Raw genomic sequence first — 72,089 nt, 5'->3', positions numbered from 1 at the left:
TGGAATCTCTTTCAAGTTCAGTATTAATCTCTAATCTACCTGAGTCATACCCTTTTCTCAACACCCACTTACCTTCTTCATCTTCTTCTTGTTTGATCAACGCGCCAACTAAACGAATTGCGTCTCTTAAATTCAAGTCTGAAACCTCTCACTTTCATGGGTTTCGTCTCCATGCTTTACCTGGCGAGGTTCCGGACAAAATTGATGACCAGCCGCAGCTCCTTACCCTCAATAATGGGTTTGGCTTAGTTTCTGAAGATAGTCTCTCTGCATCTCAGGTACTATAAATTAATTCTGTTTCTCGCTATTTTTTTGTTTTTGGGTTTCTCTGTTGTTTTCCAATTTGGGTTCTTCTTAAGTTATATTATATTCGTGATATGTTTGCTTTGTTTTCTCTACTTGTCTGACAACATTTAAGAAAGATACATGAGAAACCTCCTCATTAACTCAGGCTTTGATACAAAAGCAATTATAATATTTTTGAAGGATTAAAAATTAAAAATTCATTTTTTGGTGGATAGTGAGGTGCTTGTTTTTACTTTTCATATTATGTTTGTTTGATTGTGTGTTAGATTTGCACTGTTTGATACTACCATATGGCAGTACTTTTTCAGCAACTCTTGAGAAAGCAAAAGCAAATAGCAAAGGGAAAGCAAATGAAACTTAAGAAGCTCGAAATTTTAAAATTTAAAGTGCCTAAATTTTTCTGCAAGGAATCAATTGATGATTTAAAAATTAAATGGGGGGGGGGGGGGGGTGTGGATGGTACTATATTTTATGAGCTTGTAGTTGTAGCATGATCTATTGAATTCTTTTCCTTTTTTTCCTTCATGTTTGACATAGACACTTGTTGGTTATATCAAGTGGCTATATTGATGGTCTCTCTCATGTTCTGAAGTGTGATCCAAATCACAATAAAAATGGCGAAAAGGATGTAGATAAATTAATAAAGGTTGAAACCCCTGTCACCATTCCATATGGGAGTGGAGCAAGTGGGGGTACAAGAGCTGGGCTTTTCAGAACCCCAATATCTGGTGGAGTGCAGAGTGCAACTTCAGCGCATGGGTTACCTCGCCCAGCCTTAGCAGTTCGTAATCTGATGGAACAAGTAAAGCCTATTATTTGAGTTCTAATTACTATCATATATTGAAAATTGAAAAAATAAAAAAAAGATTTCCATCTATTCTCTTTCTCTGTGTTTCGTTTTCAGTTTTATTTTTATTCAGTAGTTCTAAATTTGTTGGACTCTGTAATTTAAGGCCAGATTTGCTCATTTATGCACTTTAATGTCTCGGATGCACCACCGACGAGAAGGGTATCCCTTTGGCTCTCTGGTAGATTTTGCACCTGATTCAATGGGTCGTAAGTAGTTGATTTCTGAAGTTCTGTTATTTGGTTACTTTTTGGTTCCACCATAAATGGTTTATCATAACATCTAGTTCAACTTTTTTGCTTTCTACTTTTAATATTTTATTTTGAAGTGAAAGAGCCATTGTAACTGTGTTTGTACTTTATGAAAACGGCATACTTTCTTCACCTAAAAATTGGACAGCTATGCAAACAGAAGTTAGATTTTGTGTATAATTTGTTAGTCTTACTTAATATATCTTTGCTTTTCAATCGGCAGACCCAATATTTTCATTTTCGCCATTAGCTATCCATACGCGGAATTTATTAGCAGAGCCCAGATGCACCCTTGTCGTGCAGGTTATTTCTTTTGATTCTTTTGCTCTGATGGAGTATCTGGGTTAGTTATTCTTCATTTATGGAATTTATTGACAGTTAGGTTTCTAGATACCTGGATGGAGTAGCTTATCAAATGCAAGGGTAACAATATTTGGTGATGTCTACCCGCTTCCTGAACATCAACAGGTGGTCGCCTAAATTCTTTTTTTTTTTTTCTTCCTTTTTTGGTGGTGGGAAGGGATGGGGGTTATTCTTTATCTCTAGGCTCTATTAATTGTCTGCCATGATTTTATTATGCATATCTATAAAATTTGTGCCTAAAATATGCCTCAACAAGCCCCTGGTTATTTTGCTAGGAATGGGCTCATAAACAGTTCATTGCAAAACATCAACAAGGGCCATCTCAACAGTGGGGAAATTTCTACTACTTCAGGATGCAGAACATAAGGTATGCTTTGGTCTATGGCATTTATTATTTCTGGTGCCAGTTAAAATTTCCTTCTTAGAGAGACTATGGGCTAATTCTTTATGCATTGCATCTTATTTATGACCTGTTTTTCTTGCGGATACCTTTGTTTGGAAACTGCTAATAACTGTTATACAGTCATGCACATCTTATAATATTTAGTAGAGGTTAATGTCTCAAAAGCATGAATTAGAAATTCGTGTGTTTTGTATTTTTTTTTGGGGGGGAGGAGGGGGTGGGTCCTTAGTTTGGCTGTCCTTTGCTGCAATATTACTGGTGTCCTAGCCTACAAAAAATGGGGATAGTAGTTTCCAACACTCTACCCTGCCCTGGCCAAGTTGAATAAGTTGGTTTATTTGTGAACTGAGATAGAGGATTTTCATATATGACTGTGTTTTTGCCCTTAATAGTCTTTTACTGTAAATAGAAGACAGCTTTATCTGTTGTTCACTCAGGTTTGGAATAAATGGTTGTTGTCCTGCTTGAATTTTTTGTGTTTCAACTACCTCAATATTTGGTTTAACTTGAGATGGCAATGGCGTGAATTGCAACTGGTCTTTTCTTCCTTATTTGCCTTGAAAGACTGTTTTCTGCTTACATAACTCATGCAGGTTGGTAAGATTCTCTATGTCTTTTCCATATGGAAAGTTGATTCCTGTTTCCACTTTCATCCCTCAAATCCTAGGATAACTCTTGCACAAATCTATAATGTCGAATAGTGTACCCTCATCCATACATCTAAAACTTGTTAAATCTTTCTCATTATCTAGTTAGAGAAAATAATTTTCTTGGTGCAATTGTAAAGCAATGGTTTAAAGCTTGCATAGTTATTGGCCCTTAACTTGGCCTAGAGGTCCAATGACTAGAACTATAACACCATTGTAAATATACTTATTATTAATCATATAAAATTATAAAAATGACACTATTGTAAACCTGTAAATTTACATTTTTTTCTCATAATATCTCCTTTATCTTTTGTATATAAACATATCCATCAATCTTGAGACCTCATTCTTTTTTAATTTATATTTATGACTCATCCATTGCAGCCATCGAAATTTTCTTGTTTCAAGGGATATCTAGTCAGTGTTCAAGCATATGGTTCTATGCTGTCCTTTATTATTCCCTTTTTTATATGGAGAAATAAAGAAAATCCTGTTCTGGTGTGTGTATTGATTGTTACTTTCATTGTCTTGTAGTACTACTTTAAGACTCCTGGTTTCTATATAACATATATAACCGTGTAAACTAATGTGATGCTTTCGGGTTCAGAAGCCTGATTAGGAGTGAGATAAAGAGAACCAGTTAATAAACAACTCACCCCCTCCCCTTTTTTTTTCCTTTTCTTTCTTGCAGTGATCATAGTAAATTTTTGAATATTTTGTACTTATATAATCAGTACACAGTGAACATGATTACTTATCAAAATTTATTTCAGTGATATATATTTCATTGGAGGATTTGGCACTGTTGCATGGGTCAATGTCAAGGAATATGAGGCGCTTAAACCGGATAAGATTGCTGTTGACGGAGGTGAACAAAATCTGAAGGTGAACGTTTTAATTTCTCTGAAACTCAGTTTTCCTCTTGCAATTTGCATGTTATGCTATGTTAATTTTTTTTGTGCATCTTTCTCTTCTCTGTCACTGCTGCTGCTGCCACTGAAAGATATTTTTGGTTTCTTTGTTCATTCCTGTTGAAGATCTCAATCTACTAATTCATTTCTTATCGTGTGCTCTAATGCAGTTTGTGAATTTGCCCATTTTTTGGGGCTAATTTGGGTTTCATTTGCTTTTACTGTAGGAACTCAACGCAACCTTTTCAAAGCCCCTCAAAGAGCTGTTATCATCTGAAGCTGAGGTCGATGATGCAGCTCTTATATCAATAGACAGCAAGGGAATTGACATTAGGGTCCGTCAAGGTGCACAGGTATCATTTATTCAGTATGATGGCAATTGAGGAGTCTAAAGGTGTTGGGGTTTATGCCTGTTTTACATAATTGTTGTATTCTTTTCAGTTCAACATACAGAGGTTATCATTTGAAGAAGGGCAGGCTGTTGAAACATTGGAAGAAGCCAAAGCTGCTCTGTGGAAAGTAATAAAGAAAGGCCAAGTGCACAATCTGAAGCGATAGAAGATGTGCATTTTTGGCCTTTCTAGCCAATTCGATGCAAATCTCAGCCATCACTGAATGTAATAATATATAGCAAGTTGTTATTAATTTCTTTTAGATGTAAATTCTAACAAGGATTGTTCCCCAAAATTTTGTTCCAACGTTACTTTTTGTTGCAACACAAGTTGGAATATAACTTGGAACTCGATGCAAAGCCACAATTTTCCATGCGGAATTTTCAGATGAGCCTATCGGTTTGTGATTTGAGTCATTTAAGATGTGAAGTTCCAAAGTGAAGGCTTCGGATTCCTAAGAAGGGAGGGATGGGGGGAAAGTCTATTTACCATATTTCAAATGGGAAAAGAAATACAAAGAAAATGGGATGGGTGACGGAAAGGATAAGCTGAATCTTTTCCTGTCGTTTTGTGAGCCTTTGCATCTGCTAGTTTCAAATCCTTTTTATCAAGAAAATCACAAATTCTCTCGCTCCTGCGATTGCACGCTTTGTTTTGTTTTCGCAAAGAAAAATAAATGAAATTAAAGCATCTCTTTAACTCGTCGATGTCACCAATTAAGCTAAAGAGAGGGGGAAGTGGAAAACATTTTACCTGTAAATTTTTTAGGTTAAAGGGGTAAAAATGCTTTTAAGTTATAATTAAAAAATTATTTAAACTTTTAACATTTTATTGCAATCAATCGAGTTTTTAATATTTTATTTTGATTTAATTAAAATTTTAATTAGTCAAAATTTAGTTAAGTGATAAAATTAGTCAATTAATCCTCAAATTATAGTCAAGTGAACTTTTAGGGATATTTTAGAGAGAGAGGGAAAAAGGAAATAGAGAAGAAAAAAAAAGAAAACAAAGAAAAAAGTTTATTTTATATATATATATATATATTAATTGCAGAATGTGACAAATTTTCATATGTTTTTTTTATGTTGCTTGAAATTTTATTGTAATTGGTAAAAAAAACTAATAGTGTTAATTTTTTTCATCCAAATAAGGGTTCAACTAGATAAAAATAAATATTAAAGGGTTGATTGATTGAAATAAAAAAATGAGCTTAGATGATTTTTTAATTATAATTCAAGGTTTTTTTTTTTATATCTTTTAGTCTTTTTTTTACTGCAATCCTATAATTGTTCAATTATAACAAAGAATTATGTAGGGGTTGACCATTTATAAATGTTAGTTTCATATAGAATTTTAATGGATCTTACACAATTCTGAATTATAATTGATTAATTATAGTACAATTATTATAAGTGATATACTCTTAGGTGGAATGCAATATCAACAAAATTAATCAAGTCAATGACAACTTTAGCATCTAACTCTCAAATCACTTCACTAAAACCCTCATTTTAAATAATGAGGTAATCAAATCTCACTGCATGCAATTCAGATACTATATTTGACTCGAATGAGTTTTAAATCTCACTAAAAAATGACTAATATGTGAACGAATCGACCACCCACACCAATAATCCTAAGATTTCCATAAGAAGCCAATCTGTATTAATTTTCACCATATCCATATCTAGAGGACTCCATCAAACCAAACATTGGCCTTTGGCTGTTGCCTTTCTTGGAGAAAAAGCTTCATGTAAAGTTGTCTCACCTACCATGGTATTATACACCATATCTAAATTTTCCAAACACTACTCATAGGTTGAAAATTAATTTATATCTCTTAGTCCACAATCTCTAAAGAGCTTATTGATGGTGTTTTGTGCATGAACAAGCTACTGTTGTTCTAGAAGTTGTGCTAGAAACGACCTATATTTACAAAAGGAAATGACAATTATGAGGCACCGGAGTTAGTTTTCTGGGACGTGTTTTAACACTTAAGTTAGTCAAGTATCTAGGATTTGTAAGGGAAGAAGGTGAGTTACAAAAAATGCTAAGAAAGCTTAAAGGAGAAAGATTTGGAGCTACTACACTTATATTTTCTTTTTACCTTATATATGAGACAAAGGATAATAATGCGACAAGGGTTGTTGACAATTGATGGTAAGTCCATGTGGAGCTCAAAAAGGGCGACATGAGTATGGGTTACATTTAATGACTAGCATGAGTTATATTTAATGATCCTAAACAAGATGAAGGCCAATTGGTATGTTGTGAAGTGATGTCTTTATGGGACGTTAGTGTTGGTAGTTGGATGACTTGTCCATAAGTGAAGGTAATGCCTTATTATGGCAAGGAGTCTGGATGTTGATCATCTTCGATGGTGATGTGAAAGTCAGGCATACTAACTTGGCAAGTGTGAAGATTGACCCTGTTAACTATTGAATGGCAAGTGATGGTGTAACAGAATTATAATAAAAATACAATGCCAATCCTTAGTAAACCCAAATGGATGCTATCGTTTTTCAAGTTAGAATCTAACTAATCCACCAATGAACCAAAAAAAAAAAAATCATTCCAAAATTGCTTAGGCAAAATAAACTTTCATACCTTGCTAGCTTCAACACAATCCTTCTACACATGCAATGTGCTCGCCTTTAAACTTTCACATACTACAAAAGTTCCATTATGTGAAAGGCCCCATCGAAACCTAAGCTGATTGTTACATACAAGGTATGGTACAAAACTTGCTAATCCATGAACAAGTTCTTAATGATCTTCCACTTGTAATCTTCGTTTTCAAGTTTAGTGTTGAATTTAAAATGGAACCTTTAATCATGAACATAAATAGCTTTAATGCAAAGTTTAGATAAATATTAACAAAGAAAATGAAATGAAAGGAAAAGAAAGTTTTTTAAAGGAAAGGAAAAAATATATGTACCCCTTGTTTAGATAATTAAAATTAATAAAAGAAAGAAAAGAAAAAGAATTCTAACAACCATTGTTTGGAAAAAGAGTGAAAAAGAAAGAAAATGATTCATTATAATTATTTTTTTTCAATTATAATCTTTCATTGCCTGTGATTTTAAAGCATTCATGGATATAATAATCTTTTTATAAAAGTAAAAGTTTTTAAACTTTCCTTTTCTTAGCTTTTCCCCAAATTAAAGTGTTAAAAAGTGAAGATTACAAAGGAAGTCAAAGATTATTGAGTTTTCAAAATTTTTTCTTTCCTTTAAATTAAAAGTTTATTTAAACAAAGGAAGGTTTTTCTGTTTTCATTACTTTCTTTTATTTTTCTTTTCTTTTCTTCCCCTCCCCTCAATCCAAACATAATGTAAGGCTTGCTATAAATGCCAATTTTTTTAAAGCTTATTTCGTCCCTACCAATGATGGTATGCAAAAGGGATATAATTGAAATGTCTCCAAGATATAATGAAGCCTTGTTTGAATCACCTTGCACTAATGAGTTCAAACAGCTAAATACCCCTTAATGAGAGATGAAAATGCCTTCTTTTAACAAGATTTCATACAACAATTAATTTTAAAAAACAAACCATCTATTTGAGAAAAAATGAAAAAAAAAGGTTTTTTGAATTTATACCTTTATTAAATGAACTTATACCATCTTTATTTATAAAGATTGAATTCTAAGGTTATGTCTCTTTGATTGTGTTATTTCAATCAAATATTACTTTTTTGATATGCTTAATTCTAGTCATTGTAACTATTTAAATTTGGAGTTACATAAAAAAGATATGAAAATTGCCTTTCTAAACAAAGGACTGAAAGAGAAAATCTATATTGAGCAACCTATAAATCTCATTAATAAAGGTCAAGAGCACAAAGTGTGTAAGTTATTAAAATCAATTTATGGTTTTAAACAATCTTTCAAGTATTGATATATTAGATTTCATCAAGCAATAATTTCATATGATTTTATCATGATTGATGAGGATCACTATGTGTATGTCAAAAGATATAAAGATAGATTTATGATCTTGTCATTTTATGTGGATAACATTCTTTTAGTTGACAATGATAAAGAGTATATCGTTAATGTGAAACCTAGTTGTCCTTAAATTTTGAAATAAACGACATAGGCAAAACATCTTACGTACTTGGTTTAAAAATCATGAGAGATCATTTCAAGAAATTGTTAACTCTTTCACAAGAGCAATACACTAAAAAAATTATAGAATGATTTAATATACAAGACTGCAAGTCGATAAATACTCTTATGGTAAAAGGTGAAGGCCATAGCCAGAGAAAATCTCCTAATTAGACTCTACATGAAAATGAACAAACGGTAATAGTTCCTTACTCTAGTATTATTGAAAGCTTTATATTTGCTATAATGTGCATAAGGTCGAACATCTGTTATATCGTAGGCATAATAAGTAGATATTAATCCAATCCAGGTCAACCCTATTAAGAAGCCGTTAAAAGGATATTGAGATATCTAAAAATGCACTGTAGATTATTTGTTGTGCTATCAAGAAGTAATCTACATTTGGTCAGCTATATGGACGTCGATTGGGAATGAGCTTTTGATTACAAAAATATGCCTTTGGCTAATTTTTTTATTGAATAGTATAGCTATTTCATGGAGCAATAAGAAACAGACTTGCATAGCACTATCTAAAATACAAGTTAAATTTATAGCATTTTCAGTAGTAGTGCAAAAGGTTATTTGGCTTTATAGATTTTTGAATCATTTGAGATTTGAGAATGATAAGTCCAATTTAGTATTGGTGAAATGTGATAGTCAAGCTATAATCGCATTCACAAAGGATCTCAAATATCATTCTAAAACTAAACATATAGATATAAAGCATAACTACATGAGAGATATTGTTGCACAAAAAGAGTCAATGTGCAGTACATTTCTACACATAAGATGATTACAAATTCATTTGCTAAGCTTATACCTAGAAATGTGTTTAAAAGCCACATGAGATCTCTAAGATTACGTAGATGTTGATGTATATGTACTAATAGAATAGTTTTATATAAATAATGTATGATATTGTCCCATCTAAGTTGACTTATATTGAATACAATTAATGCTATTAAAGTTTAGTACTTTATTTTATGATGCATGTACACATATATATGTATATGTACATATATGATATGATTAGAAAGGTATGTAGGATAAATGATTAGCTTTCTCATGTAGGTAATTACCTCAATGGTTTGGCACCATAAAGATGAGACTAGTTTAAAGTTATGGATCAATAGCCTAAGCTTAAAACAGAATCACCTTTATAAGAGATCAAGATGAGGCACTCGATATTGAGATTTATGATCAAAAGTGAATAAATACAATCCACTTTATCTATCTTAATATGCTAGGTGAAAGTCTTATTGATTATATGAAATCAAGTAAAGTTATGGACTTAAATTAGATATTGCGAGTATTTGAACTATCACTTGTGTAGTATTAATATATAAATGTTGAAAGACATACGCTCTATGAAAAAAGAAGAGTAATATCGTAGCATGTGTTTCATACCACATGTGCATTATTCGACCAACAATGGTAACAAAATAATAAATCTCTACTTTTTATTGTGTGAGACTCTTAAGATTAGAGGATTTCATATTTAGTATATTCAAAGACTTTCGACTATTTCTTAAAGTTTTGGTTTAATATTAGCTATCTTGGATTGTTGTCAATAGTCATGGATGATTCGATCTAATTGGACATATCTGGATAGCAATTGAATTAAAATAAAGAGATTCTAAAAGAAGGAAAAATCATTTTGGTATCACATTTGATTGTATTCACAGGTTGATCAATTATGTTTGAAACTTTAAACATAATTATGAATATATAATATATCATGCAATATGATAAAAGAGAGATTTTAAGAAACTTGAAATGTAACTGAATGAGTCTAGAATGTTACATATTTTACTTGTACTTGAAAGTTACTATACATACTTAATAATTATATAAGTGACTAAATGTGATTATAAGTTGCTATATGCACCTAAAAGTTGTATAGCAACTAAGTTTCAAAGTACGTTGGTCGCATGGTTTATTTCCTTGTATGAACTCATTGAAAAAAATAAAAAAAATATTCTCAAGATCATAAGAGTATAGCACCCATTTTGTGTGAGTGGAAGATGTTGGCATAGTGAAATAACCACCCATAATGGGTGGGTATATCTCATAAAATCAACTACCTTGGGTAGTTTACTTTTCATCATTTAGGCAGTTTACATTAAGCAAAGAAAATGCCACCCATTTTACAATAGAAAAATATTATGGCATTTGAGCAAAAACAAAAGAGAAGAGAAAAAAGTTTATCACAAAGAGAAATTAAGAAAAGGAAAGAGTGCAATCAGGCAGGCATCGTACAACTTAAGTAGAATTCTTGTATTCAGTGTGGAGGTTTTATGCTGTGAAAATGAATAATTTTTGAAATGTGATATTATCCAATGACCAGTAATTTAAATCAAGTTTTCACTTCTATTTATGTTAAAAAAGTATATATGATTATGTTCACATGTATCTAACATGACTTTATCTTTCGTTAACTCTTCTAATGTCTATTGCAACTAGTGAGAATGCATTTCAATTATGAAGATTGTCAAAGCAATACTAAGAAATAAGATGAAATATGAGTTTATTACAAATAACTTGTTTATCAACATTGAAAGAGATTGGGACATTTATGCTATGTTTGGATAGATATTAGTAAAGGAAAGGAAAAAAAAAAAATAAAAACAAGGAAAATAAGGGTTTTAAAAGGAAAGGAAAAAAATACTTGTACTTCTTGTTTGGATAACTAAAATTAATAAAGGAAAGAAAGGAAAAGAAAATCCTAACAACCATTGTTTGGTTAAAAAAAGGAAAGGAAAAGAAATTTTTTATTGCAATATTATTTTAATTATACCTTGAAATATTTCATTTACCATCTCAATAATTTAAAAATGGTTTTTTTTAAGTAAAAAAAAAGAAAAAAAATTCAAGAGAAGAGGTTAATTTTTATTAATCTATAAAATAATGTAGGTTTGAAATTATTTTTTTACAATTATATATATTTAAATTAATTTAAATGAAAAAATTCAAAAATCTAAATATGTCTTAGTCAATAAAATTAATTATAAAATTGTATTAATATTTTTATAAGTTTAACAAGCTCCATTAAAATAAGCATAATTTCTCCATTTTAATGTATTTTTCATGTACATATGTCTTTTCTTTTTTTTTTTTTTCCAAATTTATGAAATAATAATAAAATATAAAATGTTATAAAACCAACATTACTTAAAAAATAATTGATATGATTTTTTTAATTTGATAATGATAAGTTATCTAAACCAAAATAAAGAAAATATGCTAAAAAGGAATGAAAATAAAAAATCATACAAAATAATTCATAAAAAATTGAAAACAATAATATAAGAAGTTGATTAAAGCTACAAAAAAAAAAAGCAAAATAAGTAAGGATACAGATTTAGGTAATTACCTCAATGGTTTGGCACCATAAAGATGAGACTAGTTTAAAGTTATGGATCAATAGCCTAAGCTTAAAACAGAATCACCTTTATAAGAGATCAAGATGAGGCACTCGATATTGAGATTTATGATCAAAAGTGAATAAATACAATCCACTTTATCTATCTTAATATGCTAGGTGAAAGTCTTATTGATTATATGAAATCAAGTAAAGTTATGGACTTAAATTAGATATTGCGAGTATTTGAACTATCACTTGTGTAGTATTAATATATAAATGTTGAAAGACATACGCTCTATGAAAAAAGAAGAGTAATATCGTAGCATGTGTTTCATACCACATGTGCATTATTCGACCAACAATGGTAACAAAATAATAAATCTCTACTTTTTATTGTGTGAGACTCTTAAGATTAGAGGATTTCATATTTAGTATATTCAAAGACTTTCGACTATTTCTTAAAGTTTTGGTTTAATATTAGCTATCTTGGATTGTTGTCAATAGTCATGGATGATTCGATCTAATTGGACATATCTGGATAGCAATTGAATTAAAATAAAGAGATTCTAAAAGAAGGAAAAATCATTTTGGTATCACATTTGATTGTATTCACAGGTTGATCAATTATGTTTGAAACTTTAAACATAATTATGAATATATAATATATCATGCAATATGATAAAAGAGAGATTTTAAGAAACTTGAAATGTAACTGAATGAGTCTAGAATGTTACATATTTTACTTGTACTTGAAAGTTACTATACATACTTAATAATTATATAAGTGACTAAATGTGATTATAAGTTGCTATATGCACCTAAAAGTTGTATAGCAACTAAGTTTCAAAGTACGTTGGTCGCATGGTTTATTTCCTTGTATGAACTCATTGAAAAAAATAAAAAAAATATTCTCAAGATCATAAGAGTATAGCACCCATTTTGTGTGAGTGGAAGATGTTGGCATAGTGAAATAACCACCCATAATGGGTGGGTATATCTCATAAAATCAACTACCTTGGGTAGTTTACTTTTCATCATTTAGGCAGTTTACATTAAGCAAAGAAAATGCCACCCATTTTACAATAGAAAAATATTATGGCATTTGAGCAAAAACAAAAGAGAAGAGAAAAAAGTTTATCACAAAGAGAAATTAAGAAAAGGAAAGAGTGCAATCAGGCAGGCATCGTACAACTTAAGTAGAATTCTTGTATTCAGTGTGGAGGTTTTATGCTGTGAAAATGAATAATTTTTGAAATGTGATATTATCCAATGACCAGTAATTTAAATCAAGTTTTCACTTCTATTTATGTTAAAAAAGTATATATGATTATGTTCACATGTATCTAACATGACTTTATCTTTCGTTAACTCTTCTAATGTCTATTGCAACTAGTGAGAATGCATTTCAATTATGAAGATTGTCAAAGCAATACTAAGAAATAAGATGAAATATGAGTTTATTACAAATAACTTGTTTATCAACATTGAAAGAGATTGGGACATTTATGCTATGTTTGGATAGATATTAGTAAAGGAAAGGAAAAAAAAAAAAATAAAAACAAGGAAAATAAGGGTTTTAAAAGGAAAGGAAAAAAATACTTGTACTTCTTGTTTGGATAACTAAAATTAATAAAGGAAAGAAAGGAAAAGAAAATCCTAACAACCATTGTATGGTTAAAAAAAGGAAAGGAAAAGAAATTTTTTATTGCAATATTATTTTAATTATACCTTGAAATATTTCATTTACCATCTCAATAATTTAAAAATGGTTTTTTTTAAGTAAAAAAAAAGAAAAAAAATTCAAGAGAAGAGGTTAATTTTTATTAATCTATAAAATAATGTAGGTTTGAAATTATTTTTTTACAATTATATATATTTAAATTAATTTAAATGAAAAAATTCAAAAATCTAAATATGTCTTAGTCAATAAAATTAATTATAAAATTGTATTAATATTTTTATAAGTTTAACAAGCTCCATTAAAATAAGCATAATTTCTCCATTTTAATGTATTTTTCATGTACATATGTCTTTTCTTTTTTTTTTTTTCCAAATTTATGAAATAATAATAAAATATAAAATGTTATAAAACCAACATTACTTAAAAAATAATTGATATGATTTTTTTAATTTGATAATGATAAGTTATCTAAACCAAAATAAAGAAAATATGCTAAAAAGGAATGAAAATAAAAAATCATACAAAATAATTCATAAAAAATTGAAAACAATAATATAAGAAGTTGATTAAAGCTACAAAAAAAAAAAGCAAAATAAGTAAGGATACAGATTTAGGTTTGATAGAAAAGTAAATATTAATACTTTTTACCAAGCTTGCAATGTATTTTTGAAAATTAAAAAAATAATAAAAAGTATATGTAGATACCCCATTTAGTCTTTGAAAAAAAATTGAAGTTCTTAAAATTGTTTTGATTTAAAAGTCCTGATCTGTCTATTACACTTTTAGTTGGGATTGTAATACCAATTGAATAGAAAATTGTATTTGCCTTGCTTTTGGAAAAGATTCAAATTAAAATTGGATTTAAACTCTAAGGATGAATTTTGGTGAAAATAGACTAGAATATTTCTTTTTAAATTTGGACTTTATCTTAAATAAGGATTAGTTCTCTATTTAAGCACCAGTAAGGAACAACAGGAAAAAACTAAGAAAAGTAGAAAATTTTTGTAGTGATCTTTTAATCTTTGGGAATTTTTAGAATTAAGTTTTTGTTAGATTTTAGGTTTCGATTTGGAGAAAAGTTAGATTTAGGTTATATTTGGGCAATAAAAATCAAAATCTCATTTAGAAAATTGTTGTAGGAGTTTTTCTAGATTTTTTTTAGGTACTTTGACTTTTTTGGTTAAATTTTCTGTGTGACGATGTTGGTAAGCCCAACTTATTTGACTTATTTTCTTTTTTATTCTCATTTTGTTTTTTTTATATTTATTTATTTTATATATATTATTTTCTTTGTTTTTTGAATTATTTATTTTGATTATTTGTGTCAATTTTTTCTTAGCATGCTTGTTTATTTACTTGTTGTAACATTTACTTGTTTATTTAATTTGTAAAAATTAATTTATAAAATAATTAAGAGGAAAATAAAATTCAACCAAGGGTGAAATTCTAAAAAAATTTCGAACGTGTAATTTTCATAGAAATTTTTAGGTGAGAGAACTTTTTTTAAATTTGATTAAGGTGTTGGAAAATATAAAAATTGGTCTTAATGTAAGAATTTTTTTATTTCTAATTTGAAAAAAAAAGGGAACAAATTGTGATTTTCTTTCATGATTAGTTATTTGTGATTATATTTGTAAATTTTGTATTTGATCATGTATATATAATTAATTTTTTTATAAAATATTAAATAAATTTGATGATGGAGCCTCTCAAAGAAATGGGTGTATTACTTAAGTACACTTGAGGTGAGAAATATTTTTAAGGGGTTGATAAAGGTGTTGGAGAAAACCTAAAAGTATTTCCAATATTTAAATATTAAAATTAACAAAAATAATGAATGATAAAAATAAGTTAGGACCATTATAATTATGGCTAAAGAGATAATTTAAAATTAATTGATACCATTTTAGGGTAGGCATTATAAGAGTACTATAGCATTCCTTACATGTAATTGAATTCTTGAACCTCGTTCTGTATAGAATATTGTAACCTATTATTTTTAGGGACTTTTAGTCAAACTTATGATAACTTTATAAGGGATAAATTTACTTAACTGACCAATCATACCTAATTAAGAAAGATTGGTGGTGACTCAATGTGTTGTGCCTAATGGGCTAGTTCTAAGACGTACACGTTATTACAGTTTGGGTACTCTATCATAGAGAATAGAAAGTCTAGCCAGTTATTAATCTTAGGTTGTCTTATACCTTATTTATTGGTTTTACTTAGATTATTTGTATATTTATATTTTTTTACTACCATGTTTGTTTTTTGTATTATTCCTCAATGATTATTTGACAAGATAAGAAATCTAAAATTTATATATAAAATGTGTAAAGGGTCTATATGTTTCTTCGCATACACCACACATGCATGGTCATACATAAGTTCTCTACCTAAGTTTTGTCTTATCCTAAGAGGGAGTGAGTACCTATACTATCATGAGGTAATAACCTTTGTTGAGCTAACAAAACACTCTCACTCAAATTGAACCTTTTCTGTTTGAAACCTATCATGGGTGAAGATAGGGTCATTTACTAGTCTATAATGGATGACGATGTGAGGAGCAATTTAAGAATTTTTAGATTGTTAAGACATCCAAACCCCTGTATATAATAAACCATTAGAAGCCAACTTTATGTTAAAGTTATATCCATCCATTGTTAATATATAACCTAAGATTAAGATGCAAAAAAGAACATGTTTCATTTTTTATTTGTTCATATTTATATTCTTGTCAAAAAATTTTGTTGACATAAAAATGTATGATATTTTGAATTGGAATGTATTATCTTCTTGTTACATAATTTAGGTTCATTTTTTCATGCATTACATATATGAATTTGTACATCTATTTTTGTTGTTCATGTAAACAGCTTATATATGCATTACTTTATCTCAATTTTTCATGCATAAGATGATGTAAATGCCTAATTTTTCAAGGGGCAATCTTTGCTAACTTTGGTCTTACACATAATGAATGGCTTTTAATGTTTAAGTATTATAACATGTTGCCATAAATTGGAAGAAATTTTTATACTAAAAATTCTTTTCTTTCATTTTTTGAGTTTAGAATCGTTTGGCAATGAAAATCCACATTTTTTTTCTTGATTGGAGAAAATGAATTTTTAAAATAAAAGAAAACTTTTGTGATATCAATCTTAAAGAATTGGTGATTACTGCTAAGAATGAATATACACATTCATTTCACTAATCTTGTCTTGCTTAAATTTAGTCAAAATTTAGATCATTGAAAGCCTTGAATCTTTAAGGGACATTAGTTTGATTTTCAAAGACTTCATTTTCACTTTGATGATGATGATCTCAATGTTATTGACTTTCATGAAGGCTATAAGCAATGAAAAAACTTGTTAATTTGAAATTGTTTTTGAAATTTCTTTTAAGACAATATATGAGGCACTTTTTAAAGATTTTGAGTTGTGGTGATTTGGAAAGTGTAAACCTATTCTAAACACATTATTACCCAAGTTTCTTCAAAAATTTAACTCTTTAATCTTTTTCTTGGGGTAAATTACTAAAAGACTATATTTTTTTGATATCTTTAACCAACATCTTGACATATTCAACATTCTGTTTCTCTTTCAGTTATTTTTCCAAAATGGTTCTTTGCCCACATCTTGGGAAAAATTTACCAAAAGAGCAAAATTATCTTATGTCCACATTATCATTCGTTTAATATTTTGATGTGTAACATTTATTGTCATTAAATAAAGATTGCATGAATAACTTGAATGGGCATGAAATGAAGATTGTTACATTAGGGTTTCGCTTGGTTACAAAATTGAGATGGTGCATTTTAAGCATGAACAAAAGAATGAAAAATGAAAAAAAGAAAAAAAATGAAAAGAGAAGAATTGATTATAGCATCATGTATATGAGACATTCAAATAAATTTAAGATTAAGAAGAAAAGAAAATCATCTCTCGAAAATTACTTTTCAATTGAAGTATCCATGCTTGAAATGAAAAATGACCATATTTTAAATTTCTTTCACAAAATAAGAAATTATCCATTTACTTACCTATTTTGAGCTTATTGATCTCTTTCTGGATAAACCCTAACCAATAATCACCCTTCACATTAGGGGCTAAGTTCAAAAAAAGATCTCATCAAGATGGCATTAGATTTTATGTTAATTGCTAAGAAAGATGCTTTATGTTGAAGGCCATGCTTGAAGTAAGTTGAGTCTCAAAAATTTTGAACTCATTTTGTTAAAAGTGAAAGCAAGCAAAGATAAAAAGATAAAAAGAAATAAAAACAAAAAAAAAAATGAAAAACATGCTTGGGAAGTGAAAAAGACAAATGTCTTTATGAAAAAAAAATGATCATTGGTTTGATCACCTTTAAATATGTTTTTTCGGGTCAATTATCCTTTTTTCTGAACCCCAAACCCTGTGTTACGTTATGTCATTCAAAAAGTTTATTTTGATCATGTGCGGATACCTAAGTTAGAGAGTTTGTTCATGAGGATATCATTACTATTTGATTTTGGATGAATTTTAAGTTTTCAAATGCATGATGAAATAACGTAAAAAAAAGTAAAAAAAAAAAGAATGAATGAAACTCTAGGGTGAAAACCTAAAATAGGTAGTCTAAAGCAAGATTAAGAGCAATTCATGAATATTACTAAGGCGAAGCAAGAAACCTTAGAATGAGATGAGCTTAAATGAATAAATAAGCATTAACTACCTTTGAGAAATTGAGGATTAGCCGCACTTTGAAGAATTCTTACAAATTTGAACCTTTTCTTTCTTTTATAGAAATTTTGAGCTAATTATAGCTAGTCTTGACATTTGCTAAAATGGCACATATTAAGAACTTCAAAGAGTGCCAAATGAATTGTGCTTTTAAAGAAAGCTATTATTTGTCAACCTGAATGAGGAAGCATTGATTTCACCTTTTTATCCTATGGCATAGTTAACTTTGATAGCCAAGATCTTGATATATTGTTTTAGTCTTTTGCAAAGACCTAGCTACGATTCACCTTATTCTTTCTTGGTAGTAATTATTATTTCACAAAAGATTTGATCACATGTTTTAAAACAAAAATGAAGAATTGATTTATTTTCATCTTGATCATGAAAAATAAGTTATGTAAGGCAATTGTCTATTGTTGTTCAATAAGTTTAAAATGAGAATATGAACATATTGTAGAAATGAAGTTTTAAAGACCTTTTTGGGGCAATTGTTGTTGCATTCTTTTATGAGTTTTGAAAAAAAAAACTCAAAATTGAATTGTTGCATTATGATGAATGAAAGATAGGTGATTTCCAAACCAATATAAAAAGAGTGACTTTTCTAAGGCAAATAGAATCATTATTTGAATATTGCATTTGTATCATTGTTTAAAACTATGCATCTGTATTATTTTGTGAGTATATAGATCATTATTTTGGATGTTGTATTTGCATCGTTGTTTGAACCATGCATTTGTAGTATTTTGTGAGTATATAGATCATTGTTTTGGATATTATATTTGCATCATTATTTAAACCATACATTTGTATTATTTGGTGAGTATATAGATCATTGTTTTGAATGTTGCATATGCATCAATGTTTGGACCATGCATTTGCATTATTTGATGAATATTTGAATCTTTGTTTTGATAATTGCATTTGCATTATAGTTTGAATATGCATTTGTATCATTTAGTGAATATATGAATCATGGTTTAGAGTATTGCATCTGCATTATTTTTTACAAGACATGCATTTGCATTATTTAGTAAGAATTTGAATTGTTGCATTTGCATCATTTAAAGGCATGTGCATTATTATCATGGCATTCATTGCATACAAAATTTTGACTTTGGTGAGAGATTGAAAATTTTCATGAAAAGAAATTTTAAACTTTTGAATTCTCAAATGATGAAAACTTTTCAAGATATGATTTTGATCCCTTGAATAAGAAACTTTTTTAGGATGAGATTTTGAATCCTCGCAAGAGAAAAATTTTTCATGATGAGATTTTTACTCATTGGATGAGAAGAGCATTTTATATATTTGAAAAGTTGTTAAGCCTCTAATGAGATGAACCTTTTATTTTTTTCACAGTTACTGAACCTTTGTTTAAGGGAGTTTCATTAAAATGAGATTTAATAATCTTTTTAGCTGTGAATCTCTAAAAATTTTCAAATGAGAATTTTTGAATATATATGGGAATTTTTTAATTTTAAAATGAGAATATTTGTATTTCAAACATGAATCTTTGGGATTTTATATGTGAATTTAAAAAAAATTTTCAAGTGTGAATTTTTGGGATTTTTTATGTGAATCTTTAAAATTTTCAAATGTGAATCTTTAAATTTTGGATGTGAACCTCTAAGAATTTTTCAAATGAGAATATTTGAATTTTAGATGTGAATCCCTAAAATTTTTTTAAATGTGAAACTTTGAATTTCATATGTGAATCTCTGAAAATTTTTTCCAATGTGAATCTTTGAATTTTGGATATGAATCTCTAAATTTTGTCAAATGTGAATCTTTGAATTTTGGATACGAATCTCTAATATGAATATTTGAATCTTTAACATGAATATTTAAATCTTGTATGTGAATCTTTAAGACTTATTTGATGTGAATTTCTAAGATTTTCAAATGTGAACTTTTAAATCTTGGATTTGAATTTTTTAGATTTTTCGAATGTTAATTGTTTAATCTTGGATGTAAATCTTTAGGACTATTCATATGTGAAATTACAAGACTTTTCAAAACTAAAATCTTTGAATCTTGGATGTGAACCTCTAAAATATCAATTGTGAGTCTTTGAAATTATTTGTAAATTTTTACAATTGAGAAACTTTGAAATTTCATTTGTAAATCATTGAATTATTTGAAAATTTTAACAATTGTGAAATTTTGAATTCTTGCGAATTTTTAAATTCTTGTAAATTTTTAAATTCTTGAGAATCTTTGAATTCTTGTGAATTTTTAAATATTTGTGAATCTTTGAATCTTGAAAATCTTTAAATTCTTTTGAATTTTTAAACTTTTGAGAGGTTTTGTGCTTTTTGCGAATCTTTGAACTTTTACGAACTTTTAAATCTTTTATGAATTTTTAAATTTTTTCTATGAATGTTTGAATATTTAATCTTTGGATTTCTTGGATTTCAAATTGAGAATTTTTGAATTTTAGTTGCAAATTTCAAATTGTAAACCTTTGAATTTCAGCTACAAGTTTGTGAGTTTTAAGTTACGAATTTTTAAATTTCCAATTACGAATCTTTATTTCAGTTGAGAATCTCTGAATTTTCATTTTAATTTGGACTCAGACATAATGCATTTCTATATTTTTGCACAATTCTTATTTCACATAAATGTGCAAAAAAAGACAACTGTAGACACCCTATTTAATTCGGAGTTTTAGTTGAATTTAAATGTCTATTTCTTTTTATTGATTTTCTTTTATTTTGGTTTTTTCTGAAATGGATTTTATTGACTCAAAAAAAAAAAAAAGGTTTGGCATAAGTTGCAAAAAAGGAAGAGTTGGGTTTGAAGAAAAATTGAAATTCTTAAAATTATTTTTAATTTAAAAGTGTTGATTTGTCTATTACATTTTTGGTTGGGATTGTAATATCAATTGAATAGAAAAATGTATTGCCCTGTTTTTGGAAAAGATTCAAATCAAAATTGGATTTAAACTTGTAAGTTGAATTTTGATGAGAATAAACTAGAATAATTCTCTTTAAATTTGGACTTTAACTTAAATAAGGATTAGTTCCCTATTTAAGCACCAACAGGGAACAATAAAAAAAAAAAAAAAGCAAGAAAAACCAAAAACTTTTGCAGTGATTTTTTAATTTTTAAAAATTTTAGAATTGAGTTTTTTTTAGATTTTAGATTTCAATTTGGAGAAAAGTTAGATTATGTTAGATTTAGGGAAACATAAATCAAAATCCGATTTAGGGAATTGTTTTAGGAATTTTTCTAGATATTTTTTTGGGTACTTTGAATTTTTTAGTTAGATTTTTTGCACAATGATCCATTTGACCTATTTTCTTTTTCTATTTTGTTTTACTTTATGCTTTTATTTTATATTTATTTTATATATTATTTTCTTTGTTTTTTGGAGTATTATTTTGATTATTTATGTCATTTTTTCTTATTGTGCTTGTTTAATTACTTGCCTTAACATTTATTTGTTTATTTAATTTGTAAAATAATTAGGAATAAATAAAATTCAACCAAGGGTGAAATTCTAAAAAAATTACAAGCATGTAATTTTCTAAAAAATTTTTAGTTGAGAGAACTTTTTCGAAATTCTATTAAGGCATTGGAGAATTTAGAAATTGGTCTCGATATAAGAATTTTTATTTATTTTTAATTAGAAAAAATTAAAATTGGAACAAATTTTGATTTTCTTTCATGATTAATTATTTGTGATTATATGTTGAAAAATTTATATTTAATCTTGTATATATAATTAATTTTTTCATAAAATATTAAATAAATATGATGATTGAGTCTTTTCAAGAAAATAGGCGTGTTACTTGAATACTTTTGAGGTGAAAAATATTTTTAGGGGATTGACTAAGATGTAAGAGAAAACCTAAAAGTATTTCCAATATTTAAATATTAAAATTAACAAAAGTAATCAATGATACAAATACGTTAAGATCATTTTAATTAAGACTAAAGAGATCATTTAAGATTAATTGATATCATTTTAAGATGGGCATTGTAAGGGTCTTATAACCCTTATTATATGTAACTAAACTCTCAAACTTAGTTTTATTTAGAAGATAAAAATTTATTCTTTTTAGAAATTCTTTGTTAAACGTATGATAACTTTAAAGGGAATAAATTAATTTGGTAGCTAATCACACATAGTTAAAAAAGATTGCTAATGATTTATGTGTTGTATTTATCGAGCTAGTTCTAAAATAATATAATTATAATATCTAAATTATAAATTTGTTAATTAATATGATATTTAAATAATTGTTTATCCATCACATGTCATCATTTAAAACTTACTATGTTAGATGTAAATACTAGTTAACGAATTAATAGTTCAAATATTACATTACAAATTTTTAAAATTTAGATACCAAATTAAACATTTCATTATAATTTAGAAAAGATTAATGACATTAACCCTAATATATGTATATATATATATATATATATATAAGCATAAATATGCCTTTGTCATTTAAAAAATTACCCTTGACCCTTTAAAGATTTTTTAATTCATTTTGAAATTACCACTTAATTTTTTATTTTAATGTTTTTTTTTTTAATTTCCAGCTTCTCTTTAACAGTATCATATATGTTATTACCAGTTTTGACTTGAAAATTTGTAAAAGAAATAAAAAAAAAATGATAGTGTAAATTTTAAGCTTAAAATTTATTTGACCTCTAATTACAAAAATTTTTTGGGTAAAGTGAAAATTTATCATTCCTTTTATGTGAGTGGTCTAAATTTACTCTTAATCTTTTAAGTGGTATAATTTTATCATCATACTTTTAATTTTAGAGTAAATTTATCACAATAATTTTAATTTTAGAGCAAATTTGATCAAAATATAATAATTAAAAAATATTTCATAAAAAATATTTTTTACAAGTTGTTTTACAATTAATAGAAATGTTGAAAATCACACAGTAAGAGAAAAAAGACCAAAACTTATTAACAAAGTATGAAATGACATTATATTTGATAGAAAATGTGATGATGAAAGAAGAAAAAATAAAATAGAAAATTCCAGATTATGTAGCATTATTTTTAATAAAAATATCATGATAAAAACTAAAATAAAAAAAATTTAATTTTAGTCTTATGGCCTTTTTTTTTCACGACATTATTTTCAAAATTGTGTTTTGATTTGTAAAACAATTTCTAACCAAATATTTTACAGAAAATCATCCAACTATTGCATATTGATCGAATTTGCTCCATCCGAAGAAATATAATGAAAACATTTTCCCAAAATCAGAAGCATGTAGGTAAAATTACTTGAATTAAAAAATTAATAATAAATTTAAATCACTCATATATGTATAGTGGTAATTTTACATTTTTTTTAAAAAAAAAATTACCCTAAATTAATTGCATTCAAATTTTAAAATTAATCGAGTTTATCGTAATAAATAAATTCATAAATCTATAGCTAAACTTAACTTTAAGATCACCACTAATCCTTTTTATATAGGAGCGATTGAGCGCCTAACTGAGTCAATTCCATTTTAAAAAGATATTTCAAGCTTTACTTAAGTATCTTTTAAAGATAGATTCTAATCTACAAAATAATTATTAGGTTTGGAAATACGATTATATATGATGAAGGTTATTGTACTCTTATAACGCCAATAAAAAAATAATACCAGTTTAATTTCATATTATCCAAGTCTTGAAACATATTTTTATTTTTACCAAATAATTTGATATTGAAAATTGGTCTTAAAGCTACTCCAATCATTTGGTAGTAATTTAAGAAAATTTTTTCACTTCAGGAGTATTTATGGAGACTCATATCCTATCCTAAAGAGGATCTATAGTTGGATTCATTAATATATTTTTTTTTCAAGAAATTAATTTTAAAAACAATTAATAAAATCTTCCAATTGTTTTGTAGGATTTTATATCGATGCATATCTCTCAATTGTTTGGTGGAATTTTTATTTGAAAAACTTTTTATGAAAATTTAAAAAAAAATCATTAAATTTTTTAATATTTTGGTAAGATTTAATTCAGATATTTAAATCCTCCAATCATTTGATAGAATTGAAAAATTATTTTTTCTTTAAAATTCATTATAAAATTTTCCAATTGTTTAGTATAATTTATAATTCGATATTTAAATTCTTCAATCATTTGGTAGGATAAAAATTTATTTTTTAAAATTTATTATAAAATTTTTTAATAATTTAATAGAATTCATAATTTAAAGATTTTCAAACTCATAAAAATCTTTCAATCGTTTAGTAAGATATCATGAATTAAGTTTCAAAAAAAAATATTATTATTATTTTATATATTTTAAAACATCCATAAACAAAAGCATAAAATAAATAAAAGCAAATAAAAATTATAACAAATGGATCAAGTCTAAGTGGAAATCCAAAAAAAGTTGAGCTTGTAATGGCCTAAACAAAATTCTGACTAAGCTTGGAAAATGAGTTGGGTGTGACTCTTCTTCACGCGGGCTAGGGATTGGACCTAAATTGTACAAAGGAAAATTGGTGCAAGCTTAAAGCCAACTCGGGCTGGAGAACAGCTTAATTAACTCAAATCTGGACTTGGCTAATAAGAGACTTGCAAGGCCCAAACTGAAATTCACCAAATTAGCAAGTGGGTTCAAAGGCTGGGCCAAGTTGCTAAATGGGTTGGGATGCCGGTTGGAGCCATTGGGCAGGTCCAGACCGGGTTGAAGGATCCTAGTTCTTTTAATGGCAAAACAGCGTCATTTTTAGCTTCCTATAGAACTTTAATTTTCACACTATTTCTTCATTCGTTTATTTGAACTTCTCTCTCTAAATATTTTCTTCTCTGCCTCTCTCACTAAATGATAGGAACTTTAGGACACCGGCTAGCTTCAAGTTTTCCTAGATCTCGGCCTCCTCTGACCACTGTACGTCACCGTAGATCATCACCGGTTGTCGCCGTAGACCACCGCTGGCCCCCAAATTTCACCTGAAAGCTCTCTGTAACCTCCTTGTCTCGGATTTTTGGTCGATTTTTTCCAAATTGGCTCCTAAAGGCGTAGATCTGAAACTTAAGCCACGATTTTTCTTTCCCTGTTTCAGCCTCTTCCATTGTCGAATTTGGCTGAGATTTTAGTATGTTGTTGTACTTCCCACGCTCTATACCTCTACCATTTTTTATCCTCAAAATCCCCAAGTCACCGTGAGCCTTCACTAGCATTGCCACTGGCAAAACAAAGGTTTTTACACAAAGTTCTTTTTTTTTTTATTTGTTATTATTGATATTTGATTGCTGTGTTTCTGGGCCTGTTGATATCTCACTTGCTATCTGTTTGGATTGAGATTGCAGGTCTTTAGATTGTTGCTTTGCAGGTGATATTTTGCGTTTGATGGTGGTTGAAAGGTAAGGGTGCGAAATTGATTTCCTGCCTCTATTGTTTGTTGTGTGGCTGGCGGTGATGAAAGGTTGGGTTTTTAGTTGCTAGTGATGGTGATTCGCATGGTGGTGAGACAAAGCAGTTTAGGTGGCTTCTTGATTTTCTGGGTTTATGGGTTGTGGCAAGGATTATGGTTGCTTTTGGGTTGCGGCTATGGTGTGGATGGTGGTCCAGTAATGGTATTGGTGATGGTTCTGTTAATGTGGGATTTGCAAATGGTGGATTCTTTGGCCGATTGCGTTATGTTTCTATTATTGTGTTTGGGTATTTATTAGTGGACAATGGTGGTGAAAATTGTTGCAGGATTTGGCTTATCAGAGACTCCTCCCTCTTCATGAAGCTATGGTGCTAAATTTATAAGGATTTTGTTTTAAATTCATTAGAACTCTTGATCGAAAAAAGTTTCAATTTCATTTTCAATTCAAGCTCAAAGTTTAATTCTAATAAAAATTTTTTGTAATCCGAAAGAACTTTAATCCTGAACCAATTCAATTTTACCCGAATTTTTTTTTAATAATAATAATAATAACTTTAAATTAAATACAATGCAAAAAAAAAAAATTAAAGCTTAATCTTAAAATATAAATTGACTTCGGATTATATGGGTGTTTACAATTACATTTTTTGGTGTATTTTTTGTAAAACAAAAATTGTACAAAGATATAAATACTCATTACTCATTACGTCTGAACTTAATATAAAAAAAAATTTAGAGATTTTCATTTACAATAAAAATTTTCAATTCATAATTGAAATTCAAAAGTTTATAATTAAAAATTTAAACATTCCTAATTTGAAATTTAAAGATTTCTAATTTAAAGTTAAAAAATTAACAATTAAATTCAAATATTTTCAATTTGAATTTAAAGGCTAGCAAAATATTCAAGGTTTTTTTAAAAGTTCAAAGATTTACAAAATTTCAAAAATTAGTAAAAAATCAAATACTTACAAGAGATTTAAAGATTCACAAAAAATTTTAAGATTCACAAATAATTCAAAGATTTATAAGAGATTCAAAATTCGCATAGATTTCAAAGATTCATATTTGATTCAAGATAATGATTCAAAGGTTCGCAAAAATTTCAAGATTTAAAATTAACAAGAAATTTAAGATAATGATTCAAATGTTTGTAAAAGATTCGGGATTCACAAGATTTCATAACAAAATTGAAAGATTTTAAGACCTAAGTTTCATAAAAAATTCACAAAGACTTTAAAATTTACAGAAAGTCAAGATTCGTAAAGGTTTGTAAGAATTTCAAGTTTCGCAAAAGTTTCAAATTCATAAGAATGAAAAATTCGTAAGAATTCAAATTCGTAAAAATTCAAATTCGTAAGAATTTCAAGTTCGTAAGAATTTAAGGTTTGCAAGAACTTCAGGTTCACAAAGGTTTCAGTTTCTCAAGGATTTAAATTCTTAAAAATTCACAAATTTACAAGAATTTCTTAGTGATTCACATTCAAAATTCAAATTCGAAATTATTAGAGATTTACATTCAAAATTTCAAGGCTAAAATTCTTAGAGATTCACATTTAAATTTTTAAAAATTCTCATTTAAAAATTTTTAGAGATTATGTCCAAAAGTCTTATAATAAATCATTCTCAATATTGAAAATATTCCTTAAAAAGGTTCCACAACTTTAAAATTCTAAATGTTTTCCTTATAAAATAGTTTCCTTATAAGCTTTCCTCAAAAGTTCAAATTTTCTCTTTATGAAAATTTTCAATCTCTCATCAAAGTCAAAATTTGCATATAATGAATGTCATAATAATGATGTAAATGCTTTCTAAATGATATAGATACAACAATCTAGATTTTCATAATAATGCAGATGCCATACTTTAAACCATGATTCAAATGTTCATTACATGATGCAAATGCATGTCCAACCATGATGTAAATGCAATTATCAAAACAAAAGATTTAAATATTCACCAAACTATATACATATTCTTTGTAAACAATAATGCAAACACAATACATGGAATGTAGATATCACTAACATCAGTGTCATGTAATTTCTATAATTGTAGTAACAAGGTTATCGAGACTCCACCATTTCATTTTTTCCCTTTTTAACTTCTTAGCATTAATCATTTCAGAACAAATTTTGTACACTTATCTCTATTATTTTCATCATCTGATTATAACTCATAGGTTATATTGACTAATCCATTAATATATTCATTACTTGGTCACCCCATTTGCCTTTTCAAATCATCTTTTCAAGCTTCTTCTATCTTTTTCATTTCTTTTTTTTCTTTTTGCCCATGTAATCTTGGATTTTTTTTTCAAAGAAATGCAGGAATTTTTTATGAACATTATCATTCATTTATTATCATTTTAATTCATGACAAATATAATGTAATCATATAATTTATTGATTTATTTTAGGGATGCAAAAATAAGAGAGGACAAGTTGAATTAAGAGAAAAGGTAATCAATACAAGAACAAGTTTAGTATAAAAAGAAATAGACAAAGGAAACAATTCAAAACATTTCAATAGGATAAGTATTTGAATGGTATAACAATGTCCAATCAATGAATATTTAGTCAATTCTTAACATTAATCCAGAATTCTTTTTCAAAACTCATTCCATTGACTTTTAAATCATTTTGAGTTCGTAAAATTTTGCCACAGTTATAGAGGATCTTCAGATATCATTGTTCTTTTATATATTTAACTACCCATTCAATTCAGCTCAAATGTTTTTCTACTCAAATTTCTTTTTCAAGTTTTCAATTTGAGTCTTCTTTTTCTCTTTTTATTTTTTATTTTTTCACATTTTTTGTTTTTCATTTTTTTTACTTTTTATTTTTTTTAGTTCATCCATTATTGATGATATCTCCTAAACATCAATGTTTAAAACATGAGAACAAATCATGATTCTATCGCTCTATTACAAGTATGTCTTAACTCAATATATGATCATTCAATTCGAGCATTCACATTTATTTAAAATGAACTTTCAGATTTTTAATTTGAGTATTCCTTTTCTCTTCTTTTTCTTTTTTCATTTTTTTCACATTTTTTATTTTTTATTTTTTTTCACATTCTAATTTTTTTAGTTCATCCATTATTGATATCTCATACACATCAATCTCTAAAACATGAGAAATGATCATGATTCCATCGCTTTATTACAAGCATGCTTTAGCTCAATATATGATTATTCAATTTGAACATTCACATTTGATCAAAATAAACTTTTAAGGGTTGTAATATAGGCTATGGTAAGGGCTCTTAAAAGAAATTAATAAAATAGGCTTAAAACATATATTCAAAAGATTCAAACCAAATGATCATTTCTCATCATGTGATACAACTTGGCATTTTACCCCATTTCACATTATTTCATTACTTTTTTTTTCTTTCTTCATTCATCTAATTTTTTTTTCTTCATTCATCTAATTTTTTACAAAAGAATTCTAATTGCTTTGTCATTGGTCATTTGTGACATTAGCTTTTTTTTTTTTTTCATTTTTTTATCCTTGAGACCTCTTGTGATCTCTTACTTTTTTTCATCTCTTCTTGAAACTTGTCTCATAGTGTGAAAGGTGATCCTTGGTTAGGGTTCTTTAGAAAAAAAAATCATACAGGCACAAAAATGGTAGCAATGGATGATTTCACTTTTAAGAATGGTAAAAAGAATATGATCATTCTTCATTTCAGATATGAAGATCATTTATTAAAAAAAGACAAACTCATGGATAATTTCAAGACATGTCTATTTCATTTTTTCATGAATGATACATGCTCATAGATTGTTTCTTTTGCTCAAATAATCTTCACAAATCAATATGAGTGAGTTTAAAAAATTAAACCCTAGAATTGCTATTTATCATTGTCTAAACATTCATCATTTGGAATTTGAAAATGGAAAAAATGATACAAAAAATAGAATAGTGGTTTGGATAAAAAAAAATATAATGAAATGCATTATACTTGCCTTTTTTATTAAAATGATAAAAATTAAAATCTTAGTACATAGAAGAAATCTTATCATTACTTTAAAATAAATCAAAAAATGATAAACATCTCAACCAGCCTTTTTGTACTCTTTCCTAAAACTATGCCTCTGGGTGATCGAGCAAAGAGTTTTTATTGATATTTAACTTTTTTGATTCGTTGAAACTCATTAAGCCTGCTCGAATCAAACTTTACACTTTATGCTTGAAAGTAAGATATGTTTCTATAAAATAACTTATACTCTCATTGTAGTAATCGTACGTGGCGTTAACATCATACCATTTGCTATAAGGTGGTTTCAATGGTTCTAACTGAATTTCAAATACCAAGTTATTCTTCACCAATTCTGAGAATAACTTGGTGTAAGTTGTGGGGATAGAATCAATGCAAGCTTTTTTTTTTGGTTATTTTGAGATCTTTTCAAACCACTCGCTTGGTTGTTAGGCCTTAAAACTAGTGTAGTGATATAACTAGGCCAATATGCAAGTATTTAAAAGGTTGGTTGGTAAGTTGATTAATAAGCTGGTTGCGAAATAGGTTGGTAAAGAGCTTGTGCAATACTATTAATTATGGTGTAATAAGCAAGATGAACAAGTGATGGATATGGAGCATAGCTTTTGAATTGTTTCCCTTCAAAATTTACAGCATGGGCTTCAATTTTTTTTTTTGTTTAGGCATCCCTTTTTTCTTTATACTAGTGGTCTCATCTTCCTTAAACTTGTTACGCTTGATAGCATTTTCAATAACCTTTCTTAAAATCATCATATCAGTAAAGTTTTTTTATTGCATTCCTTATCATCTTCTCATAATAGAGGGATTTTAAAATCTTATAAACAACAATCATATCTCTTTTTTAGTTAAAGACAATTGAACTTTAGCAATTACATCCTTCCATCTTTGGATGTACTCCTTAAATGACTCGATTACCTTTTTTTTCATATTCTGCAAGAAAAAATGATCAGAAGCTGATTTATTATATGGTGATACTGACTAATGAAATCATGGGCTTACTCATTCTAAGAGTGAATGTAGGATCGATTAAGCTAGACATACCATTTTGTCATAGAACTATAAGGCTATCTTAGAATATATACATCAACAACTTTTCATCACTAGTATAGGTAGTCATTTTTTTACAGTAAATGATAACATGAGTTATAGGACACTTTGTACCATTGTACTTTTCAAACTTTGAAACTTTGAATATTGGAAGAGTAACAATGTCTAGTACTAAACATAGCCCAACAGCATCCATAGAACCATAAAAATTGATTCCTTTCACTACTCGTAATCTTTCTTTAATCATGTTCATCTTTTGGTCAATTTTTTAGTCTTTTAATGACTCAACCACTTTTAACTTTAACTTTTCATTTTCTTTTGGATCATCCAAATTAGGGACCTGATTGGTTTTGAGGCTTTCTCCCTAAAGACTAGATTAATATAACTTTGAAATTGACCTTATGTAGTAGTAGTTTGCATTCTTGGGTAGATGTATGGATATACCCTTAAAAAATTTGCTTGTATCCCTTAAGAAGGCTGGCCTTGATAAGAGCCGAATCTTTTAGGGTATAAAGGATCAATAACATCTTGCACTAGATGCTTCGGTTGACTTAGAGCTTCTTATACCTCTTTTTTTTTATTTAACTTATTTAAAGCTTGTAAGATTTTATTCAACTCCCCTCTGAGCTCTTTTTGAGCTTTTTCTATCTCGTCAAAATGATTAGAGTTTTTTTACTTTATTTGTCTAGCTTGGACTCTAGTATTGTATTGATGGTGAGTTGGTTGAACGGGATTTTTGGACGACGGAGCTATTCTTGAGCCTAGTATACCATAATTGGCATGTTCATATTATTAAGTGTTTAAAAATTTTTAAAAACTAACTTGTTTAAAGATCTTATATGCATGAATGAATTAATGTATTGAATGTTTGACACAACAAATCATGATGCATAAACACATGAATATATGTACAACAATGTAAGAATGGATAAATGAATGCATGTTCTAATGTTTGTCATATTAAAATGCACAGATGAATGCATGTTCTAATGTTTGTCATATTAAAATGCACTGATGAATGCATGTTAATGATGTTGTATTAAAATACGACATACAACAATTTAATAATAAATAATAGATGAAATAAAATTTCGCATAAAATTGATACAAATGTAATTCAAAAAGTCCACATATATGTCTTAAGTAGAGTTACATTCTAACCTAAGGTTGGCTTCTTATGTTTTACTACATGTGGTTTGGGTTAACGTAAAGGTTTCTAAATTGTTCCTCATATCATTGTCCATCACTGACTAGTAAGGCACTCCAATCTTCGCTTATTATAGGCTATAAGTGAAAGGGGTTCAATTTGAGTGAGAGTGTTTCGCTAGCCCAAACGGAGATATAAAATCTCACTTGATGATAGGAATTTTAGAACATCGGCTAGCTTTAAGCTTTCCCAAATCTCGGTTGCTTCTAACCACTGTGATCCACTGTAGATCATCATCGCAAAACATCGTTGGCCCTCAAATTTCACTTGAAAGCTCTCTATAACCTCATCATCTCAAAATTTGGGTTGATTTTTCGTAAATCACTTCCTAAAAACGTAGATATGAAACTTAAGCTACAATTTTTCTTTCCCTATTTCAGCCTTTTCCATCGTCAGATTTGATTGAGATTTTAGTATGTTGTTGTACTTCCCACGCTCTATACCTCTATCATTTCTGATATTCAAAATCCTCGAGTCACAATAAGCCTTCACCAGCATTGTCAGTGACAAAACAAAGGTTTTTGCACAAAGTTCTTTTTTTTATTTGTCTTTGTTGATATTTGATTGCTGTGTTTCTAGGTTTATTGATATTTCGCTTGTTGTCGATTTGGATTGATATTGCAGGTCTTCAAATGGTTGCTTTGCAAGTGATATTTTGCGTTTGATGGTGGTTGAATGATAAGAGTGCAAAATTGATTTCTGCCTTTATTGTTTGTTGTATGGCTAGCAGTGATGAAAGGTTGGGTTTTCAGTTGTTGGTAATGGTAATTTGAATGGTGGTGAGATAAAGCAGTTTAAGTGGCTCATTGATTTTCTGGGTTTATGGGTTATGGCTAGGATTATGGTTGCTTCTAGGTTACAACTATGGTGTGGATGGTGTTCCAGTAATAGTATTAGTGATGGTTTTGTTAATATGGGATTTGCAAATTGTGGATTCTTTGGCCGATTGCCCTTTGTTCCTATTTGTGTGTGTTTGGGTGTTTATTGGTGAACAATGGTGGTGAAAATTTTTGCAAGATTTGGCTTAATAGAGACTCCCTCACTCTTTTTGATACTATGGTGCTGAATTTATAAGGATTTTGTTTCAAATTCATCAGAACTTTTGATCGAAAAGAGTTTCAATTTCATTTTCAATTGAAGCTTAGATTTTTATTCCAATCAAAACTTTTGTAATCTAAAAGAACTCCAATCTTGAACCAATTTGGTTTTACCTGAACTTCTTTTTTTTAATAATAATAATAATAATAATAACTCTAAACTAAATACAATATAAAAAAAAATTAAAGCCTAATCTTAAAATATGAATTGATCTCAGATTAAATGGGATATATACAAAACTTGATTGCTCAAAAATCTATTTGGATGAACTATGATATTGGCTCCAATGATATTGAAAATAGTAGTGGCAATGAGATTTATAATTGTAGAAGTAAAATGAAAATTATTAGTGGTATATATGTTTGGATATAAATGTAACAGTGGAGGTAATGCGAAGTGTAGTGAAAAAAAAATTATCATTAAAGATATTAGATTAAAATATATTTGTAATAAAATTTTTTGTACATTTTTTCATTTATGAGTTAATAATTAATTATAATTATTTTTATATGAGATAAAATCCTAACAATTTTATTCAATCAAAATTTTGATGCATATTATTGTATATATAAATAACAATTAGAGTTTTAGATATTAAAAATTATAAAAATATTTTAAAATATTTAATATTTGAAATATATTTCTTATAACAATTATAAATGTTATTTAGGTAAATTAATATTAAACATAAACATAAAGCATATAATAAAATATACAAATTTAAATTATATTAGAATATTTTAGAAAAAAAAAATCAATACGAGCATTATGATCCAAAAACTCCAACTAGACCTTCATTTTGTCCAATGCAGCTCAAAATCTTCAGTCTCTAACGGAAGAAATGATAGAGTTAATCTCACCAAAAAAAGCCATCGAAAAGGCATTCACGATACAATTCAAAAAAAAAAAAAAATGCACGATTGCACCGTTGATGCTAACCGGCAATCTAAATACAGCCCAAACCATTTTAGGCATAGCGGCTTGCACAAATAAAAGCATTTGGGGAGGCGGGTGGCTCAAATATATTATCGAGAGAGGCAACAGTCGCGAGATGTAGGTCAGTGAAGAACGGTTCATTGTCAGGCTTAAATTATTGACCTTTAAAATTAAATTAATTTAATTTAAAATATTTGAGCTAATTTTTAAAAGCATTTTATATTTGAATTGATTTGAATTTAAATTATTTCACATTCTATTCGTATTCAAGCTAGTTGGATGGAGGAACTAGAGAGAAACGGAGGGCGCTGGGTAGCCATTTCTGTGGACGTTTCTGTGCAAGATGCGCCAACGCGTCCGAGTAAAGCTCATAAGTTCACATCACAGACACAACACAAACGCAAATGGCCAAATCTTTATGGCCCCCACCTATCTCTTTACTTGCTGCTGAATTTACCATTTCCACTTTGACAAATTCATCACCATTTGACAGTTATCATAAAGACATAAACGACCAAAAGAACCAAAAAAAAAAAAAAAACCATTTTCTTTCACCGCGAACAAATCCATGTTTATTGATATTTGAATCAGTAGCTATAAGATTTTTGTTGTTGTTTGAAAGTTGTAAATTCGAATTAATAGAAAATTAAAAAATTAAAACAAAATCCCAATAAAAGCTATCAAATTCAAATTTAACGTTGTCCTAGAGCATCAGGACAATCCCAACAAAATGAGAATAATAATCCCAACCCATTTTAACATTTTCCTTCTACATGGGCAATTCCAACAAAACCAGACCCATTTTAGAGCTTTCCAAACAATGGCCCCCAAAATCACAGTCACCTCCCACTCCCACTAACCATAGCCATATAATTCAAGCAATCATACCAACAAAACAAAACAAACCACTTTTTCCATGGCAGAAACTAGCACCAGTGCTACTAACAGCAACTTCAATAATGGATCACCTATAGCTAACTCAGCTCCAGACCATCTCTTTACAATCTTGCTTTTACTTCCTATAGAGTCAATTCTATCCTTTGCCATGACTTGTAAGAAACTCAGGTATCTGGCAAGTTCTAATGCTCTGTGGGAGTCCATATGCAGGAGAGATTGGGGAACTACTGCTGTAGATGCCCTTAAGTCTTCTTTTCATGGTGATGAGGATCATCAACTGCTTTCATGGATTAGGCTATACAAGCAGGTCTCTCAACTTGACTCAATTTGTTGCTACAAGCTCTCTGACCCAGATTCTGATTTGACGTTGCCAAGCCCCAGAGCCTCTCACTCTCTCAATTTTGTGTCTGGTTGCCTGGTTTTGTTTGGTGGCGGCTGTGAAGGAGGTCAGTCACTAGTACAGATAATATAAAGCTCTAACTTTGCTTTTGCTTTGTTTTTGGTGCATGTTTCCTAGGATGACATATATCTTGTTCTCTTTGATGGGTTTCTGTTGTAAAATGTGTATGTGGTGATTTAATATCAACTGGCCTAAGTCCCTAAGGTTCTTTTGAAGTTGTTATTGGATAACAGTGAAGTACATCTATAGGAACGGTTAACTAGTGGATAATGGAAGGTAATATTTAAGGAAAGAAATTTGTAATTAATCTTTTGAATCTAGTGAAAACAGTATCAATAACACTATTAATTGGCCCTTCAAGTAGATTTGGCAATTCTTATATCCATAATTTCGCATCTCTTTTTTTCGTGTCTAACACGTATAAAAATTATTATATCAAATTTATAGTGACACACCAAATATAAAATATTTTTTTTTTTATTTTTCTTAAACTCATGGTTTTTGCTAAAAGTTTATATCATGTTGCTTTTTTTTTTTTTTACGTATTGTATCATTGTATCATATTTAAAATTTTTATTATCTTTAAGTAATCAGGTTACATTTATCGTTTGGTAGTATCTCATTGAATTCAAACATCTATGTACTTAAAAAGTTGAACATCTTGATGAAAGTAACCTTCTTAGGCATTTCTCTTTATCATTTTGTTCGCATTAGTCTAAAATCTCTTAAAATTTTTTTATGCTTAAATTCAGGAGAACTTATTTTTAATGAAAAAATATTTTTTAAGCAAAATTTTTACTTAATTTTGTCATATAAAAAATAGGGAGATTGTTAGTCTTAAATTGATAAAAGTTTTTGAATTGACAAAAAAAAAAAATTACCTTACTTGAATCAAATTTACTTAATCTCAAATTCAATATTTTTTTAACTTTCAATCTTGCCAAAATTCATTTATTGATACTAAAAAGGACAGTTTTATTCCATTTTCCAAGCATTGATGCTGTATCAAGTTCGACCTTGTATAGTTGTTATTACTTGCTTTTTGTTACTCATTTTTTTTTCTTTCTTAAAGTTACTATATAAAAGCAAATGTTAGACTGCAAATCATAATTGATTTTAAATGAATAAATTACTGAATGAAACACTAATTCTAGCATATAATATCATTCTAAATAAAGTGAAATCATACTTTCGTTATCCAACAATTCTCATGAGCAGAGCTTAACTAATGTTAAAACTAAATTGCTAAAGCCATTTGGCTAAGAATAGTTATATAAGGATCAGGCAAGCTCAGCGATTTCCCATTTATTGTAGCGACTTTTATGGTAACAGTAAAGAAAAATACACGTGGTCAACAACCATTAAACGATCAACTGAATTTTTACATACGTTTTGTAGTTGGGGGGATTGACACTGACCGATGTGTAGCCAGTATTATATGGTAAGAAAAATCCCCATCTCTCTTCGTTGTTATCTCGTTGATATCATAACTTTTTGGAGTGTATTTTTTATCCTATTAGGACGCCATCTTGATGACACTTGGGCTGCATACATTGGTAATAATTTTGGGAGGATGTTAAGGTGGCAGAAGATTCATTCAGGTATCCCAAGTGGTAGATTTGGGCATTCATGTGTTGTCATTGAAAATTATCTTGTTCTGTTTGGAGGATTCAATGACCGGGGGGATCGTCACAATGATACATGGGTGGGGCAAGTAGCATTCCACGAGAACCTTGGTATCTCATTATCATGGAGGCTGTTAGATGTGGCGTCAATAGCACCACCTCCACGTGGAGCCCATGCTGCATGTTGCATAAGCAACAGGAAGATGGTTATTCATGGAGGAATTGGTCTGAATGCCGTGAGGTTGGGTGATACATGGGTTGTAGAACTCTCAGGGAATCTTTGTTTCGGAACATGGCATGAGATTGTGAGTCATCCCTCACCTCCAGCTCGTTCAGGACATTCATTGACACACATAAGGGAAGCACAAACAATTCTATTCGGCGGGAGAGGATTGGGTTACGAGGTGCTGAATGATATCTGGCTTTTGGATATGTCTGAGGATTATTCAAAATGGGTACAAATATTTTATGAATTGCAAAACATACCAGCAGGAGTTTCTCTCCCACGGGTTGGCCATTCAGCTACATTTATCTTAGGAGGACGACTGCTAATTCATGGCGGAGAAGATTCACAGAGGCACCGAAAGGATGACTTTTGGCTATTAGACATTAATGCCATAACATTAGAAAGAGTGCAGCCAGCTAGATTAAGCTCCCAGAGATTGTTGACAAACATGTGGAAGAGACTTAGAGCCGAGGGTTATAAACCCAAGTCCAGATCATTTCACCAAGCTTGCGTGGATAATTCGGGGCGTTATTTGTATGTGTATGGTGGAATGGTGGATGGATTACTTCAGCCTACAGAAGCAGCAGAAGCAGCCGGACTTGCGTTTGATGGAGAGCTATTTCTGGTGGAGCTGGTACTCAGCTGTAAGAAAAGAGGTTAGAGGCCTATTGTAAATATTTCCGTTGAGTATGTGCTTCATGGACATTGACAAATATTACCAAATAAAGACCAGTCCTAGACTCCTAGTGTGCTGTCCACTAATGGCTTATTTACCAAGAAACATGAATCACTGGTTCAGGGCACCAATGGTTTTAGAGTTGCATATTTGATGAAATGTTTCTCAAACTGGGTTGTTGTACATTCTTATCTCTCTTTTTCTAATATGAAAGAAGCATAAAATCCTTGTAGGAAAGGCTTAGTTGTTTGTGTCCACTAGGGAACTAATGTTTGGTGATGGAAACTTTGTTATTTTAATAAGTTATTCATGAAAATAAAAAAGTATATTTCTTACAAAAACATTTGCTTGTGTAAAATCAAAGGGAGTGATTGGTTCTTTTGAAATGAAACAGGGACTCATTTAGAATTAATCTCAAATTATAAGATAATTAAGCTTGATGGGTTTGGAATGGGTGTATTCCTAAGGTTCAACCTTATTAGTAGCTTTAAGAGTTAATAAAAATTTAAAATATCCTTTATATTTGTCTTTCAATATTAATTCATTAAAAAAACATACTACATGAAAATTTAAAATCTTTTACATATTTATCTTTAAATATTAGTTTAATTAATAGTATTAAATATAACATATATATGAAGAAAATATAAAAAGTCAAATTGTACTATTCATCCATGTTCTTGTGCAAAATGATAGATTTAGTCTTAATACCTTAATCTATTAAAATCGAGTCCATATACTTTAATAAATTATTAATCAAGTATTTTGATTCATCATGTCAACCACCATGCCATCAAAGTAACAACAGATATTTCACTCTTTTATTCACCATTTCGCTTAAGTACAAATATGGATTGTGTTGGTTCCAAAACTTGCAACTTTACGAATTTATAGTAGTTGATGATAATATTTCATTTGTATCTTTAATTGTAATCTTCCTTTTCAAACTTTGGTTGAAACTAAGATGAAAGCTTCAAAGGATATATGAATTGACTTCAAAGAATTGCAAATGCCACTTTTTTTAAAGATTATTTTATCCCTATCAATTATGGTATGCAAAAAGATTGTATCAAATAGCCTATAAGATATAATAAAACTTATATTTGATTTACCATGCATTAGAAAAATCAAACCACTAAAATCTCCTTAATAAGAGACGAAAATTCCTTACCTTTAACAAGATTCTTGCAATAAAACAATGCCAAAGAAACAAACTATATATTTGAGAAATAATGTGAGAAGAGAGTTTTTGAAAATTATCAACTCCATTGAACTTATTCAATTCCTTACAAATGAACATACATAATCTCTATTTATAAAGATTAAATCCTAAGATTGTGACTTTTTTATTGTGTTATTTCAATCAAAGATTGCTTTTTTTTTTTTTTTTTTAATAAAAAAGATGCCTTTATGAATCATTAAAGTTATATTAGGTCATTTTAATGATCCCTCTTCTCATTTCAATAGAAATCATTTTTCACATTTATGAAATTACATTTTTTAACTAGAGCAGTCAACTACTCTCAAAAGATAGTTGACTACTTCTTTGAAAGTTATCTTTCTAAAATGCTCCTAAAGCAAGGTAGTTGATTGTTATCTTATAGCAATCGACTTCTTTTAATTCTAAAATGCTCAAAATTAAAACAGTTGATTCCAATCATAGCAATCAATTACCTAGGGTAAATAGTCGACTGATCTTTAGATAAGTTTTGTACGTACCTTTATGTAATAGTCAACTCCTTAGTATAGGCAATCAACTACTCCTAAAGACTAGTATATGACAATCGATTTGCTTTTGCTAATGCAATCGATTGCTCTTATAGTAAGCCTTCTTGTATTGATTCTTTAAGTCTAGAATCAATCCTATTAATAACGGTACATTACCTTAATCAATTAAATAGCTTAACTTAACATTATATCTCTTTTGATTAAGTCTTTACTTAATCATATTATTTTTATATTTTGAAAATATTTCTAACATTCCCTATCTATTTTTAAAATAGGGCAAACTTCAGTATTTTTGAAAATCTTATGTATAAGTGAAGATATCATATAATATGATTTCAAAATCTTTACTTTAGTGATAAAGTATTGTTGAGTTAATTAAATTGAATGATAGAACTTAAATCTTTGAATCAACCAATTGTATGAGTAGTCATATACTGAATCACATACAAGACTTCAATGTCCCATCAAACTATCATTTAGCAATGCTTTAACATAATTTCAATGGTTATATATCATGTATATTCATGAGTGCTTCAGAGCCAAGCTCTTTGTTCTTATAAACGATACCACTACCTCTCATATAGGTGGACTCCATCAAGAATGCAACCATATAAGCATTTAAACACTATATTGACATGTTATGGATCCATTAAGAGTTTAATTTCAACCTTCCTTCATAACATATAGTTCAACTACTTATCTATATGGGGATTACATTATTTTAAATACTTACAGTCACATCCAAATGATGAACTTTGACTTATTAAAACTTAAGATTTAAAATGCAATTACACATTAAGTTGAGGTTCAATCATGCGTGACTAAATTATTAAGCTTGTTACCTATCCCTTAAGAAATTTTGAAAATATTTCTAACATTCCCTATCCATTTTTAAAATAGGGCAAACTTTAGTATTTTTGAAAATCTTATGCATAAGTGAAGATATCATATAATATGATTTCAAAATCTTTACTTTAGTGATAAAGTGTTGTTGAGTTAATCAAATTGAATTATAGAACTTAGATCTTTGAATAACCAATTGTATGAATAGTCATATACTGAATCACATACAAGACTTCAATGTCCCATTAAACTATCATTTAGCAATACTTTAACATAATTTCAATGGTTATATATCATGTATATTCATGAGTGCTTCAGAGCCAAGTTCTTTGTTCCTATAAGTGATACCACTACTTCTCATATAGGTGGACTCCATCAAGAATGCAACCATATAAGCATTTCAACACTATATTGACATGTTATGAATCCATTAAGAGCTTAATTTCAACCTTTCTTTATAACATATAGTTCAAGTACTTATCTATATGGGGATTACATTATTTTAAATACTTGTAGTCACATCCAAATGATGTACTTTGACGCATTAAAACTCAAGATTTAAAGTGCAATTACACATTAAGTTGAGGTTCAATCATGCGTGACTAAATTATTGAGCTTGTTACCTATCCTTAAAGAAATTCTAGACATCATTCCAATAAAATTCCTTTATCAAAGGATTTGTAATCTTGGCTTTGACAAAATATATGGTGCACTCTTGTCAATTTTATACATAGTTATGCTTTAACTTGTCTAGATTTCATTTTTCTTGGCTCTATGCCTTTGATAGTGTAGCTTAACTATCACTATCAATTTGTAGTATATTAGTTTAGACCCTAAAGGTATTTTATATTTACTTTATTCCTTACTTGCCAATTCCAATACTATAAATTTATCAAAATAGTAGAATTTTTTGGTATTTTCTTATTTCTTTAAATTCCAAGAAACATTACCCCTACCATTCACGCATATCAATCCATTTTCATATTACTATAATGTCATGTTAGTAATCAATCTTGCATTGGCTTATCCTTCTATTACCTAAAGAATTTCAATATACAATGTCATATTACATTATTTTAAAACCTTTCATTGCAAACTTTATTAGATCATCAATCTACTACACTTTTACTAATCACAAAGTAATTTCTCACCTTGTGTATATTTTTAATCATACATTAATTATTTACCTTTGTATATTGTGCAATTATCTTTTCTTTGCTATTGTTGTACCAATTCGACAATAATAAATTCTTTTAGAATCTTATTTACTTAGGAAATTTCATTTTGTCATTTATATAAGTGCAAGATGATATTTTATATAACATTTTATTCCCAAATCATATGTATAACACTTTTCATTTCATAAACAACCTTTTGGCATTTAAGAAGTTCTTGATCCATACCAAAATTATTATGTTATCTTCATATTTTCAAATGAAGATATCTTGTTAAACTTACTATGAATGCATTTAACATATCATATTTTATATGATCACAAAAATCAAAATTCAAAAAATATTATCATTTCTTGAGAATTTAAGTTCAATTAAGAACTTAAATAATTTACATGTTCTTGAAAACCATAACCTTTAAGATTATTATATATACACCTTTAATTTTTAAAATAATTGACCTTTCTAAGAATCTGTGAATTTCACATTTCTTTGGTGAATTGTCATAAATGCAATAAACATCCCTTTTGTAGACACTATATTATGGTGTGTATAATTATTCTATATTATATAAATTCTCAAATCAATTTTAGCTAAATTCTTTGTTCATAGTCTTAACAATTCTATGAAATTTCATTTGCAACCTTTATTGGTTTGTAACAAGGACATTAAGCTTATTAACATGAAAATGTTATTATCCATGATTGTAAAACAATCATAAATAGCTTATTTAAAAAATGCTACTTATAAAGACTTTATTTGTCTTAATAAAACTTTAAATTAGATTTCATAATTAACATTATTGTAGAGGTTCATATGCAACCTCTCTTGTTCTTTAAACAATAATCTTTATGAAATCTAAGTCATATAATTCCTTTATTCTTACTTTCTAAATGTTTTTACAAGGTCTTTATATTCTTCTATTTTAAGAATTTCTTCTAAGTTCATATGAACTTATTTCAGCAATTTAAATTTGTGAAAAATATGGTATCTTTAACTCAATCACAATTGAAATTGTAATTGAGATCTTTAGATTTAGTAAATTAGGAATTTACATGCCTTATTATGTGCATAACCCTTTGCACTTATTCCTTTTTAATTTCTTGGTTCATAGGTTTAAAAAAACCTTTACAATTGCTAAATATTCTCAAACATTTAGAAAATTTAAGTTTGATTTCATTTCTTAGTTCATGAAAGCAACCTTATTCCTTTTAATTCGAAACTATATTTAATCATGACATAATGTTATTAATACTTTTGTCTTATGACTTTGTTTTTAACCAAGAATATTGTAAACACTCTATTTTGTCTGAGATCATTTAGAATGCTTTCAAATCTCGAGTCTGTTCAAATTAGGTTTTGGGCTTAGCTTGTTTGGTTTTGGGTTTACAATTTAAATTTTGGACATAGTATAGATTTTCAACCCAAACAAGGCTCATTTACTCTTTTGTAATTATTTTTATGTGTTAGGGATAAAGAAAATAATAAATTATGATATTTGAATTTGGATTTAAGCTAAAGGATAAAACTGTTAGGATTAAGGTTGAAATTAAAAAGAATAATGCATCAAAATCCCTTCAACCGAATTTTATTTTTTTATTTTGAATTCCCTTAAGTCTAATTTTTTATTTAAGCAACATAACAAAGCATAAAAAGGGGCGATTCTTGATCACCCATTTCTTTATTGTGGCAAAAAAAATCATTTTTTTTTGTCACCACTATTAGCCTTCGAAAAATCCACCTCAATTCAAGCCACAACCTCCAACACCTCCCAAACTACCATCACCAAATATGCCATAACCACTTAGCACCAACTACAACTGCAAACTTAACCTTAACACCAACTTAATGGCCCACTCACTGTCACCACTGTAAGAAAAAAACCCTCACACAAAAAGGTTTAATTCATACAGCTAATTCACTAGCAACAAATGCTAATCGATTAAACATGAATCACCATCTGCAGTTGAAGCCTTAGCCTTGAAACTAAGTTCTCACACAGCAAGCCAAAACCAATACTTACATATCTTTACACCAATTCCATCCTTGTTCCTGCAATAGAAACCTAGGTGAACAATCACATAATAATATTCATTAATAGCAATCAAGCTGCAAACCAATAACAAAGACACCATCACCAGTAACTAAAATCCCAAAATTACTTACCCAAATCACCACTGCTATCACCATTATCCAACCAATACCCAAAACCCATAATATTCAAAACACCAACCACAATTAAACAGGAGATCAAGCATAGAAACAAAAAATCACAATCAACCTAGTAATAAAAAAAATTCAACAAACATGAAAAATCTGTAATAAGTGGATTTGAGTTCTATTTCGGGGTTCCTATTTGGATTTTAGTGGAGGTCCGAAAGAGAGGAGAACATATCTCGAGCGGTGACCATTGGAAAGGCAAAGAATAAAGGCAAAATCATAAGTTCAAGCTCAAATCGTCGAAAAATCAATAAGTTTTTAAAGAAACCAGTTAAAGCACATGAAAGAGAAGGTCGAGACAAGCTTGTGGAAATTTTATGAAACATTTCTTTTATGTTAGTGGATGGTTGAAGAACGATGCTATGTGGCTACAATGGCAGCGGAGCCTCGCCAGTTTCTACGTTTGTTTGAAAGTTCGACCAACATTCATCATTTTGTAGAGAGAGGTTGGAGCATCAGATAATTAAATAAAGAAGATAAAAAGGAAAAATAAATGAAATAGCATGAAAGAAGGCATTTATACTAAAGATAAAATAACACCATTTTGGCCAAAGAAAACCGGGTTCCCTTTGACCCATTTCAATGGTTCGTGCTTCAGCCCAAGAAAAACTTAACCTTTATGCAATCAATTCTATTATTGAGTTGCTATCCTGATTTCCAAGCCGCTAAGTTGAGCCAAGCTTCCAAGCCTCTAAACCCTCAAATCAGCCTTAAGTCGTTTTAAGTTAAGCAAATTTTGAGATACTGAGCATAGTCTAATATAGTTTTGTTAATTTTTTATATTTTTGTATTTAATTTGTTTCAAACAGATTGTTTAGTTTAAATAAAAATTAAAATAAATTCATAGGTCCTGCTAAATGATTGAAAGATTTTTATGGATTTAAAAATTTTAAATTATGAATTCTATCAAACTATTAGAGAATTTTATAATAAATTTTTGAGAAAAATAATTTTTCAATCCTACCAAACGATTGAAGGATTTAAATATTAAATTATGAATTCTGCCAAACTATTGAAGAATTTTATAATAATTTTTTATGAAAAACAAATTATTTTTTCAATCTTACCAAATGATTTGAGGGCTTAATGAATTTTTTGAAAAAAATTTTCAATTCTATTAAATGATTGGAGGATTTAAATCTTGAGTTAAATCTTAACAAATTATTGAAAGAATTAATGACCCTTTTTAAAATTTCATGGAAAGGTTTTCAAATAAAAATCATAGCAAACCATTGAGGGATATGCTCAAAATAAATCCTAACAAATTATAGGAGAATTTTATTGATTTTTTTCAAATAATTAATTTCTTGAAAAATATATTAATGAATTCAATAACGTAATCTTTTCAAAGTGGGACAATTGTCTCTGTAATTACTTTTAAAGTAAAAAAATTATTTTAAATTGCTACCAAACGATTGGAGTAACTTTAAAATAAATTTTTAATAATTAAATTATTTGGTAAAAATACTAACATATTTTAAGGTTTGGATAATATGAAATCAAACGAGTACCATCATTCGATGAGTGTGGTAAGGATGCTATAACCATATTCATATGTAACCGTACTCCCAGACCTAGTTATAATTTTGTAGACTAGAATCTACCTTTTAAATATACCTAAGTCGAGTTTGAAATTTCTATTTAAAATGAGATGAATTTAGTTAAGAGGTCAATCGCACCTAAATAAAAAGATTAGTGGTAACTCCTTAAGTCTAATTCTAATTATAGGTTTATGAATTTATATGTTATGACAAGTATCATTAACCTTTTTAGGTTAATTTTTTAAAAAACATATGCCATATCAAAATAGTATCATTTTAGTAGATTCCACGTAATAGAATCCACCTCATTCTTATCAAAGTTAATAAAATTGATAAGTCAATCTTATAAATAATTGCACATTAAATCATGCATAAAACAATTATAACAATTCTTAAAATTATTTACCAATGAAGTTTCATATCTGTTTTTTTCTATTATTCTTAAACAATTAGTGCAATTAATCTCTTGATTCAAAAATCAAATATGAGTAATCATATCACATATGTTTTCATTTAGTTATGCAAATTTATTATTTTAAGCATTTTAAATAGAGATATCAATCTTACTCATACCCAATAGAGAACATGATTTTTTATTTGAATGGAGATAAGGATAAGTATTACATTGTGGGTATGGGTATAATTTTAAATTTTTATTGGGTATACGGATGAGGATGGGTAATATAGCACTCATCCCATACCCATACTCTACATATATATATTTAGATATATTTAGTATATAGATTTTTTTTATTAAATAACATAAATTATTATTTTAGATTAATTAAAATTAATATATTTTTATTGAAAAAATATATATTAATATATATTTATAAAAAATTACTTAAATATACAAGATAAAAATACAAAATGCTAAAAAAAATTTTAGATTTTAGGTTTTTTTTAAGCTATGGTAATGGGTAAAAAATACCCATGTGAATGAGAATATGGATAAATTTAAAATACCTGTTGGGTATGGGTACGAGGATTGGTATAATATAAAAATTTGGATATGAGGATAAAGAATACTCTACCCTACTCATATCCTACCTATTGACATACCTAATTTTAATGATTCTCATTTAAGAAAGTAATTTCTTAATTCAAGCTTGTCAACTACATGTTTAACCTAAGAATCATATAAACATGGTATATACTTAACAATAAATCATTTTTTGTTAAAATCATAACATAGTCATAACAAACAAACTTTTATTCTTTCAATTGCTATTTAAATCATTATTATGAATCAATTGATGCATATTAGAACCTTATTCTACTTTTAGAAAATGAATTCTTTAAATATCTTATTAATCTTATAATTTATTAAATACCCAAATTAGTCATGCTTAATCATAGAATCATAAAAATATGCTTTCATAGATTCATGCATCATAATAAGCAACCTAAATTATATGTTAAAATATCATAGAAAATAAAGTTTTTAGCCATATCCTTTTTATACATAGTCTTTTCCAAAGTGTATTTATTTCATTTCAAATTATATTCATATTTAAACATAGCAAATTTTGCTTTAGTTAAAATATAATCTTGAAACCAACCTTATATAGCATACTATAAATTATAAATTTATATTGCTTTAACTAATTAGGTTTTAGCATGAAGAAATTTCATGTTTGTCACATTTCCTTATTTATAAAATTGAAATGCTTTAAATATTTCTTACTGTCATATATTGTACCATTAAACTTTACTTACCATGCCTTACATATCATTTATATATTGTAATTTACTTTTTAAATGGGCAATCAATTCCCTTGGTTAAGTAGTTGGAGGTCAACATTCTAGAAGCTGATCTTTTGATGTTTGAAGTAGGCAATCAACTATTTAGTATAGAATAGTCGACTTCTTTTCAAACAGAAAGTCGGTATTATTTTGAAAGTTTTCGGTAATTGATTCCTTTATATGGGCAATCGATTGCTCATTATAAAAGCTTGTAACAATTTTAAATTTGTTGTTAATGGTATAACATTCTTCCTTTAAGAAGATGTAATAGTCATTTTTATGACTTTCTTTTCATAAACCATGCACCATTATGGCATTAGCTTAAAGTCTTTCTTTGAATAAGATTAACCTAAAATCCATCTCACAAGCCAATAAATTATAATAGTCTTTGTTCTTTCTTATGTTACTTATGTTACCAATTTCTTATTTAAAGATTGCACATAATCATTTCAAAAATTACCTTTCATTTTATAAAAATTATTTTCTTGAAAAACTAACTTCATGATGATGGACAAAACATGAATTATGAAAATAAAATGAATTTTAAGAAAATCCATCATAAAATAACCACTCACAATTGTTACCACATCTTATGTGTGTGTGTGTAACAGCAAATAATAAGATATTAAAATTATGTATAAAAATCAAAAGGTGGATAAAAGTTATCTTACTTTTTCGTGAGAATCATTATAACTATTCTTTGACAAAAACCTTCATTTTTCTCTTTTTTGACGTACTTTCATATGTGAACCATTTCCTCTCTTCAAATTGCTTCATTGTATTGCCCTAATTTTCGGAACATTAAGCCTTTTCATATGTTTTTAGCTTTTTCATTTTAGGCTTTGATGAGCAAAATAATTTTTAAAGAAAGTAGCATTTGTAGCATGCCTTAAAGCTAGTTCATATGTTTTTTGAAGATTCCATATTAGGTTCAAACAAGGTTTGGAAGAGAAGACTATAAATGAAGATACAAGTGAAAATCATCATCAACTACAAGTTTGTGAAGTTACAAGGCATGGAACTAACAAATTGTACAATTTTGCTGTAATAAAATAAAAAACTATTTTCTTTACTTTTGTATTCCTATTTTTTTTAAAAAAATATTGACAAGCTTAAATATATTTGTTGTGATTAAAAAGTATAAGAAATTCTTTCTATTATTATAATTAAAATTTTTCAGAATTATACATAATGTATGAAATATTCCATTTTTCTCTTTTCATTCTTACCAAATATAAAACAAAAAGTTAAAATAAATAAAAAAACTTTAAAACAAAAATATTTTATAAATTAGAAAAAAAAAGGAACAATAAAAATAATTTGATACCTTCTCTTAAACATATTATTATTGTACCTTATGTCACCTTTAATTGATATTAAATATTGTGAATATGGAGTTTAGCTTAAATGATTCACTTTTCTCTTTTAGAAGATCATTCTTACAATGTTAAGGTTCAATTTTTAATATTTGCAAATTTTCTTTCCCTAATTATTCTTAAGTCTTAGCATCTTTTGTACCAAAAAAAAAAGATATTGTTGATCTTATAAGTTTTTTTTTTTGGTAAGAAAATCAGAAGGTAGATAGGTTGTTCAGTCTCCCAAGTCAAGGCAACATGTACCGTATCCAACAGCTTAAGATAAGTGGTTGCAAGTCGTGCATTCAAGATGACCCTACAAGTAACCACCGGTAGGACTCGAATCCAAGACCTCGTTATCGAAGAGGATAAGCCTTAACCAATTGAGCCAATCACTTATTTATAAGTTATAATCTTAGTTTGTATCATTTAGTTCAACTTATAAAAGAACTTATTTATTACAAATATAGAAGTCAGATAAGTGGCTTTCAAAATTTTAAAATTATTAGCTTATGTGAGAAGTAGTCTTGAGATCTTCGATGAAGTTTTAAATAAAAACTTTTTCAAGAAGTTCTAGTTTTAATAACAAGTATTTGATGGAAATTTTTTACATACTCATTTTACTCTTTAATAATTTATAAAATTATAAAAAGAATTATATTATTTCATATTTATTTTTATTTTGCTTAATTTTGTATTGATTTTATTTATTTTTATTTTGATTTGCAAAAAAATATTTCTTTATTTTTTTATTTATTTCACGTAAGAACTTGTGACTTAATTTAATAAAGCAGATTGTTTTATTTTTTATCTATTAAAACTATACAAAATATTATAAAATAGCATTCAACCTTGTACAACAATTTTATATTAATATCACTTTTAAAATAGTAGTAATTTTTATAAAAATTCCAACCATATCAAATAGATCAATGCAATAAAAATAAAAATGAGATATCAACCAGTCAAAAATTATTAATGATTTTTTAAGGAAAGAATATTGTTAATTTTCTGTAGAATCAAATTGTTAATATTTGAAATAAAATAATTCTAAATTTGTAAATGAGTTGAGTTCACTTGTTTTTATCTTTTTATATGGTCCTTTGAAAATATATATTTTTTCAGATACCAAAAATAAAAAAATGAAGGTATATTATTTTGAATAAGTAAAAATAAAAAAAAATTTAATTAAGGTTGATAAATTTTGACTCAATCTAAATGATATGTCAGAATTCAACTTAATTCAATTTTAAACATCATCAACTTGAACTCAAAATGATCAAATCCTAATGAATTGATTGGAATGACTTGAACATTAAATCTAAATGAACTAAACTCAAAATAATACTTGAAATTATTCAAATATGAAATAAACTCAAAATATCTAAAAATGATTCCAATTTTCTTTAGTTCTAAATAACACACTATAAATATGAATTTAGAATTCTAGCATTTGAATATCAACAACTGAAAAAAAATAAAGAAATATTATAATTTCCAACTTGTCATTCCGAAGTGTGAACAAAACAGAGAAAATTTGTCAACACAACATACTCACCATAGTTATAAATAAATAAATAAATAAAATCAAATGATACTGGGAACTTCTATTTGCATCCTAAAAATGCTTTCTACACTTCGTTACTAATTACACCTCACATTTAAAAAATTTTAATTTTTATTCATTAAATCCATAAACTGTAAATCTCATTTCCTTTAGATGTGTCAAATAAGTTGGGTGGCCCATGATAAGATATGGTTATGCATAGTATGAGCCGTACTTGACATGGCCCGTTGTTAAATAATTAAGTTGACTTAAACATGATACATATGTCGTGTTGGTTTAGAAGTTTTTAAACCCATGTCATTAAAGGTTAATACCAACAAGTGGGACTTGGGTTAGCATACCATATTAGCTTGTAATTGTTATAAATTGGCATTCGGCCTTTAAGTGAATTCATATTATTTTTTATATTATAAAGAAAATATATTTATTTTTTGGTAATTTATATAATAAAATTATATTAAAAAATTTGCTTATTAAATATTTATATTATTGATAGATAAATTATATCTAACTAGTTTACAAATAGTTTGATGTGTAGATTAGTTTTATTTATTTAAGTTTGTGTGTATAAAAACAAATTAACATTTTTTTTCAAAATTATATAATCAAAATCTTCAAACTTATAACATATATATAAATAAAAGATTTTAGTTGTAAAACAAAAAGAGAAACATGTCATCTGAAAAGATATAAAGAAAAGCATGAGGCTGTATCTGTTACTTCTAATAATCCTATACAAACTACACTTAGTCAGCATTATAATGTGTCTTTGGTATATTTTATTTTCACAAAGATAATTGATGTAATCAATTAACTAAATTTATAATACAATTTGAGCAACCATTAATTTATGTAGATGATGAACATTTTAATAATTTAATTAAAAATTGTATACCACCCAATTATAAAAAGTTTCAAGAAATATTATTAGATCAGATATTCTAAAAATATTTTTTTATAAAAAATGTTTTATAAAAAAAATTTTTAGAATATTATTTACTTCTAATATTGAGTTAGTTGTCAAAACCTTGGTTATATGTATATTATTGGGTATTGGATAGATGATTTTTTTTTCTTTAATTAGGATTGTAATTTCAAGATTTTATTTAATTGATTCTATTATCTATCTTTATAGAAGTAGATATTTTGTCAAATCACGTAAATTACATATCTTTTTTATTTCATTTTGTATTTATTATCTCCTATAGGTTATTTTTAATAATAATAGATGAAAAGTTTTGAAAAGATTTTAATGGGCTTCTACTTGGCTCGGCTCATTTTGGCACGAAAAATAATATTGTGCTTGACACAACATGACCCATAAAGATTACGACTCATATGTAATGCTGGACCATACCTTTAACCTTTATGAATCATGCCAACTCAATACGTTAAAATATAGTGTTGGATCGATTCAATCCATTAACATATGAGATAATATTTAAATAAGCTATGTCAACCTTTATTTCCCATAACCAGCTTCTAAGATCATTTCTTTCTCAAAAATTGATTCGCCCTAATCTCTCAAACTTTAAACCCAAAAAATCAATTTAAAATAATGTCTTTGGAGTTAATCAAGTCACCAACTTTAATTTTTTATTTTTATCTTTGATTTTTTTTAATTTTACTTAAATTATCTTTAATTTTGTAAAATTTTAGTTAAATCTTGTGCGTAAAATCATAAGTTCTTGTATTTTTAAAACTTTTAAATTTAAATTTTTGAAAAGCTTTTAAAAATTATCAAAAATATAAATATAAAAATTTTTTAAAATACAAATACGAAAGTTTGAAGAGGAAAAAATAAAAATAAATGTACAAAGGATTGAAAGATAATTTATTATAAATTAATCAAATAATTTCATTTAAATATATATTTATAATAAAAAATTAAGGTATAAAAGCCTTTTTTTGGATGCAAATAGAAGCTTCCAGGAAGCTTCTATAACCGAAGAGCTGTACAAGTTACAATGACAAAAACGCCACCCACCTTCTTTCAGTTGTGCATCGTCACCAATGCCACCAAATAATAGTAAGTTTTCAAAAACTCTGATCAAGTGATTATTTTTATGAGATTAGGATAAACAAATTGGCATAATCCCATTCGTTAAAATTTTAAAATTTTTATTTTTTTGAAAAATTAAAAATAAAAAAATGGAGAAAAAAACTCATTCATTTTTTTTCCTTTCATACTCTCTTTCATTATTTTCCGTCATTGCAGCGCCATCAACGATGAGCTTAGTCTAGTGATGAATAGAACAGGATGAAGAAAATGAAAAGCAAATGAATTTTTAAGTGTGATTAATAGAAAAATAAAATGAGAAAAAATGATTATCATTTTCACGTTGATTAACAAAAATAAATCTTTTCAAATTAAAAAATAAAAGAACAATGAAAGATATGTGACCATATGTTACATATTTACAAAATTATTCATCACATTTATTTTCATCTTAATTTGCTAAAAATTATAATGATAAAATCATATATTTTTTCTTTGCTTTTATTTTTCAATTATATCAAGTAATGGATAAAAAAATTACATTTTTTTCAATTTTTTCGTCTAACCAAGCACACCAATGAGAAATATATATACATATTTTCCATCTTTCTACTTATCCTATTAATTTTTCATCTTTTCATTTTTCTATCCACGGTGGTCCTACTGTTTTGAGGCCAAATCTGGCCATTATCCAATCAGATCAACTCAGTGGAAAATTCCGACATGAATATGGCCAGATTCAACCTATATGAAGGCAAAATCAGCTCGTTTTCAGTCGTGATTGATTCATGGACCATTCAAGTGCAGAATGAATGTTAACATAATATGCCTGGCCATCTTGATTAACTTCAATTCATATATATAATGGGGGAGGAAAATGAAAGAGATCATAAAACCCTAAATCTAGATGAGTTAAAAAATAATTGGTAGTGTAATTAAAATTACAATTATGAAATGATTGCCTATGATGTCAATGACTACCATAGCTGGGGAAACGATGTCAATAACTCTACCAAAAGAGAAGAATGGTGCTAAAAAACTAATCAATGGAAGACTGATTAAAAAAAATGAACAGATATTTAATTTCATTACATGACGACTATTGGTCACAGGAAGAGATTATCGCACCAAAAATTCACGAGGAGATGGATTATGAATTCAATTTCAATTTGGTTCTCCATATTTCTCCAACGACCTTCCTTGGTGCCGGATCACTTGGCCCTTTGTCCCGCTGCCCAGATGTGAAATACAACCATCCTTGCCAATATCCAACGAGTGTTGTTTTCACACGGTAAGGAAGTTTTCCAATCACAGACCATTTCTGTAAAAGCAGAATCACAAACATCAGAGCATAATGGTTTAGGCAGCCTGTAAACAATTTGAGAAAAGGTGCTATACTGTAAGCTCAAGTAAACAACAGGCAACTTAATATAATTTTTAGATTTGCCGGTCACTACTACAAGTCTGCAATGACAAGTGCAGGTTAAAATATTATAAATGTGTGAAAAAATACTTATTTACAGCTGGTTGTAATATTATTGTAATCTATATATTTATATTTATATCTTTAAAATTAAGTATTTATATCTCTAGAATTAAGTATTTATATCCCTAGAATTAAAGACAAAAAATTAGGATAAAAAATCTCTCAATTATAGGATTAATTTTTTAGGAAGATTTAGTTTCCTAGTTTAACCCCTAGTTGTTGTATATAAACCTAAGGTTCTTGTATAATTCTTAATGAGCAGTTTTTTAATATACATTCAATTTTCACACTGATTTATTTATTAGTTTTTTCACATGGTATCAGAGCTTTAAGCTCTTCTTAGGAAGCAAAATTTTTAACCTTCATTGCTGACTTCTATTTTAGGCCTTCATTGTCGAATCCTGTTTAGGTCTTTATTGCCGAACCCTTTCAAAGAAAGATATCACTACCACCTAATTTGAGAAAATGTCAACTGAAAAAATAACTGAAGTACTACAGATATCTCGAAAACAAAGAGAGTTCGACATGGAAGAGATTGAAAAGCTGAGAAACTTATTAAAAATCCTTGAAAACCTACTGTGGTATATTCTTTGGGTAAGGTCTCTAGTTCAGGTAAAGCTTCTGGTTCTCATGGATTAAATGTCTCGGTTAAACCTATTACAAGTTCTTGGATTATTGACTGAGGAGCCACAGACCATATGGAACATTTCTCACAAAAGTTTAGTACATAAACCCAGTGTCCTAGTAATAAGAGAATTGTCATTGTAAATGATTCATTTACTACAGTGACAGGATTAGAAAATGTTCAAGTTAATCCCTCGTTTGTTCTAAAAAATGTTTCTCATGTTTCTGAATTGTCTACTAATCTGATATTTATACAAAAACTTACCAGAGATATGAATTGCAAAGTAATTTTTTATCTCTCTTATTGTGAATTTTAGGACCAGAGTTCGAGGAAGATGATTGGACTTGATAAGAAAAAAGATTAACTATACTATTTTGAGACATCAAATAATACAAGTAATATCAAGAATAGTTTACCATTGTCATTTCTTTTTGAAAAAATCTTCCAATAAAAACAAAATCTGACTTTATCATTTTCGTCTTGGACATTCTTTTTTGAAACTTTGAGAAACATGTTTCTTTCTTTGTTCAAAGGATTCAATGTCGAAGATTTTCATTGTGATGTTTGCGAATTTGCAAAGCATAAACGTGTCTTTTCTAATTAGTAACAAAAAAAATTCTACTCCCTTTTACTTGATTCATAGTGACATTTGGGATCCCTTTACAATTCTTAATATTTTTGGTGCAAGATGATTTGTTTCATTAATAGATAATTGTACCAGGCTCTCTTGGATTTTTTTACTTAAATTCAAATCAGATTTGAATAGTATATTTTTAAGCTTTCAAAACATGATCCAAAATCAATTTGGAGTGAGAATCAAGATATTTAAGTCTGATAATACAAGAGACTACTTCAACCAGAGTCTATCCACTTATTTCCAAAAAAAAAATTATCTATGAGTCATCTTGTGTTAATACTCCACAGTAGAATGGAGTGACAGAGAAAAAATAGTCATTTACTAGCCACAACCTGAGCCTTTCTTTTTCAAGCAAATGTACCTAAATCTTACTGAAGAAAAGCTATTCTCACTACCACACACATTATAAATAGGTTACCTTTAAGGGTTTTGAGATTTAAAACTCCTATGAAACTACTCTCATAATTTTATCCCAACCTTAATACCACAAACAATCTCACACCTACGGTATTTGGTTGTACATCATTTAGTCATAACAGGGAAAAATTGGATCCAAGAGCGATTAAGTGTATTTTTGTGGGGTATTCCTCAACTCAAAAAAGATATAAGTGCTATCATCCTCTTACCAAAAAATTATGTGTCTACAGATGTCACTTTTGAAGAAAGTAAACCATTTTTTACTCAACCTTATCTTCAGGGGGAGACTTCATTCATGGAAGATAAGGATAAAGACTTTTTTTTGCTTGATTTGTCCCCTTCTTCAACATTTACACCCATTAATTCTTCTGAGTCGAAACCTATTTCTGCTGAGCCCAATCAAACACTGAATTTGACTCTGAACCTATTCCAAATACAAAAGATATGACAAAGGATAATATTGTTCTTGATTCTATGAAGGAATTACAGGTGTACTCAAGAAGAAAAGTTTCAGATCCTGAACCAATGCCAGTCCAAGAACCTGATCCTAACTCTGAAAATGAGATAACTATAATTTTTGACTCTGTTTCTCAAAATGAGCATGAATCTCCTAAAACTATAACTAGTGATTATGATCTGCCTATTACTATTAGGAAATGAACCAGAGAATATACTAAACATCCACTATACCCAATCTCTAATTTTGTGTCATTTGAAAAATTCTCATAATCCCACAAAAATTTTCTTGTGAGCCTAAATACTATTTCTATTCCAACTACATTATCCGAGGCATTATCCAATGAGAAATGGAAGCAAGCCATTAAAATAGAAATTAAGGCCTTAGAGAAAAATCAGACATGAAAACTAGTAGAGTTGCCTAAAGAAAAAATCCAGTGGGGTGTAAATGAATTTTCAACGTAAAATATAAGGTGGATGATACTGTTGAAAGGTATAAAGCCATGTTAGTGGTTAAGAGTTACACTCAAACCTATGGAGTGGATTATCAGAAAACTTTTGCTCTAGTTGCCAAGATGAATATAGTTAGGATTTTGTTATCATTAACTGCAAATTACAGTTGGCAGCTTCAACAATTTGATGTAAAGAATGCTTTTCTACATGATGATTTGAAAGAAGAAATATATATGAAGGTTTCACTAAGATTTGGAGGTCATTACGAAGCAAACAACGTATGCAGGTTGAAAAAAACTTTATATGACCTTAAACAGTCTTCTAGGACTTGGTTCGGGAGATTTACCAAAGTGATACTAGCAATGGGATATAAACAGAGTCAAGGAGATCACACATTGTGTATCAAGCACTTTGATTCAGGGAGAGTCACAGTTCTATTAGTATATGTTGATATAATTGTAACTGGAGATGATGAAAAAGAAAGAGAATCTTTAAAACAATGTTTGGCTAGAGAATTTAAGATAAATGAGCTAGGGAGATTGAAGTACTTCCTAGGAATTGAAGTAGCTCACTCACAACATGGTATCTTCATCTCACAACAAAAATATGTGATGGATCTTCTGAAAAAAACTAAGAAGCTTGCATATAAACCTACAAATACTCCTATAAATCCTAATCATAAAATTGAAGAAGTTAATGAAGATGCTATTGTAAATAAAGAGATGTACCAAAGATTAGTTGGAAGACTCATTTATCTTTCACATACTAGACCTAATATAGCATATGCTGTGAGTGTGGTAAGTCAATTTATGCATAGTCGTAAAAAAATGCACTTACAGGCGGTCTACCGTATATTGCACTATTTGAGGCCAATCCCGAGAGAGGTATCTTATTCAAAAGAAATTTGAAGCTAATTCTAGAAGCATATACAGATGCTGATTATATAGGTTCAGTAATTAATAGAAGATCCACTTCAGGCTACTGCACTTTCTTAAGTGGTAATCTTGTCACTTAGAGGAGTAAAAATGCGATAGCAAGATCAAGTGCTGAAGCAAAGTTCAAAGTAATGGCTCAAGGAATTTGTGAACTCCTATGGTTAAAGATTATCCTAAAAAACTTGAAGATCAAGTGGGATGGACTAATAAAACTCTACTGTGATAACAAGTCTGCAATAAGCATTACATACAATCCTGCGTAACATGATAGAACAAAACACATTGAAGTAGACCGACATTTCATAAAGGAAAAACTAGACGGTGGGTTGATTTGTACACCTTATGTATCAACCAAGGGTCAACTTGCAGATGTGTTCACTAAAGGTCTCAACAGTGCAACATTTCAAGAAATTATTTTCAAGTTGAGAATGAAAAATACCTATTCATCAGCTTGAGGGAAAGTGAAAAAAAACTTATTTACAGCTGATTGTAATATTGTAATCTGTATATTTATATTTATATCTCTAGAATTAAGTATTTGTATTCTTAGAATTAAAGACAAAAAATTAAGATAGACAATCCCTCAATTTAGGATTAGTTTTTTAAGAAGATTTAGTTTCCTGATTTAACCCCTAGTTAGTTGTATATAAACCTAAGGTTCTTGTATAATCTTTAATGAGCAATTTTTCAATATACATTCAGTTTTCACATTGATTTATTTTTTAATTTTTCCACAAAATGTACTCTGTTGTTTAGTGCAGAGAACATACAAAACGTAATTTTCGTGACATACATGTTGAGTTTCATAAATACGCCCACACATATAAATATTATAAATATAGTAACACATATGATCATTATCATGTTTCAATGCAGTAAACTCAAAAAGTGTAGTATAAAAGGTCCCTGCCCATTTTAGATTTGAGCCAACACTGCATCAACGAGGTAAACATACAAATGCAAGAAGATATGCAATGATGAACAACAATTACAACAGAAATAATGTAAGAGTAAAAACTATCTGATTACAAAAAGTTTTAAGTTGCAAATGTTTGGCACCTTACAATGGATGGCACACTACATGGACACATAATACGGATACAATACAATGTGGACAAGATGACACGGTAATTTCTAAAAAATGAAAACATTGACTCGATAAGACACGGCAATAAAAAAATATTTTTTTTATATATAGTAATCATCACTTAAAAATATATAGCAGAAATTGAACTAATTTTTAAAAGATATTTACCCTTGTGAAAAAAAAAAAAACTGATTATAGATACAACAATAAAATTACATAGGTGTCATCATCCACACGACAATTTTCTTTTGCTTCTTTTTCTTTGTCATATCTAGCTAAGTTCAACACGTATTTTGACATGTCGCAAGTGTTAAAGTATCGAATATGGATATGACATGGGTACTTGAATGGTTTAGAAGTGTCCATGCTTCATAGATGGCACGGAATGGTATGCTCAATGCCTGACCCAATAATATTCTTTCCTTTTTTTAAGAAAACAAAGAAGAGCACAGGATTTTTCTGTGAAAAACACTCAAAACACACATACAAAAATGTTCCTCAAGTCTTAGATGCATTAATGGATAGTCAAACTACAGATCTAGACAAAATATAGCAGATGTAATTGCAGTTCTGTGACGACACAACTCAGCTACTCAGCAAACACTTTCATCAAACACTGGGTAATCAATCTAATATGTGTGCCACAAGTCAGCATGTTCAATATCACACCTCAAATTAGCTAAGTTGACAAAAAGCAATCTACTTATCACTAAGATCAAGACTTTGCCAAGTGGCAAAAATCAAGAGTAACACCGTCAGCAAGGAAACATATCTCCCTTCTCGAGCATACAACAATAAAATTTCCAAGTCCAAAATTTTCGTTGAGAAATATAATGTTTTTCATTAAAATTGTTTCAGAGCCCAAGAATAAATCAATAACAACCACCTTCCAGCTTTAGGTACGATGTATTAAATCAATGACCTTTACTCGTTAAATACAAAAGCATATAATAGGAAATCAAGAACCCACTTCTCGCGGACTAGTATAAAATTTAAAAAATGAGGCTTGACATGCATAGTAAGATGGAAGTGCATATGGGAATACCTGAAATGCATTCAATCTCATAAGGAGTTGGCTCAAAAGTTAAAAGCAATGCAGGTAAACAACAATTCAATGCCCAATGGCCATTGTGTTTTGAAAAAACCATATATGAATTCATTTAACACTTAGAACCCGTGGGATTTTCTCCATTATGAGAAGGGGTAGTAGTGTTAATTTTTAACCTTACGAAAAACTAAACACTCTCAGCAAAGGTCTTATGAAAGGAGAAAAATACCAAGGTGGTTTTTATCTTTTCATTAAAAAGGTTAACATAATGACCATAAAACCATGTGGTGCTTTCTGCCAAATTTGAAAACTACTAGGTTGAAAAAAGTAGCATGCTAAAAACTAAACTAGAAAAAAGCTGAATAGCAGCAGCAACTCCAATTGAAGCATGTGTGAGCAGAAATGGGGGCGATTTTGTGCATAATTACATTGTGACATGTCCATTTGCACAAATAAGCATATGCACATACCTATGCACTTGTGTGTGTGTATGAATGCACACAAAGCAAAACATATAAGCTAGTGAGTACATATATACATGCATAAATACCACAATCTTCTATTACCAAGCCATTCATAGGATAAGAAGATGATACCAGTGTATCCAGATTAAACTGAAACACTTCTCCAACCAGAACCATCTTTTTTGTTATAGGGTGCTTCTCTGTCGTGCCTCCAACAATAACAATAGAATTGTTAACAATCGCCCAAGCAAATTCAATATGTGAATCTGGCTTTGGCATAGGAGGTAATGTTTTCCACTTCATTTCATCATCCAGCATGTATACATCACTATATACCACCTGGAGAAAAATTAGAAAATAAGTTAAATATAAGGCTGTATATATATTAGAAGGAGAGTTATTAAATTAACCATGTACAAGATAGGGAGGACGACCAGTGGAAAACTCATTGCACCTAGTAACGAGATTTATTAAATTAACCATTAGCATCTTCAGGAACTGCAAGAAAATATGAAATCTATTGCAAAAGGTAGAGATGCAATAATCTGACACTAAAGAAAACCTCAGTCCACTAATTCGAAGCACAGTTTGTAAAACATATAATTAATCAGTTAACATTACCCATTTATCCACATTTAATATATCTAATTGCATATATCATGCACCGTAAAATACTTGGAAAAAGTCACTGCATGAATAAATGCAAGACAGAGGAAGTAAGATAACAAGCATTATTAGCATTTCGCCTATATTGCTGATAATATCATTGATGAGATTTTTGTTATTTCCTTATCCCACATATTCATTTGCATACTTCATGGAATTTTCATTTTTTAGAAAGAAAGATGAATAGTAGGGTATTCTTGTACAGAGCATCACGATATCTGATCTCATGGCATCAATGATTTAATTTGTACTGGATATCCTTATATATATATATATATATTTTTAATTTGCCTTTGTGTTCTTTGAATAAGATTTCAAAATCCATGAGTAAATATGGGGATATTGGTATGGCTTAATGGGATAGGGAAAAGGGCAGTGGAGAGATAGAGAGAGAAAAACATAGAGCTGCAAGGAAATGAAGAGTAAAAATAAACCAAGCCAAACAAGTTTCAGTTTGGCTTGATTTTACCTGCATAATTAGTTTTGTACAATTTTAATTTTAATAAATCAATTAAAATTTCATTTTATTCAATTTGACTCCCTTAAGCAAGCTAAAGCCTACATAAGCTCATATAATATATTAAAAATATTAGTATATGTCAAAATTATTTTAAATTCTTCATTAAATACATTTGCATATAAGACAAATACATGTAAAATCAACTTTTGATTTAGAAACATTCACACATAATTATTCACTTAAACTGCAAACACTTAAAAATACATAAAGTTGTTATATATTATGCAGAGGATAGCACTTTCATATACAAAATTCTAAATAATATATTTGTAACACATATTTAGTGAAATGGAATAAAACTTACAAATATTAGAGATTGATCAACAGAATTGAACAAGGTCTATCTTTAGTTCATTTGGTGGGTTCTTTAACAACATTAAGTTTAGTAACACTTTCAGGTACCTAACCATTCAGATTTGTTTTCTTCGGATCTTACCATGAAACTTAACCATGCTGTCCAACCTACCATCAATAAAATTGGTAATGCCAAGAAAGAAACTCCTCAATGTTTAAACATTTTAGGCCAACCAAAATAAAATGATATAGAATGTTTTAAAAAAATAGACTGAAATAAAATGATAATGGTACTAATATTATTAAAGACAATCGAACAGAACCATAAAGAAAAACATAAATAACCCCTTTACCTCATTCCTTCGCGAGCATTTGAAAATAGGTGATCCAGGTTTGGCCATAAAATCACCCTCTTGACCCCCAATAACATAAAGCCAATCTTTAAACACAGCGCAGGCCCTACATTAATGACATTCAAAAGATGAAGTTTAGCCAAGACAGTTCAAGTCGTGCACAACAAAACCAAGATTCTATTTCCTTGGCTCTCAAAAACAAAGAGACACTTATATAGTTAGATTAAAGCAGCCACTAATGTCAAGGATAATAGTTCCAACAATTTAAATGTTTCAATCAAGCCAACAGAATTTAGATTCTCTTCCTTTTCAATATTATATAAGGGTTTATAACCATGATCCCAAAAACCACAAATCCAGAGAACCTAACCCAGATGAGGTCCATAAGCCTTTGTAACACCATGCCCAAAAGTGTAACAAAGTTCATTGTGAACAGAACTAGATAAGTCCTCCCTCATCTAATATCCCCTTTGCAAAGTAGCTTCATTCCAGGGAGGCAGATTGTGGATAATATAGTCGCAGTATAAGACATCCTCCATTCTTTTTATATATAAAAAAAAAAGTGCGAAAAAGGAATCTTGGCCAGGAAGATTGACTTGGATAAAGTTTTATGATAAAATGAATTGGGGATTTATCAAAGAAACTCTTGAAGAAATAGGGATTGGGCAACATGTGGTGAATCTTGTCATGAAGTGTGTAAGCACAGCCTCCTTCCTAATTATGTGGAAAGGGGAGAAAACCCAAGAATTTTATCCTTCTCAATGATTGAGACAGGGAGACCCCATATCACTATACCCATTCGTGTTAGGTATGGAAAGTGAAGAAAATCTCTAGAATAAAACTATTTTATTCTTCTATCTTTTTTTTTATTACAATGCTAGAATTGCATGAAAATATATAGGTTAAAGACTAAATATTGTCAGCCTTAAAACTCAAAATTTTCATGCATTAAATAACTAATCAAAAGAGTAATTTACTCTCTACACATAATAGAAAAATATCTAATGGATTTGGTGTAATTACCCAAATCACTCCTTATTCTAAAAATAAGAGACTTCACTAAAATAGATAAAGTCAACCAATCAAGTAACAATGAAGATTAGATTTCGAGACTCGGTCTTAAGCTGGGCAATAGATGTCAATCATGCCCAGCTTGGACTTAAGATTCTAGAAGTTGTTTTAAAAGAGAGCCTTAGTGAGTATACTTGCAGTTTGGAGGCATGTGAGAGTATAAACTAATCTCAAAATTCATTCTTTATCATTTCTTTGATGAAGTGACGATCAATCTCCACTTGTTTAGTCCTGTCATGATGAATAGGATTCTTTGCTATACTTATGGCAGCTTTATTGTGGTAGAATATCTTCATGGATTCTTCTACAAAGATCTTTAACTCCCCTCGCAATCTTTCAGCCAAATTCCCTCACATATGCCGCGAGACATAGCTTTAAACTCAACTTCCCTACTACTTCTAGCCACCACATATTACTTCTTGCTTCGCCAAGTAACTAAATTTCCCCACACATAGGTACAATAACCAATAGTTGATCTTAGGTCAATAACAAATCCAGCCCAATCAGCATCAGTGTAAATTTTAACATTTCAGTTTAATGTCTTCTTAAAAAATAATCCTTTGTTAGGACTCTTTTTTAGACATTGTAAGATTCAATACACAGCCCTCAAGTGTTCCTCGGTTGGGTTGTTCATGAATCTATTTATCATGCCAACTAAAAAACTGATATCTGGTCTTGTATGAAAAAGATAAATGAGTTTCCCAACAAGTCTTTGATATCTGCCCTTACCTGTTGGTGGACTTCCTTATTCCATTCTACTTTATTCATTGTGTCCATAGAGGTGTCAGCAAGTTTGCATCCAAGCATTCTAGTTTCTTTTAGTAAGCCTAGGACATACTTACACCATGAAACAGAAATGCCATTCCCTAAGCGGGCTACCTCCATGCCAATAAAATATTTGAGGTGTCCCAAATCTTTGATTTCAAATTCTTTGGCTAAAAGGTTTTTTAGGTTGCTAATTTCTTCCACATAGTCTCTAATAAGAATAATGTCATCCACATAGACAATAAGAATGGTTATTTTTTCTTCAAGTAAATGTTTGACAAACATGCTGTGATCGATCTAGCATTATGAAAACCCTACTTCTTTATCATTTTTGTTAGTCTATCAAACCATGCACGTGAGGATTGTTTGAGACCATATAAAGACTTTGAAACTTACATATCTTGCTAGAATTGTCTTGGTTTTTTAATCCTAAAGGGATTTCCATGTAAACTTCTTTTTCTAGGTCGCTATTAAGAAATGCATTTTTGGCATCTAGTTGATGAAATGGCCAAACTAGATTTGCAGCCAATGATAATAACACTCGGATTGAATTAAATTTAGCAACTGGAGCAAATAACTCCTCATAGTCGATACCATAAGATTGAGTAAATCCTTTTGCAACAAGGCGAGCTTAGAATTTGTTAATACTTTTATCTGCCTTGTGCTTGATAGTAAAAATCCATTTGCACTCAACTGGATTTTTCCCTTTGAGTAGTTCTGAAATCTCCCATGTTTTGTTCTTTTCTAGGGCCTTGATTTCTTCCAAAACAACCATTTTCCATTTTTGTTACATGAGTGCTTCATGAATATTATTGGAAATTTACATATTGTTTAGTGTGGTAACAAGAGCCTGATAACTCGATGAAAAACCTTAATAAAAAACCACATTACAGATTGGGTGTTAGTACATGATCTCACACCTTTTCTTAGCACAATTGGTTTATCAAGATCATCAAAAGATTCAATTGAATCAGATTCAGTAAGGGTGTTACCTGTGTTGGTTTCAAGTATCTCTGGAATTAATTTAGATTCTTGGTTTTGCTTTGAGGGTGTACATTCTCCTAAATCCTTTATAGTTTTATGTCTTCTTGAATAGACAATCAATTTTTTGTTTGTTTTCCCTTATGTGGACTTCGGGCTTGAAGGATCTGGTTGGATATTTTGGACTTGAAAAGGAGTTAGAGGATCTAGTTGGATGTTTTGAATGTGAAAGGGAGTTTGAAAAGTGTTCGGTGGTTCAGTAATAGGATATTCACAAAGCTAATATTCTTGTGTGATTGGATTCTCCCCCTAAATGGTAGTTTTGGGAAAGTGAGGTTGATTTTCAAAAAAGATAACATTCATAGTATCGTAGAATTTCTTTGTTATTGATCAGTAACACTTGTATCCTTTTTTATTTTGAGAATATCCAAGAAATATACATTTGATGGATTTGAGATCTAATTTGCTTTGGTTTTGTTGGCTAGTAAGAATAAATCCAATACATCTAAACACTTTAATGGGAATAGACAAGGTAATTCAAAGGTGAGAATAAGAACCGAGAAAGGATTGGCAAGGGTTTTGAAATTTTAGGACTCAAAAAAGTATTCTATTTATAAGATATGTAATAGTAAGAAGAACCTCACCCAAAAAATGCTTAAGTACATGGACAGCCATCAAAAGGGATCTTACAACTTTCAACAAATGTCGATTCTTTCTTTCTACAACACCATTCTGTTAAGGAGTGTCAACTCATGAGCTTTGATGAATTATACCATGTTTCTTTAGATATGATCAAAGAGAATTGTAGTATTATTTCCTATTGTCAGTTCTCAACACTTAGATTTGGATTTTGAATTGAGTTTGGATCATATTGTTAAAGTTTTAGAATAGTTGACCCACTTCTAATTTTTCCCTCATAAGGAATACCCAAGTAACCCTAGTGTGATCATCAATAAATATGACAAACCATCTGGCGCCAATAATGTTATTTACTCAGGAGAGACCCCAACTGTTATTGTGTATCATTGAAAAATGATGGGTTGATCTATAAAGCTGATTAGGATATGTGGTACGAGTATGTTTAGATAGTTGGCAAACTTCACACTGAAAGTTGTTAGAATTTTGATTGAACAATGAGGGAAACAACTTTTTAAGGTATAAAAAATTTGGATGACCTAATCAATAGTGCCACAACATGATAATACTATCTTTATTATTACTGGATGATGAAACCATACGAGAGGTATTTTGATATTATCTTTTAGAATCATTAGCTCTTAGGATATAGAGTCCTGCACACATCTTAGCATTGCCAATCATCTTCCCTAAGTCCAAATCCTGAAATTCACACATATTTGGAAGAAATAAAATAACCCACTTAAGGTATCTTGTAAGTTTTGTGAAAAAACTAAGAAATAAAACTGTATGAAAAACTAAAAGTAAAACTAAATATATATTGAAAAACTGCTCATAAAGAATTATACAAGCACTTTAAGTTTATATACAACTAACTAAGGGTTAAATTAGGAAACTAAATCTTCTTAAAAACTAATCCTATAATTGAGGGTTTGTCTATTCTAATTTTTTGTCCTTAATTCTAGGGATACAAATATTTAATTCTAGATATACAAATATAAATATACAGATTACAAGATTACAACCAGCTGTAAATAAGTGTTTTCTCACACTTCCCCTCAAGCTGGTGAATAGGTGTTTTCCATTCTTAGCTTGAAAATAATTTCTTGAAATGTTGCACTGTTGAGACTTTTGGTCAACATATCTATAAGTTAACCCTTAGTTGATACATATGATGTACAAATCAACCCACTATCTAATTTTTCCTTTATGAAATGTTGGTCTACTTTAATGTGTTTTGTTCTGTCATGTTGCACAAGATTGTGTGCAATACCTATTGCAGACTTGTTATCACAGTAAAGTCTCATTGGTCCATCCCACTTGTTCTTCAAGTCTTCTAGGATAATCTTTAACCATAGTAGTTCATAAATTTCTTGAGCCATTGCTCTAAACTTTGCTCCAGCACTTAATCTTGTCCCCACATTCTGTTTTTTACTCCTCTAAGTCACAAGATTACCACTTAGAAAAATGCAGTAACCTGAGATGGATCTTCTATCAATTACTGAACCTGCACAATCAACATCTATATATGCTTCTAGAACTAACCTCAAATTTTTTTTAAGTAAGATACCTCTCCCAAGATTGGCTTTCAAATAGTGCAATACATGATAGACAGTTTGTAGGTGCACTTCTTTAAGATTATGCATAAATAGACTTACTACACTCACAACATATGCTATATCAGGTTTAGTATGTTAAGATAAATGAGTCTTTTAACTAATCTTTGGTACATCTCTCTATCTACAACAGCGTCTTCATTAGCTTCTCTATTTTTATGATTAGGATCTATAAGGGTATTTACAAGTTTACATGCGAACTTCTTGGTTTCCTTCAGAAGATCCATCACATATTTCAGTTATGAGATGAAAATACCATACCGTGAGTGGGCTACTTCAATTCCTATGAAGTACTTTAATTTACCTAGCTCTTTTATCTCAAATTTATATCATCAACATACACTAATGGAACTGTGACTCTCCCTGAATCAGAGTGCTTGATAAACAATGTGTGATCTCCTTGACTATGCTTATATTCCATTACTAGCATCACTTTGACAAATCTCTCGAACCAAGCCCTAGGAGACTGTATAAGGCCATATAAAGCCTTTTTTAGCTTGCATACTTTGTTTACTTTTAGATGACCTCCAAATCTCAGTAGAACTTTCATATATATTTTTTCTTTCAAATCACCATGTAGAAAAGCATTCTTTACATCAAATTGTTGAAGCTGTCAATAGTAATTTACATCCAATGATAATAAAATCTTAACTGTATTCATCTTGACAACTGGAGCAAAAGTTTCTTAATAATCCACTTCATAATTTTTAGTGTAGCCCTTAGCCACTAACCTGGCTTTATACAACAGTAACATCTGCCTTGTATTTTATAGTGAAAACTCATTTACACCCCACTGGATTTTTTTCTTTAAGCAACTCTATCAGTTATCATGTCTTATTTTTCTCTAAGGCTTCCATTTCTATTTTCATGGCTTACCTCCATTTCTCACTGGATAATGCCTCAGATAATATAATTGGAATAGAAATAGTGTTTAAACTCACAAGAAAATTTTTGTGGGACGATGAAAATTTTTCAAATGACACAAAATTAAAGATTGGGTATAGTGGATGCATAGTACATTCTCTGGTTCCTTTCCAAATGGTAATAGGCAAATAATAATTACTAGTTATAGTTTTAGGAGATTCATACTCATTTTGAGAAACAAAGTCAAAGACTATAGTTACCTCATTTTCAAAGTTAGGATCAAGTTCTTGGACTAGCACTGGTTTAGGATCTAGAACTTTTCTTCTTGAGTACACCTGTAATTCCTTCATAGAATCAAGAACAATATTATCCTTTGTCACATCTTCTATGTTTGTAATGGGTTTAAAGTCAAATTCAATGTTTGACTTGGTTTCAGAATAAACAAGTTTTGACTCAGAAGAATTATGGGTGAAAATGCTGAAGAAGAGGACAAATCAAGCAAAAAGAAGTCTTTATCCTTATCTTCCATGAATGAGGTCTCCTTTTGAAGATAAGGTTGAGTAAAAAAGGATTTACTTTATTCAAAAGTGACATCTGCAAACATATAAAATTTTTTGGTTGAAGGATGATAACACTTATATCCTTTCTAAGTTGATGAATATCACCAAAAATGCACTTAATTGTTCTAGGATCCAACTTCCCCTTATTGTGACTATGAACATAAACAAATGATGTACAACCAAATATCCTAGGTGTGAAGTTGTTTGTGGTATTAAAGTTGAGATAGAATTGTAAGAGTAGTTCTATAGGAGTTTTCAATCCCAAAACTCTTGAAGGTAACCTATTTATAATATGTGTGATAGTGAGAACAGCTTTCACCCAGTAGAATTTGGGTACGTTTGCTTGAAAAAGTAAACCTCGGGTGGTGGCTAGTAAATGACTGGTTTTCCTCTCTATCACTCCATTATGCTGTGAAATATTAGCACAAGATGACTCATGAATAATCCCTTCTTTTTGGAAATAGATAAATAAACTCTAGTTTTGGATCATGTTTTAGAAACTTAAAAATACACTACTCACATCTGATTTGGATTTAAATAAAAATATCCAAGAGACCCTAGTACAATATCTATGAAAGAAAAAACCACCTTACACCTAAAATATTAGGAATTGTAGAGGGACCCCATATGTCACCATGAATCAAGATAAAAAAGAGTAGAACTTCTTTTATTGCTAACTGAAAAAGACACACCTCTATGCTTTGCAAGTTCACAAATATCACAATGAAAATTTTTTGCATTTAATCCTTTGAGCAAAAAAGGAAACATGTTTTTCAAAGTTCCAAAAGAAAGATGTCCAAGACGATAATGATAAAGCTAGATTTTATCTTTATTGAGAGATTTTTCATAAAGAAATGACAAAGATAAACTATTCTTGATATTAATTGTGTTGTTTAATGTCTCAAGATAGTATAGTCCATCTTTTTCCTTAACAAGTCCAATCCTCTTCCTCAAACTCTATTCCTGAAATTCATAATAAAAGGGATAAAAAGTCACTTTGCAGTTCATATCTCTGATAAATTTTTGTATAGACATCAGATTAGTAGACAATCCAAGAACATGACATTTTTAAGAACAAATGTGGGATCAATTTGAACATCTCCTAATCCTGCCACTGTAGTAAGTGAACTATTTACAACAATAATTTTCTTATTACTAGGACACAGGTATATATAATAAACTTCTGTAAGGAATGTGTCATATGGTCTGTGGCTCCTAAGTCAATGACTCAAGAACTCGTAATAGGCTTAACCAAGACATTTAATCCATGAAAACCAAAAACTTTACCTGAACTAGAGACCTTACCCAAAGAACACACCCTAATAAGCTTTTCAAGAGTTTTCAATAGGCTTCTCGGCTTCTCAACTTTTCAATCTCTTCTCTGTCCAACTCTCCTTGTTTCTAAGAATCTGTAGTACTCTGGTGATTTTTCCAGTTGACACTTCTTCAAATTGGGTAGTAGTGATATCTTTCTTTGAACTAAAACAAGTTTTAAGATATAACCAGAAATGAATCTTAACAATGAAGGCTAAAGAAGAAAAAAATAAAACGGCTATGAAAAGCTTAACAAGGTTCGGCAATGAAGGCCTAAAATAAAAGTCAGCAATGAAGGCTGAAAATTTTGCTTCCCAAGAAAAACCTAAGGCTCTGATACCATGTGAAAAAACTAAGAAATAAAACTGTGAAAAACTAAGAGTAAAACTGAATGTATATTGAAAAACTGTTCATAAAAAATTATACAAGCACCTTAAGTTTATATACAACTAACGAGGGGTTAAACTAAAAAACTAAATCTTACTAAAAACTGATCCTATAATTGAAGGATTGTATATCATAATTTTTTGTCCTTAATTCTAGGGATACAAATACTTAATTATAGATATACAAATATAAATATATAGATTACAATATTACAACCAGCTATAAATAAGTGTTTTCCAGTAAGTTTGCTTATAGACTGTAGATTGCAGCTTAGATTTGGGACAAACAGAACAGAATCAAGTGTTATCTCTTTGGAAATAATAATGACCTGTACTGGTAACTTTTGAAAGTGACCTATCAGTAATTTGAACTATGAAGTTTTTATAACATGGGTTGTATTTACTAAATACAAATGTCTTCCCAGTCATATGGTTTGAAGCTCTTGAGTCCACAATTCATGAATTTGATTTCTTTAGTTTTACACTCAAGACACTTAGAAAATTACCTTTTTGTGCTAAAGAACTTGTTCAAATAAGAGTGATAATGTTCTGCAGTGATTAGGAAATGCTACCTCCCAAGTTAAAGGTAACCTCTTACGCCAGGCTCTCTTTTCGTTTGGCCACACTGGACTCCGAGTGAAAATTTTTAAAAGTTCAAATCGTGCTCTGATACCATCAAGAAATCTCTAGAATAAAACTATTTTACTCTTCGATCTTTTCCTTATTATAATGCTAGAATTGCATGAAAAATATATAGGCTAAAGACTGAATATTCTTAACCTTAAAACCCAAGATTTTCATGCATTAAAACAGCTAATCAAAGGAGTAATTCACTCTCTACACATAATAAGAAAATATCTAACGGATTTGGTGTAATTACCCAAATCACTTCTTATTCTAAAAATAAGAGACTTAACTAAAATAGACAAAGTCAACCAATCAAGTAATAATGAAGATTAGATTTTCACATAAAGACTATATTACTTGATCCAGACAGCATTCTAAAAGAAATGAAAACCAATGAGGGCATCCACAAAAGGTGCTTTGTGGATTATTTGACATTGTAATAGTCAAAGAAATTATTTGACAGCTTTTGTTTGGTGGAAGATAATGTATTAGTTCAAAAGACAAAAAAATGAAAAAAAGCATTCATACCGAGAATATTTTGTCTAATAAAAAGTAAGTGAACTTTTTGTTTAAACGCGGTCGTGCGACTCATCTTTGTATTAGCTCTTCTCTTTTGAGAAAACTTTTTATTAACCCTTTAATCAAGCAGGATGGATATCAATTATCGATGAAGCCTAAGCGAACACCACTTAGTTATAAAGTGATTAACTCGTAATGAATATGAAAATTAACCACCAACTGAAATGTTAATGAATTTAAAATAAAAATATAATAATTAAAAAATAATTAAATTCAGTACCTTTTTTCGATCGAGCACTGATTATACTTATATATATATATATATCGAAATATAAAAGCATGAAAAAGCTTATTATAGAAATCAAATTATATAATCATTTTATTAAGAGATCATTTTATTTATATTTATATAATTAATTATAATAAAAATTATATAAAAATTTATCATATTTATAAATATATATTTTAAATAAAATTTTTATAAATTTTACACAACTTTAAATTATGTTTACTTAATTATATCATAATTATTATAAGTAATATATTCCCTCTAAGGACCAATTTCAATATTCTTTCTTAATTAGCTTGTTTTTTATTTCATATTATTATAAGAATAAAACATTATTAACTAATTTACACCAGTGGTTAGTATATTTATTATTTTTATGTTGTGTTAATAATTTGTTATTTATAAATATTATTTATGCTGTCTTTTTTTTCTTAATTTTTTTTGGTTATTTTTAGAACGTATATATTTACTTGGAAATTGAAGTTAAAATAACAAAAAATAATATATTATATCTTTAAATTTATATTTAATATATTATTAATGTATAATACTTTACACGATCAATAAATGACACAATAATATAATATTAAAAATTAAATTTAAATATGTACTTAAGGATAAAGCATATTTATTTTTAATTTTAAAATTAATTTTTATGAAATATTATTATATATTAATTGATAATAATAATACATAAAATATAAACTCTATATTTATTAGACAAAAAAGCCGCCAAATTTGCATAAAATTAATAAATGAAATCTAACTTATCTTCAAGGACAATAATTTCAAATGGATCGTATAAATCATATAGATATATATTGCAGTTGTTGACAGCACTATGTTTCATAAAATATACATAAAAAAAAAAAAAGGGCAAATGCAGTAAAACTATGTTTCATCTCTAAAAAAATAACGGTAAAAAATGGGCATAAGAGAGAAAAATGATGTAATGTACAAAATATTCACTCAAATTTACAGCCATATGAATCTATACCATAGTTAATGACAAAAGGTGACATTGTTTCCAAATAATATTTGCTCCAGCCCTCCTTGACTCTTCAAGAGTGAGCTGCGTATCTACTCTTTGTGCACTGTAGCTACCAATATCTTTCTGCCTAAATCAAGATCCGATCATGCAAAGGTAGGCATTGCTTATGAATATGCAGCAGATATTCAGTCCACATGATTCAGCAATTCATGGATTGATAGTCGAGTTTGTGATTACGTCCCCCTCCAACATCCGAAGCACCTTCAGTATATACAAGAGTGAGTTAACTGTAAATTGTGAAAGATTAACATAGAATGTTTATAAGAATCGGCAAGTTGTTTCAACAAGCAAGTGAAGTTTGATAGGCTCATAACCAACT

At 28.8% G+C, this 72,089-nt stretch overlaps 3 protein-coding genes and 1 long non-coding RNA gene across 5 annotated transcripts in view; 3 read left to right on the top strand and 1 right to left on the bottom strand.

Annotated features, from left to right (window-relative positions):
• Positions 1 to 4,539, top strand: part of LOC111275332 (non-canonical heme oxygenase HOZ, chloroplastic-like) — a 4,752-nt gene extending 213 nt beyond the window's left edge. The window contains exons 1-9 of one of the 2 annotated variants that reach the window (XM_022860623.2): positions 1 to 278; positions 899 to 1,108; positions 1,260 to 1,362; positions 1,628 to 1,707; positions 1,795 to 1,872; positions 2,043 to 2,134; positions 3,594 to 3,705; positions 3,959 to 4,084; positions 4,173 to 4,539. The exon at positions 1 to 278 is cut by the window's left edge and continues 213 nt beyond it. In XM_022860623.2, the coding sequence (XP_022716358.2) occupies positions 1 to 278; positions 899 to 1,108; positions 1,260 to 1,362; positions 1,628 to 1,707; positions 1,795 to 1,872; positions 2,043 to 2,134; positions 3,594 to 3,705; positions 3,959 to 4,084; positions 4,173 to 4,289 (1,196 nt within the window). In that variant the 3' untranslated portion in view covers positions 4,290 to 4,539. Of the gene's footprint in view, positions 279 to 843; positions 1,109 to 1,259; positions 1,363 to 1,627; positions 1,708 to 1,794; positions 1,873 to 2,042; positions 2,135 to 3,593; positions 3,706 to 3,958; positions 4,085 to 4,172 lie in introns of both variants that reach the window. The other variant, XM_089755563.1, reaches the window with a different exon arrangement.
• Positions 4,540 to 24,736: 20,197 nt separating this feature from the next.
• LOC149511393 (uncharacterized) lies at positions 24,737 to 25,802 on the top strand. Its single transcript, XR_016334193.1, has 2 exons — positions 24,737 to 25,184; positions 25,295 to 25,802. It is a non-coding gene; the product is annotated as an uncharacterized LOC149511393 (long non-coding RNA).
• Positions 25,803 to 34,317: 8,515 nt separating this feature from the next.
• LOC111274076 (F-box/kelch-repeat protein At1g51550-like) lies at positions 34,318 to 37,609 on the top strand. Its single transcript, XM_022858732.2, has 2 exons — positions 34,318 to 34,998; positions 36,473 to 37,609. The coding sequence occupies exons 1-2, from the start codon at positions 34,572 to 34,574 to the stop codon at positions 37,462 to 37,464; spliced, it is 1,419 nt and encodes a 472-aa protein (XP_022714467.2). The 5' UTR covers positions 34,318 to 34,571; the 3' UTR covers positions 37,465 to 37,609.
• A 14,765-nt stretch (positions 37,610 to 52,374) lies between these two features.
• LOC149511392 (kelch repeat-containing protein At3g27220-like) lies at positions 52,375 to 61,890 on the bottom strand. The gene is made up of 4 exons (XM_089755169.1): positions 61,832 to 61,890; positions 61,092 to 61,197; positions 59,391 to 59,597; positions 52,375 to 52,971 (listed from the first exon to the last, which is right to left on the bottom strand). Exons 1-4 carry the CDS (start codon positions 61,888 to 61,890, stop codon positions 52,801 to 52,803), a joined length of 543 nt encoding a protein of 180 aa, XP_089611295.1. The 3' UTR covers positions 52,375 to 52,800.
• Positions 61,891 to 72,089: the final 10,199 nt, after the last annotated feature.

The sequence above is a fragment of the Durio zibethinus genome, chromosome 26 (assembly GCF_047325235.1).
Source record: "Durio zibethinus cultivar Kanyao isolate XHJ-2024 chromosome 26, ASM4732523v1, whole genome shotgun sequence".
NCBI lineage: Eukaryota > Viridiplantae > Streptophyta > Magnoliopsida > Malvales > Malvaceae > Durio > Durio zibethinus.
The sequence above is the reverse complement of the archived record's forward strand: the minus strand, read 5'-3'. Positions and strand labels throughout refer to the sequence as shown.

Excerpts from the sequence above, each read along its gene's own strand:
- LOC149511392 (XM_089755169.1), bottom strand. The coding sequence starts at position 61,890 with ATGGGTATAGTGATATGGGGTCTCCCTGTCTCAATCATTGAGAAGGAT. Across the intron at positions 61,198-61,831 it reads GAGAAGGATAAAATTCTTGG|GGCCTGCGCTGTGTTTAAAG; the intron begins GTTTTCTCCCCT and ends TCATTAATGTAG. Across the intron at positions 52,972-59,390 it reads AGTTTAATCTGGATACACTG|AAATGGTCTGTGATTGGAAA; the intron begins GTATCATCTTCT and ends CTGCTTTTACAG.
- LOC111274076 (XM_022858732.2), top strand. The coding sequence starts at position 34,572 with ATGGCAGAAACTAGCACCAGTGCTACTAACAGCAACTTCAATAATGGA. Across the intron at positions 34,999-36,472 it reads TGGTGGCGGCTGTGAAGGAG|GACGCCATCTTGATGACACT; the intron begins GTCAGTCACTAG and ends TTATCCTATTAG.